The sequence below is a fragment of the Cricetulus griseus genome, chromosome 4, assembly GCF_003668045.3.
Source record: "Cricetulus griseus strain 17A/GY chromosome 4, alternate assembly CriGri-PICRH-1.0, whole genome shotgun sequence".
Taxonomy (NCBI): domain Eukaryota; kingdom Metazoa; phylum Chordata; class Mammalia; order Rodentia; family Cricetidae; genus Cricetulus; species Cricetulus griseus.
This window is the reverse complement of record NC_048597.1, coordinates 70,985,583-71,054,560: the sequence shown is the minus strand read 5'-3', so window position 1 is coordinate 71,054,560 and position 68,978 is coordinate 70,985,583. Positions and strand designations below refer to the sequence as shown.

The 68,978-nt window shown below is 50.3% G+C and overlaps 4 protein-coding genes and 1 non-coding gene across 10 annotated transcripts; 2 read left to right on the top strand and 3 right to left on the bottom strand.

Moving 5' to 3' along the window:
* Positions 1-16,089: 16,089 nt before the first annotated feature.
* Positions 16,090-18,258, top strand: Ccdc188 (coiled-coil domain containing 188). The gene is made up of 9 exons (XM_027413146.2): positions 16,090-16,620; positions 16,750-16,857; positions 16,944-17,051; positions 17,128-17,184; positions 17,263-17,322; positions 17,420-17,484; positions 17,613-17,676; positions 17,939-17,988; positions 18,072-18,258. The coding sequence occupies exons 1-9, from the start codon at positions 16,090-16,092 to the stop codon at positions 18,256-18,258; spliced, it is 1,230 nt and encodes a 409-aa protein (XP_027268947.1).
* A 2,102-nt stretch (positions 18,259-20,360) lies between these two features.
* Positions 20,361-33,316, bottom strand: Zdhhc8 (zinc finger DHHC-type palmitoyltransferase 8). 5 transcript variants are annotated; one of them, XM_035444732.1, is made up of 12 exons: positions 33,127-33,316; positions 27,722-28,081; positions 27,000-27,121; positions 26,677-26,834; positions 26,418-26,590; positions 26,134-26,236; positions 25,710-25,801; positions 25,406-25,541; positions 24,951-25,071; positions 24,749-24,870; positions 22,368-23,365; positions 20,361-21,499 (listed from the first exon to the last, which is right to left on the bottom strand). In XM_035444732.1, exons 1-12 carry the CDS (start codon positions 33,252-33,254, stop codon positions 21,328-21,330), a joined length of 2,685 nt encoding a protein of 894 aa, XP_035300623.1. In that variant the 5' UTR covers positions 33,255-33,316; the 3' UTR covers positions 20,361-21,327. The 5 variants fall into 5 exon arrangements, with proteins under 5 accessions (XP_035300623.1, XP_035300624.1, XP_027268943.1 ...); XM_035444733.1 differs by lacking the exon at positions 26,134-26,236 and having other exon boundaries at positions 26,495-26,590; XM_027413142.2 differs by lacking the exon at positions 27,722-28,081 and having other exon boundaries at positions 33,127-33,311.
* A 4,173-nt stretch (positions 33,317-37,489) lies between these two features.
* On the bottom strand, positions 37,490-46,036 carry Ranbp1 (RAN binding protein 1). Its single transcript, XM_027413145.2, has 6 exons — positions 45,878-46,036; positions 44,559-44,695; positions 41,811-41,968; positions 39,108-39,236; positions 38,376-38,441; positions 37,490-37,873 (listed from the first exon to the last, which is right to left on the bottom strand). The coding sequence occupies exons 1-6, from the start codon at positions 45,890-45,892 to the stop codon at positions 37,767-37,769; spliced, it is 612 nt and encodes a 203-aa protein (XP_027268946.1). The 5' UTR covers positions 45,893-46,036; the 3' UTR covers positions 37,490-37,766.
* On the bottom strand, positions 38,203-38,327 carry LOC113835408. Its single transcript, XR_003484958.1, has one exon. It is a non-coding gene; the product is annotated as a small nucleolar RNA SNORA77 (small nucleolar RNA).
* A 259-nt stretch (positions 46,037-46,295) lies between the features above and the next one.
* Trmt2a (tRNA methyltransferase 2 homolog A) lies at positions 46,296-50,956 on the top strand. 2 transcript variants are annotated; one of them, XM_027413144.2, is made up of 12 exons: positions 46,296-46,613; positions 46,835-47,373; positions 47,821-47,929; positions 48,268-48,449; positions 48,608-48,722; positions 48,803-48,918; positions 49,000-49,111; positions 49,620-49,742; positions 49,885-49,960; positions 50,149-50,265; positions 50,373-50,469; positions 50,565-50,956. In XM_027413144.2, the coding sequence occupies exons 1-12, from the start codon at positions 46,590-46,592 to the stop codon at positions 50,791-50,793; spliced, it is 1,839 nt and encodes a 612-aa protein (XP_027268945.1). In that variant the 5' UTR covers positions 46,296-46,589; the 3' UTR covers positions 50,794-50,956. The 2 variants fall into 2 exon arrangements, with proteins under 2 accessions (XP_027268945.1, XP_027268944.1); XM_027413143.2 differs by having other exon boundaries at positions 46,296-46,652.
* Positions 50,957-68,978: the final 18,022 nt, after the last annotated feature.

Below are 68,978 nucleotides of genomic sequence, written 5' to 3'. Positions count from 1 at the left end.
TGGTACAGGCCTTTCCCACAAAGATGATCATATTTTCCCCATCAGTAGAGGCGCCGATCAATGCTATGTGAGTAATTTGAGATTGATTTTAATTAAGTCTTAGGAGTTTTTCGGCCCTGCCCTGTGGAAGGTTCCTCTTGGCCGGCTACAAAAAGATAGTGAGACCTGAGTTCTTCCCACCAGGGGTTCTTGGGACCAAATTGGAACTCTGATATGATTCCCGGGAATGTCTATGTCCTCAGCCCCAATGAGACAGGAACCTACAAGCAACAGTGATTGGGTTGGGGCCTGGGGGTAGCTGCTCCTGAGAGAAACAGCCCCCCCCCGGGGGGGGGGAGTGCCTGGAGACAGAGCTGCTCCTGCCATGGGTTCCTTGGAAGCATCTGGAACATTGTCACATTTATTCCCTGCTGTCCCTCTTGGAGCCACCAGGGACCTGCTCTCCAAATCCCACCTGCCTGAACCTTGCACTGTAGCATTTTCTGAGTCTCTGCTCCCCCAGTGCCATGTCCCTCAGTGCCATGTCCCTGCACAGCTCACCAGCCACATGATGAGGAGGGACCCATGGACGCCTGCCCAGCCCTCAGCTGTCCTTGTGGTCTATTTTACAGGTTCTTGCTCTGACCACCCACTCCTGAGTTCTTACGATGCTCCCAGGAGCCTTGATGGTCCCTGATCCCATATGGGGGCAGCCCTGCCTCATGCACAAGTGTCCCTCTCCCCACAGCTGGAGGGCTTAGTTAATGACATGGAGGAGAGAAGGTTGTTAGCCGAAATGTGTTATTAATGAGGAGGTCTAGCTAGGCAGGCCACTAAATCACTTAGCTTTGCCCAGATCCCTGGGGAATAGTGTGGGGGGAGGGGTCAGGCCCTGAGAGGGACTGCCAGGCTGCAGGGTGGACCTGGGCACAGAGGCTACATAAGCCTCAAAGAGCAGCGATGGGGGTGGGGGGAGGTGTGTGACTGAGTTCTAAGGACCCTAAAGCCTCAGTACCCATGACAGTGTCTCCCCTCATTTCAAAACCGCTTTGCAGACAGACAAAGTGAAGCAGGCCATAAGGATGGATGGTCCTGAATATAGAACAAGAACTAAGAAGAGGTCTCTCCCAAGCTTCTGGGTGCAGAGTACCCCCATGCCCCCAGCCAGTGGGAGAGGCTCTTCTGGCCTGTTGGTAGCCATAAATACTAAGGTGGAGAGTGGAGCCACTGTATCACACACCAAGTCAGGGTCAAGGGTACCAGATACTCTGAGGACATCTGTGCATGTGGGAAGCAGGTGGGATGGCCCAAGGAGCCAGCACCCCTCTTACCACCTCCTATGAGCCCAGGACCCCAGAACAAAGCCACTGCTAATGAGGAAATACTGGCTGAGGTGAACCTTGCTGAGGATGCCGGGGCCTGGGTTGAGGCAGGAGGATCAGGAACCAAGCGCTAGGCAGACCTAGGATGGCCTTCTAAACCTTGGGTAGCTCTGACCCTCTCGGGGCCATTTACCCATCCAAGTGTGACCTTGCGTGTGGTGGAGGAAATGAAGGAACTAGCGTTTCAACCAATCTGGGCCAGGCTTATGCCCATACCCTCTTGCCAGTGGGAACTGTGTGTGCTGAATGACAGGAAGTCAGCCCTTCCCACAGTGCCACCACCCAGGCCCTTCTATTTCTCCAGCTGTCTTTTCTGCTTTGGAAAATTTTAAACCCTCAAAAACTAACCCTGCAGGGTATCCCAGCATCACCTCCTTCCACCCTGTGTACCCACCATGAAATGCCAGGGTCACTACTCCACAGTTTCCATTGCTATGGTAATGATGGTCTGTGAGCAAGGGAGGTGGTGCCTGTGGACAGGCCGTCTCTGCCATCAGGGGCTGCTTCCTGATGAACCTTTGCAGTACGAGTGATAGTGGGAATGGAGACCAAAAGTGTCCTCCCCAGTGTGAGGAGGCTCGGAGAGCAACCTTCCTAGGGGACTGTCTTCCTCTTTAAAATTGAAATCCTCAGACACTGAGTTTCTGTGCCAACCTCTTGATTTCTGCCCCATTTGTGACTCTGCCCAAATTGCAATTGCTACTGTGTTGGAACAGTGCCATGGATTCTGGGACACCTCACTCATACATTAGTGAACATTGATGGAGCCATCCTGGGCTAGGTCCCAGGAGGACTGAAGAGCTGAGCCCATGGTAGTCTGGAAGTCTTTCATTCATTCTCCTTCCCCATCTGAGGCATCACGGGGAAGCACCCAGTGTCATTAAGTAGGAAGTCTGATCCCTTAATCCCCATGTCCAGAGCTAGCCAGTCTATTCTGGACTCATAATGACACCAGCTGCAGACAGTGGCTCTGGGCCCTCTTATAAGTATGGTGACTAAGGATGGTGCTACTCAGGGTTCAGGGGAGGGGAGGGGATGTGAAGGGATGGACATCCCAGCAATAGCTGACTAGGCAGGGTAGGAGAAACGGCCCTGCATGAGAAGCACCAGACCCCCGGATTCTGTCCCTGTGTGGGCTCCTGAAAAACTCTGAGCCATTATCCAGGGCTGGCAGAATTGGTAGATTCTGCCCTCTCCCTGGAGTTTTCCTCTTCCTTCCCTAGCACATGAAGGCTTTCTATGGACCAGCTCATGGGCTACAAGCTCTCGGAACTAGGGCAACACTGAACAATTATTCATATTAGTGAGAAATGGTGGGCAGAATGGCCCTAGGACAGATCTCAAGGCAAGGAAGGAACTAGAAGGGCTATGGCAGGGAGAGGACCAGGAAGTAGCCCATGAATGTCTGAAGATGCGCTGGTCTACTAGCCTTGAGATTCAAGATGCTGTAGGGATGGGGAACCACTGAGCCTACCACTAACCATAGCCACATGAGACAGGTTTCCCCATGTAGCTTAAAACTAACTTTCTGGGCACAGGTGTGCTATCCTCACCCTCCAGGTGTGAATCACAGCTGCCCCTGGCTTATGGCCTAGAAGCAAAGGTGCCCAAGAGGCAGAGACTCACCACTTTGCAGCACCAAGGTGCCCGTGGTGCTCAGGCCATCAGCAACTTTGATAGGCTTTCATTTAACTTTCTCTTTATTATAATTACTTAGAAAACTATTAAATGTAGTTATTAATCATTGAGTAATTATTATCTGCTCTTGTATTAATTATCTGGCCACCGGGAATGTCACCAAGATTTAAGATTTTTAATTGTTAGTAATATTTCCCAAACACAAGAGAAATGCAGTGCAGCTCAGGCGAGGTGGGGCCTCCTGGATGCAGGGAGCCATAATTGTATCCACAAGGCAGAGGCCTCGCCAGCACATTTTTGGCCCCAGCAGGGTTCTGGACTAACCGAACCCTAGCTCCAGTCCCAACCTCTGAGCCTTGAGCCCCCACTCCCAGCATTTTGCTGTGTCCAGGCACCCCTGTCCAATGCAGGCCAAAGTGAAAGATGACAAAATGCCTGTCACAGGAGAGGGGCCACCCATAAGCCCTGCTGTCCCAGCTCAGCCTGGGCTTCCTTGAGTCCTGTGTTCCCAGCAGTACAGACATTATTTCCAAGGATGCTCATGCTCCTCTCTGTGTGCCCTGGCCAGCCCTGCAAGAATAGGGCACACTGTGCCAGCAGCTGATGGGCTGGGAATCCCTGTGGGCCAATCAGCACTAAGAAGAGACATTATACAGCAGCAGGGGCCTACTACTACACAGGGCCCTCCCACCCGCTCACTTCCCATGGTCCTCCCTGAGGTGACTCAAAAAGGACCCCAGCATGTCAGTCCACAGCACCCTTGGTGGCCACCCATGAGTGTCCTTGCCCTCAGGCCCCAATGGCCTCCTGTCTTGGAGCACTGTTCCACTCCATCTAACAAAAGAGCAAAGCCTGGGGTCAGGAAACCAGCACTGGGGCTCAGAGTGCCTTGTGAGCTCAATGCAATGAAGTAATAACTGTGATCCTCCCCCAGGAGCCCATCCTTCTAGAGAGGAAGAGATAGACCCAGCCCGGGGTTGCAGGGCAGACCGATCTGATTACTTCTGCCCATTCCCTACCCCACTGCTTCTTCTGCTCCAACCTGGCGACAGAAGCTGGGTCAGTATTTCCAAGCATGGTGGCACATGCTTATAATTCCAGCAGTCAGGAGTCTGGGGCAAGAGGATTGCTGCGATTTTGAGGCCAACTCAGCTACACAGTGAAGGCCTAGGCTAGGCTACAGAGTGAGACCTGTCTCAAAAGAAAAGAAGAGAACGAGGAGGGAGAGGAGGAAAGAAGGAGCTTGTTAGACAGTTGCTGTTGCTGAGACAGTAGGAACATGGGAATGTCTCTCAAGATAGGTTCTGTCCGGCAGGGCGGTGGTGGCACACACCTTTAATCCCACCAATGGGGAGTCAGAGGCAGGCCAATCTCTGTAAATTCGAGGCTAGCCTGGTCTACAGAGTGAGTACACAGAGAAATCCTGACTCGAAAAACAAAAACAAAGGATTAGTTCTGTCTTGTCCCTGTGCCTGCTCCACATTATCTACTCCCACAAATGGCTGTATTAGATATCCTTCAACTGCAGTATCATGGTGGCTTCCACACAGGAGCAATGGCAAGCCTCAAACTCGGCATAGACTTGTCAACATGGACGAAATGATGGGGATAATGGTCATACAGCTATGAGTCAATGGTGGTGGTGACGGTAGGGGTGTTGATAGTAAGATGGTAGTGGAGACCATGATGGCCTTGATAAAAGTAGGGGTGATGGTAGTGGTGGGAAAAATGGCAGTGACAGAAGTGGTGGTATAATGGTTGGTGATGTGACGGTGGTGGTGACAGTGAATGGTATTGTAGTAGTGGCGATAATGGTGGTGATTGTGGTGGTGGTGACGATTGTGGTGATAGTGGAGATAGTGATGGTGGAATTGATAGCTGGTGGTGTGATGGTGAATGCGAAGAGGAGGTTATCACGATGGCAATGGTGGCCAAAGTGCTGATGATGACAGTGATGATGGTGGTGTGGTGATGGTTGGTGGTGTGATGGTGATGGTTATGTGGTGATAGTGGGGTGGTGATGATGATAGTGATGATGATAATGGAGGTGAGCTATGTGTGATGGTGCATGAATTTAAGCCTAAAATTCAGGAGACACAGGCAGGATGATCTCTGTGAGTTCAAGGCCAGCCTGATCTACCTAGTGAGTTCCAGGCCAGCCAAGACAACACAGAGAGACAGTGATGGTGGAGGTGATTGATGGTGGTCACGATGGTGACAGAGAGGTGGTGATGGAGGCGAAGAACACGGTGGGGGTGACAAGGGTGATGAAGGAGATGATGGCAGTGGTGGAAGTGATGGAAGTTGCATGGTGGTACAGATCATCGTGGCCATGGCCTCAGCAGTGATGGTAAAGATTGATTCCACAAAGACCCAGCATCCCAGACACGTGCATCCTCTGCCTCCCAGAACGGCTTGGCCTTCCTGTTAAACTGGCTGCTCCTGAAGTTAGGAAGAACAGAGCTGTGACGGTCTTGACAGGGCCATTAGTGTATCCTGAGCTTAGAAAGAACATTGAATCTTGGTTAAAAATAAATAAGTACAATTATTGGAAAGGGAAAAAAATAGGCTACTATTTACAGCAAGTGAATGGACGGTAATTACTCTGGGGAAATCCCCTTTCAGGATGCTGGGAGCCATCCCTCATCTCTCTCCTGTTGGTTTCACCAGAAATTGGTAAGCAAAACTTTGCAGGGAGCTGGGCAGTGGTGGTGCACACCTTTAATCCCAGAACTCAGGAGGCAGAGGCAGGCAGATCTCCAAGTTTGAGACTATTCTGGTCTTCAAATTGAGTTCCAGGACAGCCAGGCTACAGGAAACCATGTCTCAAAACAAAAAAACAAAAAAAAAAAAAAACAAAAAAAAAAAGAAAAAGAAAAAGAAAAAGAAAAAAACCTTTGTAAGGCCTGGCAGGAGGCAGCAACATGGAGTGGCTTTGCCTAGAGATACACTGCCCTTACATCCTTCAATGACAAGGTGCATGCCCACAATGATGCCCTAGCAACTCACTCTTGCTCATCTGCCTATGACACCAGATGAACCCTGTGAAATTGATGGTGACAGCAGCTGTCCTGAGTCAGTGGGGGAGTGAGGGTCGGTGATAGTGGCTGTGTCCCTGTGTCTCTATGTAGGAGGACAGAACTGTCTTCCTTTCCCAGACCCTGATCCAAACCCCAGCTCCTTTCCCTTACTTAGAGATGGCTTCATGTCCCCAAGCCCTGTGATAGGATGACAGCTTAGTCAAAAGCAGGGTGGGGGTAGGGTCTGTTCCTGTTGGACCCAATCTGGCACTGGTTTTTAGGGTGCTGGAGTCAGGGCAGCCTGGAGGCCAGTTAGGAGGACCCAGAAGGAGCTGTCACAGTCCACCATCAGCCTAAGACCCCAGGTTCTGCTGCAGTGAATCCAAGGCTCTACCCTGGGTGAGGGGCCTTGGATTCCCAATGAGACCAGGCAGCTCCAATAGCTTGGGCCCCAAGTGTGTCTTCCCTGGTGTTCTGTCAAGCTAGCCTCATCTCATCTCTCCCTGAACACTCATTCATTGCTCTCTCTCCTCTCCTGACTGCACTTCTCCTCCTCCAGAGCCAGCAGCAAGGTCATCAAGAGATTTGAGCTCCTATAGATGACCCAGCCTTGACCCCCAGGCAGCATAGGCCTAGCCTCTCAGAGTGCTTGCCTACCGTGTGTGATGAGTGGCCTGGAGCCGCTGTTGTAATTAGTGGGAACGTGCCTCATTTGCTAGGGAGGAAAATCCCATCTTGGAAACACACATCGGATGCAAGTTCAATTTTACCCAAGGGGCCATAAAACCCCTTTTCCAATCACCTGGTACTGTTGGCTGCCAGCAATGTTAATCCTGGCGATGTTATTTAGAGCTGAGGCATCACTTGAGGAGAAAAAAAAAACAGGTCCAAGACCCTCCCTGAGGAGCCCCTGGTTCTCCTGCAGAGGCCCTCAAAGACAGATGACTGAAGTTCTCCAGAGGTGGGCTCACTGGCAGGTGGGGAGACTGAGAACCCGGATGGCTGCAGGGACTGTCATACACAGGGTAGGGTGGTCCCACTTGCCTGTAGACATTGTCCTTCTGGTTGCTAATCACCTGCCTGCCCCATCCTCCCTCCAAGATCCATACCATCTTCTGGCCTATCATTAAAAATCGTTTCCTTGATTACCGGGGTAACAATGAAAACACGTAATTGAATCTCCAAGAAATTACCATTTTTATAACTCGTGCCTAGTTCCTGAGATAAATTAAACATCTCTCTCGTACTGCAAGCAGCTTCTGGCTCGTGAAGGAGGGACTGATACTGCCTTTATCACTGATATGGGTTTCAGTGAGAAGACGCTGCTGCCTCCAGGGAGGCCAGTAGCTTCTGCCTAGCCTGAGTGGCAGCACAGCCACCAGCCATAGGGTAGGTGTGTAGTGGGGTGGCTGGCTTCTCAGCTGGCAGGTTGTGAGGGGGTAGCAGGAGGACCTGCCACCTTTTAGCCCATGCTCCCCCCAAAACACAAGGCTAAAGCCTCTGGCCCAGAAGCTGTCTAGAGGGTATGACCCAAGTAAGTTTGGCTGGGGATCCAGGCAGAGGTAGGCCAGCAGGTAGGAGGGCAGTCCATTGAGGAGGAGGACAGTGAGCAGGGTGTGTGAGAGCAGTGAGGAATGGGACCAGAAAGGGGGGAGCCCAGGATTTGGGAGAGGGGCATACAGCATAACGAGATCAGAATTCACCTTCTTTGGTCAAAGGCCTAGGGCCCACCTGCTCCACAGACATCTCAAAGTCAGGCAAGTGAGGGACTGCTGAGGGTGCTCACACTCAGGAGTGGCCAGGTGGACTGGGCTGTGTGTGAGAGAGAGAGGAAGTGGGTGCTTGGTGGATGGAAGAAAAGTCTGCAAGCTTGGCAGGGAGCTTACAGCAGTGGTGGGCACTGTGCTGGTAGGTAAATTCCCATGGCTCTTGCTGGCTAAGGGAGGGGAGACTGTGTAACATGAAAAATAAATGACCCAGAGACAGACATTGAGGTTCAAGCTTCAAGCTGAAGATCAGAAAAGCAAAGCAGCTAAGCCACTAGCTCTCACCTCTACCTCAGGATGAAAGGGCTGATCCACGAGCTCTTCACCAAGCCTCTTAAACTCACAGAGATCTGCCTGCCTCTGCCTCTGTTCCTTTCTTAAATACCTCCCGTGAATCCTGGGATTAAAGGTGTGAGCTCTAATTCTCTTTTTTACTGATTCATTCTAATGTATCCCCAGGTGGCCTTGGACTCACAGAGATATGTCTGTCTCTTAATCCTGAGTCTTAGGATTAAAGATGTGTACCACCACCTCCCAGCTTCTGGCTGATAGGATTAAAGGTGTGTACCTGGTTTCTATGGCTGTGGTTGACTTTGCTTTCTGAATCCTCAGGCAAGCTTTAATGAATCATAAACAATATATCATCACAAGACTGTAGGCTCCAGGACTTAGGGATAAGTTTTATGTACTTGCCAACAGTGCTCAAGAGGACCAGTTTTGAATGGGTAGGCATAGAGAGAAGCCCCCCAAAGAGGCCAGAGGAGGGGAGGGCCAGAGCATGAACCAACAATCTGCTCTCTGGATGGGAGGAAAGGTGGTTTAAAGAGCAGTGTCCCATTTAGGCCATCTAGACAAACTCTGGGTCAAAGGCTGGAGTCACTAGGAGCTAGAACTCTGGCTAGCTCCTATACTCCTCCTATACAGTGAGCAGGTGGCATTTGGTGGAACACATAGGACGTACAACAGTTACTGAGGGGCTGAATGGGCCACACCAGCAAATGTTGCCCCCCTGTCCATCATCCCCCTTCTTACTGGGTCCTCCCTTATCCTGACAAACCTCTGTCACCCAAAAGCTTCCCTGAAGGCTCTGAAGGAGTCCCATGGTCAGACAGCAGCATGCAATAGGAAGCATGCTGGGCCAGAGCCACTGAAGCACCAAGCCATTGGGTAGAAGCATACTAGAGTCTGTGGATGAAAGGGACATCCTACTTGGAGACAAAACTAGGCTTACCACCCAGCTCCACTCCTGGACTTGTACTCTGAAATCCTAGAAAGGCTCGATGGATTGAGGTAGAGCCCTGCCCAGAGCCGGAAGACATCTTCAACCAAGCCAAGTCACCTGGACTGAGAGGCCCATGGCTGAAGGTCCTGATAAAGGTCAAAGAAATGGCAGGGTAGGCTCTGTGCTCTACACTGAATCCTGTCCTCAGCACACAGGTAAACATGTGTCCACCTGAGTCCTCAGATGCAGCCTTAGGCACTGTGCCCACTCCAGGCCCAGGCTCTAGGTTCTCCACCACAGAAAAGGGCAGAATTCCGACTTTGGGTGCCCATCACCTGGTAGGTGGTCGCCACCCTCCTAGAGACCGCAGCTTGGAGTGCTTGGGCCATTCTCAGCCAAGGTGTTCCCACTTGAGGGCTGGGACCACCCTGAGCTGCCCTGCTCACTCAGCTCCAGGACTCCTTATCCCAGCTCTAACTGCCCTGTAACACAGGGAAGCCAGTCCCGTGGGCAGCCACGGGAGAGATGGGAGAACCCCTGCACAGAGCTGGGAGAGTGTAGGATAATTGGCTTCAAAGGAAGCACCGGGGAAAGGAACACCCTCAAACCAGTGAGAGTTGTGACCACATGGCCACATCATGAAAACCACAAACTCAAGCAGGGGTGGAAGCTTTGCCCCTGCTCTGCCTTCCCTGGCAGGAGTTTCAGCCTGAGTGAATTCACTCTTCCACTTCTGCCCTGGGCGCTGGGCCCCAAGCACCTGTGCCTGGTTTGCAGGGTTGAGATGCCATCTGGTGGCAAACATAAGAACACCAGTTTACTCTTGCTCTGCCTGCCACCAGCATTGGAGGGCCAGGGGCCAACCTTTGGCAGGCTGAGGTGACCTTTCACTTGCTCCACAGTTCACTTTAACCTAAGAGCCCTGGTGTCCAGATGCAGAAACAGGGATTTCTAGTCTGGCACTGTTGCCTGCACTGACAGACCAGGACCCACCAGGAAGAGGGCCAGGTTAGGATAGAACAAGAGAGACAAGAACCCAGATCTGGTCCCAGTAAGGTGAACTTGGTACTGACTGCCATGCAGTCCATTCATGCTGACATTCTGGCACCACTTTCCTGCTGGAAGTGACAAGAGAAGGGATCTGACCCCACCTGGGTGGGAGCCCTAGGTAAGGAGAGATCCTCAGCCTGGCAGGGATGGCACGTTCTGCTTACACCCAGGAACCTCCTGGAGCACAGGAGCATGGCAGCCAGCACACAACCTCCCAGCAGAGCCCTCAGCATCCTGCAGTTATGGAATCTATTGGAGCAGTGTCATCCACAGGAGGATTTTCTTTAGCATACTTAAATGTGATCAGTAGTGTTCAGAGAGTGACCATGGAAGAGAGAGTCAAATGGCCTGTCACTATACACATCCTGGGAGCACAAAAACCACACTGGGAACTTGGCAGCCCACAGTGTACCCTCCCTCGGACAGCCTTAGCCTCTGAAATGGGGATCCCTAGAAGGACCTCAAAGACCCAGCTCACCTCGTGCCCTCTTTTGGGGAGGATAAGACAGAGACAGGATCTCACTGTGTATCTTAGGTTGGCCTCAAACTCATGGCAATCCTCCTGCCTTAGCTTTACACAATCCTGATACAAAGCATAAACTAACATGCCTACTTCTAAGGCCCACACCATTATCCCAGGACCCAATTCCCAGCTTGTTCTGCACCTGACCTCCACAGACTGCTCTCAGAAGCACAAGTCTACCTTGCCAGGAACAGGAGCCTAACAGCCCCTACCTTCTGGTCTTGGGATGACTTGGTCATACAGGCCACTTCATCCCTCATCTGCCCCTCTGGCTATGAGTCTAAGGACACCTGGGAGATCCAAGGCCATGGCTCAGAGCCACAGCCAAGTGTCACCTTACATCTCTAGTAGACCAAAGGGGACTTCATGCCTAGTCCTGGGAAGTAAAAGGAGTGGCCTGAGTCCCAAGTGACAGAGGACAATTCCAAGGGCTCTCCAGGAATGTCTGCAAAACCCAGAGTCCATTTATCCGGGGTCTGCTAGGACCCTCAAGTCCTATGCAAAGTGCTCTGAAGCTGCAAGAGGAGAGGGCAGACTGGCTGGGTCTGGGCCAGAAGCCAGGGTTAAAAGCGCAGAGATGGGGACCCCTCAGGGATGCAGCTGGTTCTGTGACTTGGGGTTTACCAGGCCCTGAAATGAACATGGGACATTGAATGTCAAGGCCACAGTGAGTAAAGTCAAATCAGACCACGCCCCCCCACACACACACACTTCATCCCAGGCCAGTTGTAGGCAAGAAGCTGTGGACAGCAGGCCTTTCCCTGTCTCTTCTCTCCTCAGCTTGCCCTAGGCACCAGCCAAGGAGGGGTAAGTGTATCTGAGTAGCTAGCCCCTTACCACCACTCCAGGCTCCTCAAGGCCATCTGGGTGTCATGGCAACATGGGCAGGAAGCGGCTGCCATAGCAACTGGTGCCCAGGGAAGTGTGCTGCCTAGCAACAGGGGCCAGGGCCACTCTAGCTCCTAACAACATACTCTTGTTTCCCACACTTCTGTGTGGCTGTGAGTCTCTGCACCTATGCAGGACCCTACCCAATGCAGACCCAACCCTTCTCCTGCATGAAGCAGGGCTCCACACAGACCCTCACTCCAACTCAACACACCAATTTTTGCAAGTTGTTTACAACACGTTAGCACAGCTGATGCTCTGAGCAGGAGCCAACTATGCTGCAGAGCCAGGATTCTTCTCTCCTTCTAGACTCCTCCACCTCCCGGGACACTCTGGAACTCAAGACCATACAAGGACCGTGGAGAGAGGGGAGGCATCTTCAGAGCTGGCTTTGAAAGAAACTAGCCTTCCAGATAGGGCACAGCCCAAGCAAAGGTAAGGTGATCAGAGAATGCGGGGTTCCAGGTTGAGGTGACATCCTAGGGCCTCAGATAGGAGAGCAGAAGAGTGTCTAAAGTGCCTGGGTACTACCTCACGGCTGCTCAGCAGCTGTGGCCCAACCTGGGCACCTGGAGTTGAGACCTGAGGGCCCTAGGCTATAGCCTCTGTGTGAGACCACTGTAGTCACACAGGACGGGAGCCTCTGAGGATCCTGCGCATCTTCCTGGACACTTACCAGGCTAGAGACACAGAACACAGAACACCACCACCAATGTCAGCTACTCAGGGCCTTTGCTGGTATTGCCCTTCACCCCTACCATAGTCACTTCACACCAAATGCCATCCGAGACCAGTATATTCTGGAAACCATGAGACCCCAGAGGGTAGCGAACAGGCAGAGTGCTTGGAAGACCTAGCATCCTCCAGTGGCCTGAGTAGGCAGCTTCTACGTAGTTTAGGATACACTGGAGCAACTCCAGGCTCTCCTATTACAGGATTGCCAGTGTCTGCCGGTTGCTATGTGTGTACAGATGTGTCCCATCCTGGGAAAATGCAGAGCTCCTGCTAGCGTGGCCAGCTGGGCCCAGCCTGAGCTGTCACTGTATTATATTCCTCTTCCTCTGCCACAGGTCTCAATGGCTTCTTCTGGGTATCCATTCCAATTCTGCAAGACAGCAGGAGAGGAACCATCTGTAAGGAACGTCAGGAAACTAAAAATGGGATGCAGAGCTAACTCAGGGAGACAACTTACTGGGAACTGGGCACTGACTGGAGGCAAACCTGTACTCTAGTACTGATTATGGGAACTGCCAACAGAACTTTCTAGGCAAACTCTCTAGGTCTAAGTCTCCATTCCAGACATCGGAGCTGGAGCAGGGAGATGTGTGGCAAGAGGCCTTCCTTCTTAAACCTCGACCATCCCTGTGTTTAATAGAAAAAGTACCCATTAGCTTTCTCAACTCCCTTGTAAACAGAGACAGAAAAGAAAAATGACAGGTTTTTATTAGAATAGTGTCTAATGAGAAGTCTCAAGACCAAACATGAAGGAAAACAGAACCAAAGAACCATAAGGGAGAAAGAGAAAATGTAGGCAGAAAAAAAAAATCTTGTTCTCCTCCAAAACCACTATTTCCTGAAGAGAGAACAGGACACTCTGAAAAAGAGACTTCTAGGGATTAGCAGTAACACCTCAGGAATTAAAAATGTGACCACTGATAGCAGGCAATGGTGGCATACGCCTTTAATCCCAGTACATACATATCTATCCACTGAAATTTGAAGTTTTTTTTTTTTTTAAATACAACATCATGTGCTACACAACACTTTGGTCAACTACAGGCCACTTGTGGTTGCATAAGAATGTATAATATTGAGGATTGAGAATGTAACTCAACTGTAGTTACTTGCCTATCATGTCCAAAGCTCTGGTTTTCATCCCCATCACTGCTAAAGACTTTTGGCAGTATTGAAAAACTCACATCAACTAATTATGATGTAGGCATTGTGACAAAATATACCCCTTGTGCTTGTAGTGGGAGTGGCAAGGACACACCCACAGCTCTACCCGCTGAATAAAGTGAATTACATACAAGGTACAGTGCCCGGGACTTCGGGAGCCCATTCCCCATGGTGGGATACTCTCTCAGCCTAGATACACAGGGGAGGGCCGAGGCCCTGCCCCAAGTGATGTCACAGACTTTGATGACCCCCATGGGAGGCCTCACCCTCTCTGAGGAGTGGACCGGGTGGGTGGGTGAGTGAGATGGGTGGTTGGTGGGGGGCATGGGAGGACAGGAGAGGGAACTGGGATTGGTATGTGAAATAAGATCATTTTAATTTAAATAAAAAATAGTATAATAAAAAAACAAAAACAAGGTACAGTGCCCAACAGTGCAAATGGCAATAAATGACTATGATGCTCCCTTATGCATTTACCATGAAACTTTTTATTATTTTACTGGGCTCTTTGTGTTTGTTTTTTAAAGGGATTTACACAGCTGGGCTCTGCTGTGACATGTGATGTCTCCGACATCTAGGAGTGTGCCCTGTTCTGCTCTTTCCTCAGTCTCACACTGCCCCACTTGACACTCAAAGAGCAGTGGGTCCTTCACACCCAGGTTCCACATGGCCCAGGTGTGTGGGAAACGGCACCGTCTAGGCTTACACAGTATATTTTAGAATGCCAAGTCATCTACTGGCTAATTCCTTAGAACTTACCCATCATTAAATGACACAACACTGTGTATGAAGTGGGAGAGGAGGGCCAAACCTCAGTAAAGAGCTTGCCGCTGAACCCTGAGGACTTGAATCGGATCCCTGGAAGCCCTGTAAGAGTCTAGGGGTGGTGGTCCACACTGTAATCCCAGTTCAGTGGGCTGAGACAGCAGATCTGGTCAGAGCTGACTGGCTAGCTAGCCTGGACTAATCAGAGTGCTCCAAGTCCCAGTGGGAGATTCTGAAACAAAACACGTCTGAACCCTCTGGCTCCATGGACACAAGGCATGCATGTGATGAACATGGAAGCAGGCAAAACATACATACACACAAAATACAAATAAATAAATCACACATGTGTATATGCACAAAAAATAAATATTAAGACTTGAAGGTTTTGACATACAAATACCAAAGACACACAGAAGAGATCCAACATCTGCTGGGAGCTCCAAGGAAGTGGGGAAAGCAGAAGAGATTAAATCAAGGAGATATTATACCCCAAAACAGAAAATCCAAGGGACAGAGATGCCTCAGGAGTTAAAAGCTCTTGCAGAAGACCAGACTTCAGTCCACAGCACCCACAGCAGCTGGCTCACAACCACGTGGAACTCCATGGGATCCAGGGCTGTCATGGGACCTAGCACTATTTTCTGGCCCCCAAGTGCGTCTGCACACGTGTACATATGCATACACACAGAGATACCCACAATACATGTAAGTAAAAATACATTAGCTATTAAAAATGAAAAACCACCGGGCGTTGGTGGCGCACGCCTTTAATCCCAGCACTTGGGAGGCAGAGGCAGGTGGATCTCTGTGAGTTCGAGGCCAGCCTGGTCTCCAGAGCGAGTGGCAGGATAGGCTCCAAAGCTACACAGAGAAACCTGTCTCGAAAAACCAATAAATAAATAAATAAATAAATAAATAAATAAATAAATAAATAAATATGGAAAACCAAGGCTGGGAGGTGGTGGTGCATATCTTTAATCCCAGCACTCAGGAGGCAGAGGCAGGCAGATCTGTGTGAGTTAGAGGCCAGCCTGGTCTACAGAGTGAGTTCCAGGACAGGCTCCAAAGCTACACAGAGAAACCATGTTTCAGAAAAGAAAAAAAGAAGAAGAAAGAAAAAAATAAAACAGCTAGGCTGGGGAGAAGCTCAGGTCAGGGATGGAAAGTTTACCTTATACATACAAGACCCTAGACTGCATCCCCAGCACTGCTAATAAACAAAACATTTGGTCACCAAGCCCCCAGAACTGTGAGCAGCAAGATGTCAGCATGGACTGTCAGGGCCTCTGGGGTTGGAGAGGGCCCTCAAGGTTCAGGGCTGAGTCCAAGCTCATGGAGTGGAAGCAGAGAACATCCTCAGACTGGCTTTCCAGTGTAACCTCAGCAGGGAAAGATGCCTCTAGACCCATGTGGCATCATGTCAGCTGCCTCCACTCTTAAATAGACATGAACATGGCTATGATTTAACCTGGGCTCAGAAGTAGGCCATTGGCAACCTGACTGAACCTGAGGGCATAACCAAAGGGGCGGGGTCCTGATGGTCTTGCCCACCCACCTTTAGTCAGCTGGGTCCTGACAGAGACTCATAACAGATGATCTTGAACTTGGAGTGAGGACAACTGCCATTTTTGTCACACTTGATTTCTCCCAGAGCCAGCCTTCTGAGAATGAATGGGCACCATGAACATTCCTCCACACACAGAGGAAAGACACAGTCGCTGGGACTTTGGGGACAGGGAGAACAGGGCTGAGGCAGGAGTGGCCCACTAGCCTCCCTTCTGCCCCAGCCTCAGCCCCATCCCATTGTGACCTCCCTGGATGTACCCAGGCCTTTGTGACTGTCACCCTGGGTAGACTTGTGAGCCAAGGTGACATCTAAAGTGCCCTCAAAGAGAGTGGCAGGTCAGCCAGGCCAGAGCCTGGACCTTGGGTCAGGAAGGGGTCACAGGGAGGGATGGAGGGGTCAAAACCCCTGGGGCCCTGTGGACACTCTCATCCCCAGTGTCCCCCAGCCCCAGCTCTGAGCAGTCATGGAGGTTGCCTGGATCAGCCCTGCCAGGGATTTGTAGGGTGGCCCTTTCTGGCCCCCCTTCAATCCACTCAGTCATTAGAGACTTCCAGACTTTTCCCTACTCCAGGAACAGGGAATGAGGGATCCAGAGTGGGAGGAGAGGCACCTGGGATGTTTTTGTCAAGTGAAGAAGGAGACATGCCAAGACAGAGAGCTCGAGAGCCAGCAGGGTCCAGACAAGAAGTGGAAGCTGAGGTAGAGTGGGGTTGCCCCCTGCACCCAGGGCGTGAACAGGGGCCACCTAGGCAGACAGGATCCCCCACCTTAGGACCCAGGTCCTGCCCATGTCCAACCCTGCCTCCCGGAGGAGGGGTTACAGCCTCACCCAGGACAGCTCCCACACAGGTCCAGAGTGGGACACTGGGGCTTGCCGAGCAATCCTTTCTACAGCTGGAACAGGAGAATCACAGCCTGGTGAGTGCATCCCATGGGCCAATGGGCACTCGCTGCTCCTCACAGCCCCAGCCCAAGCTCCCCTGTTTTGGTTTCCGGTCTGAGAAGTAACCAGGGCAGGTGACCCCTTCTTTGTGTCCCTTGACCTAGAAAAGGCAGAACCAGGACCTTCGGGAGCAGCTGGGGGCCCTCCTGGGACCAGGGCAGCAGTTCTTGCCTCTGTGTGCCGAGCACTCAAGCTGCACAGGCCTGGCCTGGGTAAGCGGGAGTGTGCAGCCCGGGACCCGTGCAGCAGCACCTCGAGCTGTCCACAGCCTTGGGCATGATCGGGGGTTTTCCCACAGTCCCCCGGGTCGGCCAGCACCCGGCCCCTGGAAGACAGGGCACCTGTGCAGCTGTTGCAGCAGTGGGAGCTCTGCAGGGGGGAAGAGTCCTTTGTGCAACAGTCCCAGGTGGGCCCTGGGGGAGGGGCTTGGCCTGGGGAGCAGGGAGCAGGTTCCGGTGCCCACACCACTCCTCCCCACCTAGAGTGAGCTGCAACAGATCCGACTGTCCTTTGAGAGGAAGAAGATGGCCATTACTGAGGTGCCTGTTTGGCAGGTGGTGGGAGGGAGCCCCTGCCGTATCCTTGAGTGTGATACAGCCCCCATTCCCTGCCCCCAGGTGTGGGACGGCGTGGCTGAGGTACACATGGCTCTGAACAACCAGGCCACCGGGCTCCTGGTAGGTCATCAGAGGTCATCGGGAAGACGGCCGTGAGAGGAGTGGGTACAGCACAGTGAAGGGACAGAGGGCCAGCTTCACCTCCTCTGCCTCCTAGAACCTAAAGAAGGACATCCGTGGTGTGCTGGATCAGATGGAGGACATTCAGCTGGAGATTCTGGGGTGATGCGGGGACCCCGGGATGAGCCAAGTCGGGATGGGGTGGACTGCTATCTATCTCCAGTCCCACAGAAGAGGTGGTGCCAGGCTGGGGCAAGGGCTGCATGGTCCTCAAAGCGTGATTCCCCCAGGGAGAGGGCCCACTGCCGCACTCAGGCTAGGAAGCAGCAGCAGCAGCAGATGTCATGTATGGAGGTGAGTCCCTACCCCATCCCTTCCGATCCCAGAGTCCCCACCCAGGGTACTGCTAGGGAGAGTCTGAGAAATGGGACTTCAGGGACCAGGTCTCAGGCCTAGAGCTGGTGGTTGCAAAGGGAAGGGAGGGGGAGAGGGCAGAGCTGGGTGGCCCACAATGGCGTCCGTATATATTGTGGGCACCTCAGGGCTAAGGATATGCCCTTCCCCAAGGCCCCCAAGGTACTGAGGACAGTTTCTGACCCAGCCCCCTCCCCGACAGAAAGGCAGGCCACAGCTGGGATGTTCCGAGGGCCTAAAGGGCCAGCTCTGGTAGGTCACTTTCTGGGCAGAGCCCAGCCCCCCAGGATCATCCCCATGGACGTTCCCTACCCCTTAATTGCCACCGCCTACAGGCTGCTGGCCTTGAGGCTGCTGCTGGGTGCTCTGCTGGCCTGCACGGCGGCCTACGTGTACGTGGTGGACCCTGCACCCTTCGAGGGGCTGGTGCCACCCCTGCTGAGCCGAGCCGCCGTCTGGAAGCTCAGGGCCCTACTGGGTCCCTTCTTGCGCCTCGAGGTGGACGACTTCCTGCCTTTCTAGGCCGGAGGCCCAAAGGCCCCAGCAAGGAGGAGGCCAGGTGTCTGGCGCTGCCCAGGGAACCCAGTGGCCTTACTGGTTCCTGCCTACAGCACTGCTGCACATAGTCTCTACCAGGAGCTGCAGAAAAGGGTGGAGGCGGGGCTTGTCCTGAGGGCTGGGCCTGCAGCTGGACATACAGTCATGACACACTTTGCATGTAAGCTTGTTTCCATGGAAACTGGGGCATTGGGGGAAGAGGTTTGGGAACTTTCTGAAGCACTCTTGTTCTGATAGTTGGGTTTTGGTGTTGGAGCCTCTGCCTCAGATCTCAGTATTGGCTCCTATCTGCCCCCAAGGGTATTCCTACACAAAGGCCTCCTGGAGCTTGAGAGTACAGCAGGTTGGTCTCCCCTAAAAGACTATAGCTAGGCAATTACAGGAGTCCTTGGGGCTCACCTCCTGAATCAGGCCCTCCTGAGGACCCCAGATGTCAGAGCTCTGAATCTGCTGACCCACCCCATCTTGTCAACCCCTCATCCCAGGTCCCTGTCACTTCAGCCTCCTGGCACTGTCCAAGACTAAAGAAAGGGGATTCACATTGCTGGATAGTGCCATGGAGGTAAACACAAAAAAAAAATTTATTAGGGTAGTTGAGGGAGGGAAATCCTGTAGGACAAAAGAGAGCTTTATGGGTTCTGTGTCTCCAAATGGGACACAAAGGGCTGCTGCCCAGAGTGGACCCCAGACAGGGCCCCTGTGCGAAACTGGGGGGGGGGGCAGGGGCTCTGCTCTGCCCTTCTAGGGGCACCCAGGCCTGCAGACTGGGTGTCCCCAGAGCATCACTCCTGAATACACAAAGCCCAGGTGGGGTCAGGCAGGCAAGAGGCAGAGGTGGATGGACCAGGTCAGTGCTCCATCAGGCTGGCTGGCAGCTCCAGGACTTTAAGGCATCTGTTCATGTGCTTGGGGTGGAGTGGAGAGGTGCAGTAACCTGCAATGACCTGAGACCCCCACCCCAGCCCAACCCACAGAGGCCTGGGCTCCCCAGAGGAAGTGGCTTAAAGTGCTTGGAAGGAATAGGGAGGCTGGGGTGAACATCATGCTGGTTCCCAGTAGCTCTGGGGCCACCCCCAGTGGGGCACTGGGCCCCTGCAGCAGGTGGGGGGTGGGACTTCCTGAGGTCACCTGGACACAGGGTCATGGGCCCTGGCAGACTGATCAGTCAAGATGTGGCTGGTTGATAGGGAATGGCAGGGATCCTGGGCCACATCCAGGCCCACTCTAAGCTCTATAGCAGCCTGGTCTTCTGCATCCCCGGCAGGTTGTCCACGGCCCTAGAGCCACCTACTGGTGTCCTGCTAGGGACCTGAGAGGCTGGGGAAAAGGCTGGTTGCAGCAGAATGTAGCCGACAAATGGTCCCACGGGGGGGCGCCCCAGCGGCCACGCTCCAGGGGGCCCGCAGCGGCGGGTGTTCCTCGGGATGGCCAAGGTGGCACAGGTGCAGGCCAGGAGTCCCCCTAGGCGGACCACGCCACCCCCATCCACGACTACAGGTGCCAATTCGCCCCCTGTGGGCCGATGTCCGTGAGAGAGAAGCAAAAAGGTGGAGGTCAGCTGGGGGTACAGTTATGGGGCCCTAGGTTCTGGACACCTCCCCTCTGAGTTTCTGAAAATCCCTCCCCAAAATACTGGACCTAGCCCAGCCCTCTCCAGCCCTGCTCTGAGCCCTAGCTCAGAAAAATGTGGCTTTCTGGCACTCCTCAATCCCTCCCTTGGTATACAGCATAGAAGAGTGAATTCTAGAAAGTACAGTAATTTATGTAGAGCTCTCAGCCCCAGGTGTTGGCCCCAGGTGTACCCTCCATTGCACCTGCCTCAGAGTCCCATGAGGCAGCTATGGTTCTAACCTGTCACCACACACCCTGCTGTCTGGCATGACACAGATTGGGGGTTAGAGACCTTTGCACTTACCAGCTGAAGGCCCATTACCAACTAGGCCTGACTTGGCATGTCATCAGAAATGTCCAAGAGGAATGTGCCACCCTGTGCCGGCTGGCCAACCCCCTTCCTGACACCCTCCCCTGCATCCACAGCCGTAGTCTTGCCAAGGAAAGGATCAAAATGATTTTTCCTTTTTTTAATAAAATTATAGATATATAGATGTAAATATAAAAACATAAAACAGACAATGCAAGCGGACGCTGCCATGTGCTTACTCGGGTCCCTGACGCCAGGGGGAGAACCGACCTTCCCTGATGTGCTTTCCAGCAGCACTGGCTGAGCCAGTGCTGGGAACTCTGTATGCTTTGGGGTGAGGACTCTCCAGTTTGGCAGGGAAGGCCTGAGAGGGAGGGAGGGGGCTCCAGGCCCCACCAGTCCCTGGGGCAGCATCTGGCCCCTCCCTGCTCTGGCCTACCATCCCCCCCCATCACCTCCCACAAGAGCATAAAGCAGAAGTTAAGGCTTTGATGAAAGAACAGTGGCAGCCGAGCACTAACACATCAGACGTGGCACGGCAGCACAGCATACAGACACAGGGACATAAACCCACCAGCCAGGCAAGACAGGAACACAGGGAGCTGGGACCCCTGATACAGCTAGATTATCTGTCCATCCATCCATCACAACCCAGAGCAGGCCAGGGTTACACTCCCTGCAAAGCACAGGCCTTGCCAAGCAACAAGCTACCAGCTAGGTCAGTGAAAGGCCATGTATTAGGAGCAGCTGGGAGCATGGGACTACAGCAACCCATCCAGAAAGGATAGAGTGGGCCCATGGGACCGTTGGGGACTGGCCTTGGGGACTGAGGGCAATAGGGTGCAGGGCTGAGACTGGCTGATGGATGAGGCAGTCCAAGTCCCCATCACAGTCCACAGCCTTGGATCCATCTGCCTGTGAGTAGGTAAGTGGATGGACAGGCAGAGGCCGGAGTACAAGCTGTGGAGACGGGGCTTTCTTTCCTGTTGATGTGTCCACACCAGGCTTGGGTAGCCTCCTCTCTCTGGGGCAGAGAAGTTGATGGGGGTGGGGGAGCTACTGTGGGGGTCCTGGTCCCCGTGGAGTCACAGCAGATGAGTGGTGCTCAGTTCTTACACCGAGATTTCGTACGTAGTCCCACCCACGCCGGACACCTTCTTAACCAGCGTGTGCCGGGCAGGGCTGGCGTTGGGCCCCATGGGGCTGGCAGCAGGCCCCAGACGGGCCATGCCCGGGGACTGCCCGTTAAGCTTACTTGGGGGGGTCTTCAGCTGAGGGTGATCCCTGCATCAAAACATGCACACACAGTGAACACAGGACAGTGGGCAATAGGACTCATGCAGATGTGGACCCTAGGCAGTCCTCGTCCTTAAGAGGACTCTGCTATCACAGGACAAACAGACATTGCCAGAACTGCTGTCATCTTCATGGGTACCTTGATTTCTCCCAGTTGGATCAGACAAAGAGCAGCTAGCCTGAGTCTCTGGCCCTACCCTGCCCACTGGCCCTGAAGTTGGGAAGCCCAGCTCTTTCCCCAATGTCTCTCAGGAAGAGGGGCAGCACTTCTATCCTCTGGCCTGGCCAGAGCTGGCTATTGTTCTTAGAGAACTGTAGCTGGTCTCCCCATCTCACCACTCCTGAGAAAACCAAACAGGCTCCTGCACAGGTAGGGATGCCTCATGGGTTCTTTGTAGCCACATAGCCTAAATAGGGTCTCCTCTCAGACCTCACCAATGCTCAGGTGCCTAGGGCCCACCTTCCTTCCCCATTTTATGCATGGAGGCCCCCTGCTTTCTGGGGCTGCATGCTCAAGCATGTGAGCAACATACCTCACTCTCAGCAACCTAAGACCAGGGGAGTACAGTGTCCCTGGGAAGGAAGGAGTCTACAGAGCCATGTATGGCTGGCTCCAGGGAGGGCCCTGGGCCAAGTCTGTGATGGTTCAGCGTGCAGATGTGTCTGTTCCCACATGCATCACGTACCCAGAGCCAAATCTCCCACAACAGGGTAACTAGGGGCCTTCAAGGCAAGGTAAGGCCCACCCACTTGTACTGTCCCTGCAGACAACCATGGGTCCTCCAGGATGAGCTGGAAGAACCAGCTCATAAGGGGCCCTGCATGGAGAAACCCTTCTACACTGCCGGGCACCCACCTCTGCATAGTCAGTGAGGGTGGCCGGTCCGGGAGGTCCGTGTGGATGAAGGCGACGGCCTTGGAGCCCGTGTAAGAGGGCGATCGGGGAGTGCCTGGTGGGGAAGGCAGGCCCTGATGGGCAGGTGACCTGTGCGAACCACTGCCAGGCCGGGTTCCTGGGGCATTGTTGTTGGCCTGGTCAGCCTGCAGGGAGGAAGAAGATGTCCGTGGTGCCCGACTCATAGAGCTCGACAGTGAGGACAATGACGTCTGCAGGGCAGGATTTCGGGCACCACCGAAGCCAGGCCCAGCCACGAGGTCATCCCTGGAGCCATAGCGCAGCACAGAGCCACGGGGACCTTCTGTTAACACATTGGCCTGTTGCAGGCTGTAGGAGCTGGGTGTGTCATAGACACCAGAATCACCAAAGAGTGAGTCAGTCTGGGAGCGCAGCAGCCGTTCACGCTCTTCCCTGTCTTTGCGCTCCTGGATAGAGGCCATGATGGTCCGAGACAGGTTGTCATAGCGCACAGGAGAGGGTTCCCTAGGCCGGGGACCCAGCACAGGACTGAAGCTGCGGGGTGGGGGCCGCGATGGATCTGATGGCCCAGGGTGCAGGTAGGGTGAATGGTAGCTGGCCATGCCAACAGAGGGGTGTGTGGGGCATGCATGGCCACTGGGGGAGCCAGGGTTAAGTAGGCTGTCATAGGACAGGCTGCCGTTTCGGTTGGGCAGTGCATGAGGAGCAAAGAGACCACGGTGGGGTGTGGGGGGCCCACCTTCAGAACGCAGTGGCTGTAGGGTCATGTGGTCCCCACCCCGCCGGCTGGCAGCCTTGAGACTCAGGGAGCGTAAGGCACCTGAGAAGGCATCGGTGGCATTGAGGGTTGGGGAAGGGGGATAGGTAGGGTGCAGACCACCAGGCCCGTGGTCTGGGAGATCCAGGCTGGGCTCAGACACAAAGTCTAGACTGTGAGTGCTGTCATCTGCCAGAGTAAGGGAGTCAGGGCCTGGGACCTGTAGGAGGACAGGGCACTCTCACCATTTCCCACCCCTCACCCCTTACCTGACCCTACAGCACCAAAAACTCTGAGGGTGCAGTTCAATACACCAGCCATGGAAGCAAGGGGAACTAATAATTTCCCACCCCTCACCCCTTACCTGACCCTACAGCACCAAAAACTCTGAGGGTGCAGTTCAATACACCAGCCATGGAAGCAAGGGGAACTAATACAATAAAAAAAAAAAAAAAAAAAAAAAAAAAAAAAAGGCCCCCATCCCTGCCCCACACTCACCCCTCCCGTGCCTACTATGGACTGGAGTTGGAATAGATGACTAGGCACTATGTTCCTAAAGTTTGCCTCCCAAGGAGAGGTGGTGTGGGGCTTGCCTCTACCCACAATCACCAAGACAGGCTACATGGACCCTTCCTAAGGCAACCAAGGTAGAGCTCTTATTGGAAGGCCAGACAGAGCTGGTTTCTGCAGATGCAAGGTCTATGGCCTTGGGTCTCTCCAACCTAGAGTGGCCTCAGCCATGGGCAGAGGGCTTCTTCAGTTTCTGTGACTAGGGTGAGCCACAAGCCCATCAGATTCCAAAGCCTGTAAGTAATATCCTCTGTACTCAGGCAGCCTTATGGATTCCTTGGTGGGTACAGATCAGTCACAGGAAGGCAGTTTGACACAGGAAGAGGGTCTGAAGCCCATCGTTCCAACCTACACAACCCTCCTGTTGGGCAGCAGGGCTACCACACTGCCCCAAGAATGGACCCTTGCCCAGAGGGGCCCAGGCTCACTCTCTCACACAATGGACCAGATAGGCAAGGAGGCCTCCAGGGTAGAGCTGCTCTAGATGTGAGGAACTAGTCTCTCAAGCAACCTCTAGGAGGGATGGCAGCCTTGGGAACATTCCACAGGCTGCTCCATGCTGCAGACTGCTCTACAGTGGTAGACAAAGAAGTACTTAACTCAGGAATATAAATGTGCTTTCTCAAACAAACCTTCAGTTCTTCTGAGGGCTTCCCGTGGGTCTTACAGAGTGACTAATGGTGGAATTCCAGACATCCTAACTGCTAGAGGGCGAAGCTGCCCACCTGGTCTATGGGCAATGCCAACAGAGAAACAGATGCCAGGCCAGGATGACGTCACATGCCCCTTCCAAGGACCCCAGTTCAGCATGCCCACAGGACACAGTCCTGCCAGCATGTACATGACAACTTTGTGACAAGCATGGCCTTGTCAGGAGCACAACAGGAATGGGGACAGGATACCATAGTCAAACAAGGCTGTTTCCAGGGGCAGACCTTCCCCAGGGGCAGGTCCCTCCCAGATATGGGGCCTTCCCAGAGGTAGGGCTGTCTCCAGAGTTGGGACCCTTCCCAGAGGCAAAGCCTGGCCTTACCTGTTCACTAGGTCCACAAAAGGGTGTCTTGGGGCCAGTGGAGAAAGCTGGCCGGAACTTATACATGGCAGGTGTTGGGGGACTGGTCCTCTGTACTGATAGGGCACTCTCTAGGGCACTCTCTAGGAAGAGGGATCACAGTCATGGGGGAGTCACACAAAGGCCAGTTCATGTCCCTTTCCTTAGCAGCCCTCCACCTCACCAGCACTGCCAGGTCTCGGGGTCTTCAGATCTCTTCCAAAGGTACCAGCCTCTATCTTGGGGGGCAGTGGAGGTCCAAGGTCCAGAGGCTTCTCATCTAGCTGGTCCAGACTGCCCTTGGACTAGCAAAGAGGGAGCAGTGGTGGGTGGTGTGGTTTTTGTTTTGTTTTTTCAAGGTTTCTCTGTGTAACAGTCCTGGGTGTCCTGGAACTCACTCCATAGACCAGGCTGGTCTTGAACTCTCAGAGATCCCACCTGTCTCTGCCTCCCAAGTGCTGGGATTAAAGGCTTGTGCCACCGCCTGGCTGGAAGTTTAGCTTTTTTAAATAGTAACTTCCTGTGGCTCTAGACACATGCACAAAAATTGCCCACTCCCTCTACCTCTTCTTCCTGTCCCCAACTGTACACCCCACAGTCCCACTCTCATCCCCTTACTGTTCCAGTCCAAACCCCCACCTTGCTGCGGCCAGCTTTCAGTCCATTGTCACTAAGTTTGACCTTGAGGGGCACAGCTCGCTCCAGGAGCTCAGGCCTCAGGAAGGGTGGCTTTAGGCTTATTGAGAGTGGCATCCTGGGGGACTCCACCACATACCTGTACCAGGGCAAAGAGGTCAGTGGCCAGACAAGCAGGCCAGAACAAAAAAAGGGCAGGGCCAACCCCACCTGGCCAGAGCATAAAGGAACCAGGCTGAGGGTCTGAGGCTGCCCACCCCACACCCAGAACAGGCTTCCTTGTCCCCCTGCCCAGGCCGGGCCTCACCGGGGCGCCAGGGGACTGCATAACACGTGCTCCACGTTCCCATAGCAGCCTCGGGTGAAGGGGTTCACACCCCCGCGGAACTTCCCAGTCACCTGTGGGCATGGGACCCCTCAGCCAGCCTGGCCACCCAGGACAGGCAGAGAGACAGGCAAAGGTAGGTGGGGGTCCTTAAAAGTGGTCTTCATTAGAGGCAGTGTGGGCACAGTGGGCCCAGCAGTGCCCTATACCCAGGTTATGTTTGCCTGCCCTTGCAGGAAGTTAAAGCATTTCCAGGCCTTGAGAGTTATTGGTGGCTGCAATGTCCACAGGTGGCAAGGGTGCAAGGGATGGGCAGTCAGGGTCCCACACCCTGAGCCCCTCCTCCCATAGCTGCCTAAGTAACCTCACATGAGGGTTCCTGAGGCCCAGCCCACAGGGTTTGCACCTGCTCATTGGTGGTGCGCCCCCGCGTGACCAGTACCACGTGGAAGCCAGTGAGGCCGATGACAGGAATGAAGAAAAGGCCAGCCACACACATGACAGCCATGCTGGCCCGTTAAGGCCAACAGCTGAGGCGAGAACACAGGGACCCCCACCCCCACTGCAGTGACACACATCTGTGGTCCCCTCTGGCCTAAGCACAGTGACTCTTCCGCTGGAAGAGACAGGTACCCACTGACCCCCTGGGACACACTGCCTTGGGCTGGACCATGTGAGGATCAAGGATACGTGATGGTGGTGTGGGCAGCTCCCAGCCCCTCTGAGTGGTTGAGCACGTAGACCAGGCCGAAGGCCACCACACCCACCATGTGTGCACTGAGTGACAGCAGGAACAGGAAGAAGTAGCGGTAGTTGCGACGTCCAATGCAGTTGTTGACCCAGGGGCAGTGGTGGTCAAAGTCCTGGCAGGGGCAGAGTGTCAGAACATATGGTGGGTAGGAACCGGGGGGCACAGGGGCCTGGTGGGGGAAAGGGCAGGGGCGGTCACCTCCACACAGCTGTCACAGACGCTGCAGTGTGAGCATCGGGGTGGACGGTAGAAGTGGCATGTTGCACACCACTTCATGCGGACCTGGACGCCCCGCACATCCACATTCTTGTATAGTGGGGCCCGGAAGTCGTCCTCCTTGTCCTCGTCCTCGTCCGCTGAACACCGGGAGCCCAGTAGGGTGGCAAGAGTACGGGAAGGTGAGTTTCCTAGCAGGAGAGGGCCTCTCCAATCTCTGCCCAGCCCACCTACTTGGGATCTCAAATCAGCCGCTTACACTCTAGTGAAAAGAAGCAAACCATCTGCCCTGTATAGGGCCCTACCTCGGGGGAAGACTCCGGGGTCCATGAAGGTGGCCATACTGAAGTTTGCCAAGACAAAGAGGAAGAGGATGCCATTGTAGACAGGAATAGCTGGAGACACCGCTCTCGTCAACCATGGGCACCTGCGATGGACAATGGGCAGAGAGCTGGGTCTGAGGAAGTCAAGGTCAGGGTTAGAAGACACAGCCACATGTATGCATCTGGGCCCACCAAGGTCGCTAGGAGGGCCACTGGCATTCACACAAGCAGATCTTAGCCCATAGCTACTCCTTGGCTGTCTCCACCATGCCAAGCTCTGACCCTGGTAACCCCCAGGGCCACCTCAGGGACACAATTCACAGCTGATGACATACCCTGGAGAGGCCCCCCATCAGCCTAGGGCCACAGAGCTAAGCCAACCCAGCTGCAACCTGTCCAGGCTGCCAGACTCCTAAGAGTCCTAGACAGGAACTGAGAACTGAGGCCAGTGAGCTACCCAACAGCTTAAGTCAGGCCATGCCAGAGCTGTGTCTATATGGGGCTCCTCAGCAGGGGGACTTTCTGAGGTATGGAGAGCCACAACCCTGCTTCAGCCAGTGCCTGTGGGACATCCTCCTTTTTCTGTCAGGGCACAGTCCTAGTTCTAACAGTCCCTTCTTTTGGGTTTGCCACCTTATTCACCAGGTGGCAGCACAGGAGACCTAGAAACACTGGAAAAGAACATGACCCTTCTCATCTCTTACCATCCCACAGTGCTTGGAGCCAAGGCTGCCATCTCTTCCAGGAAGCCTTCCAGAAGACTCTGTAACTTCTCTGCAGGGGCTTTGCACATCTCCCTCAAACACACCTGCCTTGGCCCTGATGGGGCCTTAACAGAATCTGCTCCACAGTGACATGTCAGGTCTTGAGCCCCCAGGCCTGACCCTGCAGTGGGCACTGAAGTCCACCCACCAGGTTCAGGAAGTCCCTCTGGTCTCAGGCTCCCAGTGTTGTCTTCGGTGTCACTGGTTGCTGAGACAGGTGGGTACACACAGGGCTTTACTTTCTTGCCTGTGTTTGATCCTCTGTGGAGCCAGGCCAGTGGGGATTCCCTCATGGCTGGCCTAACCACAAAACAGTGATGGTGGCCGTCTGCAGGGCTCACAGTTACCCGCCACCTGAGTGCACAGTCCACGCTGTGCGCCCACGCCTGCCTTGGCCAGGAGCCAGGCCCGCCGCCCCAGCAACCACCTCCATGGCAGCAGAACTATTTTTAGTGGGAAGCAAGAGGCTATTTAAAGCTCCTGCTTCCCACGGCAGCACCCTCTATGGGGCCGCCAGCCATGACACCCTGTCCTCTTTCCTGGGCCAGCATGGACACCCAGCGTGAAGACACAGGCCACAGCCACGAGGGCCCAGCAGGAGTGCTCACCCTCCATATGCCATGCTCTATACTTCCCATTCCTGACTGAAACCCCGACGGCACCGAAAGCATGTCTGTGACCTCCAATCCATACTGTTCAGAAAACCAACGGTGGCACCCTGAGATGTGGCCAGCCAAGCAGTGAAGGGCTCAGTAGGTAGGGGAGACACCCCTGAGAAAAGCAGCCAAGCCTGCTAGGACAGGGTCCACTCCAGCTTGACCTGCTAGAACACACCAGCTCCCTGCGATGTATGATGGGAGGGGCTGGTTCCACACAGGTACAAAGGGAAAATTCAGACCCCATGTTAGAAAGTCAAAAAGAATTAAACCCTAGTGCTACCTGCAGAAGTGGTAAGGAGTCCCAGGGCAGCTGTAAAGGGGAGACAGACACAGGTGTGTAAGAAGCAGGTAGGGGTGTATGTGGGGAGTTCAGTCCTTACAAGACCTTGTCCTGCACGAAGCCCTTGGTGCTCCTAGCCATTAAGTCTCTCTCTTTATAAACAAGAAGCTGAAGACCACAGGCATTGGGGCCAGGGTGACTCCTGGCTTTCATTTGGGCTAGCCTCAGGGAAGTAGAAAGGGCCTAGTTCCCAGGGCAGAAGAGTCCCCCACCAGCCTGGCAGCCTGTATTCTGTTGCCCTTTGAGCCTCAAGCTCCTTAGCAGGCCATATGAACCAGACAGTTACCCTGAGTGAGATGCCTAAGAAGCAAAGAGTCAGCTCTTGAGCTGTGTTTGGCAATTTGCATTGGTAGGGTAGCATTTGTGATGAGGTGCTGGGTAGCCTCTGGCCAGTATGAGCACCACCAGTGGGGTAGTATTGGTGATGAGGGGCTGGGTAGCCTCTGGCCAGTGTGAGCACCACCTGCACAAACATATAGCAGGGCCATGGGGCCTCAAAAGTCAGAAGGTCTGGTGTACTTTGAGTTGGAAAGTCACTAAATCACTGTCCTTGCATGAGTTCTAAGCCCCTAAAGCTTGACCCAGGTCCAGGACCAAGCATCTGTCCTCTCTAGATGCTGCTGGAGGCCTCCTAGCCTAGGTAGCCTCTCTTAAGGAAAAAAGGCCTAGTGGTCCCCCACCAGGGTCTGGATAGGGTCCAGACTCAGAAAGCCTGTGCACAGAGCAGGGTCAGGGGTTGTAGTGAGGAGCACAGCACATATTGGCACATGTAGAAACATGGACAAGAGTATATGTGAATGCTCCAAGTCACATATCCAGAGATATGTATATGTATGCACACAGAAGCACTAATTTGCAGCTCACAAATACATGAAAGCACAGACAATCATTCCATGTGTATGAATAACAAACAGCTGCAGACCCAGGTACATGCAGGAAGACTTGCATGGATACACTTACTGTAGGCACACACACACCATATAGACATACCTGCACATCATCTCATACCCAGAGATTGCCGCATGGGCACACATGAATACACCCATGTGGTACACCCCTCCTCCTCCACCTCCTCCCTCAGGCTGGTCTAACTGAGGTTAGCTGCCCACTACTCTGGGACTCAGGCAGGCTCTCTGCCTCTCTGGGCTTCCCACTGCCCCCAAGGACAAGGCAAGTATGAGCACACACAAGGGCCACTGAAGACTGAAAGGGTGTGTGAGGACACACAAAGACACGGGAGAATACTTGAGGACATGCCAGCTTTCCCAAAGGACGTGGCAGGCAGGAGCACTAGGTATTTATTTACTTAGTCCTCTACTCAAGAAAGTTACAGTGCTTGCCTGTGGAATCCATTCTATCCAGTCTGGGCCTACCAGACACACCAGGCCAGCCCCACCCTGGCTGGCTCCAAGAGGTCCCAGCTGGAGACAGCCCACATACCCCTGCAGGCACCACTTTGAGTCCTGAACTTTCAGGAGGGTGAGAAAAAGTCAGGCAGACTAGAGGCCCTGTCTGCAGGTGGGACATCTGGCTTTCAGTGAGTAGGGAGGTGCTATCTGCTACAACCCTAGGGACCCTTTCCTGTCTGGTTCAAACCCTGCTAGGGATTGGGGTGTATGTGCACGCGAACGAAAGAGCGCATGTGTGTTCCTAGCTCCAGGGCTCCAAGAACTCTAGGTCTGAGATGCCCTCTGAGCAACAGTAACTCAGGCAAAAACACAAGCCATCACTATGTGCCCCACCCAGGTGGAGGTCCAGAGCCCTGCCTAGGCAAGCAGAAAGACACTGCCCAGTAAGGGGGTGACTTCAGGGACAGAATATCTGCCAAAGCTAAATGTGGAATGGAAAATTTTTACTCGAGACATTTTCTTTTAATCAAGATCTTCATTAACACTGTGTCTGAGAGCATCATTGGCCTGAGGGGCACCCAGGAACCACAACAGCAGCCACTCACCCTGGATATCCTAGGGCTTTGGAGTAGGAAGCTGCTGCACCCACCTATGCAATCCCTAGACACTTTGATAGAAGAGAAACTGGCTCAGAAGAGCAGGAGCTTCCATCACAAGCAGGACAACCTGGCCCCCTCCCATGGTGCTCCAGTCATTCATTACCTGAGACCCCCAAGGCTGCCAGGGGCCCAGACCTGGACCATCTGCTCTCCCAGACTAGGCTTCTAACCGTGCAGAGGGCTCAGGTCCTCCCTTCCCAGATGCCCAAATGGCTTAACAACTCTGGGTTGGCCACCTGACAGCAATCCCCACCCTGGAACATGCATTATCCATGTCCTTTTAAAAATGGATCTGGGGGCAGTCTGGCCTGGAGGAAGCCTTTGGACCCACCCCAGCACCAAACCCACCTTGGCACTGTACCATGGAGAGAGAGAGAAAAACCCCAGTAGGAGCCCAGGAGGCTTCCCGGAAAAGGGGCTTAGAACCCACCTCACTCTCACACCCTACCTCCAGAGATCTGTCCCATGTCTCACACCTTGCTTACCACTAGAAGATTCTAGAAAGAAACCTGCATGACTGCTGGGCCTACCCTCTCGGTGAGCTAGTTTAGGAGGGAGTCCCTGGTCCTTCAGTCCTCAGGCTCTACTTCTCCTTAACATGTAAGTAAACTGTGCCCTGAGAGGAGCAGCTCACACTCAGTTGTGCAAAGGGGAGACATGAGGGTCACTAACCTCCAGGTAAAGTCCCAGGACTCTATAGAGACATCAAGAGTAGGTTGGGAACTCTCCCTTTTCTTGGTGTCTGGGCTGTCAGCGAGCAGGAGGGAGGCACTGGGAGGATATCAATCCTATCCTGAAGTAAACACCTAACCCAGTATGGCTACCAGACCTGCCACACAAACCCTGGCATACTCAAAATCAGCACAGCTCACCAGCAGAGCCCTTTCTGAGAAAAGAACCACCTGGAGTCCCCCAGCAAAGCCAACGTGGGACAGGTAAGGTCTGAGCCAGCCATGCCCACACCTCAGGGATTCACCCAAGGGACAGATAAGGGTGCACATAGACTGAGAGATGCCCAATTCATACCACATTCTCCCAACTGCAAGGCCAGTGGAAGCCAGAGTGGGCTACCCACAGGGTGAAATGCTGTCCTCTAAGGGAGTCCCACACCTTAAGAGCACCAACAGGTATGGGCCCATTGCCCAGGAGAAAGGTAGCAACCTCAGAGACCAAAGCTTGGGGCTAGGTCAAGTTCCCAGGAACTACCACAGGAGGACCCTCTGAAGCTACAGGAGTCCAGGAGAGCAGGGCAGAGGACTGTAATTCCTCTTAAAACGTTTACTCCCATATTTCATCTCTTAATTTTAAAGTTAAAAGACACTGACCTGTACTTGAAAACAACCCACTGAAACAAAAACCAACTCCAACCTCTGGAGGATCTGATTTTCCAAGATTGTCCCCTCTAGTCTTTCTTCTCCAATCTCACCTACCACCACCCATTCCTGTCCCACAGTCCGTGACATCTGAGTGACAAGAACACACAGGGTCTCTTGAGCCAGAAATAAGCCGTCCACACAGGCCTTTTTTAAACTTGTTCTTTGCAGCCAGTGGCACCCACCCAACCCCAGCCTCCAGGTATGGACTCTCCTCCTGCAACAGGCTTCCGCAAAGGCTCCCACAGCATTTGCGTCGGTGGAAAGGGTGGCTCAGGTCCACCCCAGTTTCACTCACATCTGGGGCTGTCCCACCTGGTTACCTAGGTTGGGTCAAGGTTTTGGAACTGTAGAAAGAAACAAGTGGTCACGGATCCTCAAGTCTGACCATTAGAGAGGGCCCCATGACCTGTGGTCCAGCCATGTCAAGAAACTGAGGCTGGTGCCAGGCTAGTAAGAGTGCTCCCTCCCCACAACTGGTGGCCTGGTCTCTGAGGTCTTTTTGTCCCTCGTGGCTAGAAGTGTAGGTATGGAGCCTGGCCTGTAACCTCTAACAGTATTGTGCTCAGGGAGGGTAGGAGGGCCCTATCCAGGCCGGGAGTGACCAGCAGAGGCTGTGGGGCAGGCCACACCTACGCGGGAATCGCAGGAATAACTTGGCTTTACGTGCTGGCCGCGACAAGGGGGTTCACAGCTTCCACTGTGCCTGCGAAGAGGGCTAGTGACTCCGGGTGACACGCGTCCCCCTCTCCAAAGCTCCTTGGGAAGGAAGGGCTGCAGCCACACCCAGGGCCTGCTAGAACACTCAGAGGGGCCAGGCATTCACCTGTCCCCGCTCCCGGAACGAAGCCCCTTGCCCTCGCCGTCTCCTGATGACCCGCCCAGCCCGCCGCTGCCCTGGTAAGGGCACGTGCACCCACCCGGCCCCCCGCAGCCAGCAGGCTCTGGACCCGGCGCCTACTCACGTGAATACGAAGAAGAGGGTGCTGGAGCCAACCAACAGCGCAGCTGCCGTGGCCACCGGGATGTACTTGGCGGGTTTGAGGCGCGTCCCGGGGCTGCGGGGCATCCTGGGCGCCGCGCCGCCGCGCATCCCTCCCCGGGGCCGGGCGGGCGGGGCCGGCCGGGTCGGGCCGGGGTCGGACGCGCGGGCTGGACGCGGCGCAGGATCCGCGGCAGCGGCAGCAGAGGAAATCCCCCCACGGGCGGCGGCGGCGGCGCGCTGATGTCAGCGCGCCCGGTGGACTAATGCGAGGCCCGCCGAGGGCGGGGCCGCGGGGGGCGGCTGAAGGCCCCTCCTTTTGCGGGCCAGTCGGCCGCCCCACGCACGCGCTGCGACCTTCTGTACTTGCAGGACCGTGGGAAGCCGGGTTTTCTTGCTTGAAGGTCCTAGCCCGATATCCCCTCTTGGGCCTATGTGCTCCCCAAGCACAGTCCCGGGGCAGGCTGAAGGCCCCTGGCAGTCACTAGGGTATGGGGGAAGATTGCTGTGACAAGGTAGGGGCATCGCGGGTATCAAAACCTTACCCAACTAGCAGCCCTCCAGACACTAGAGTTGGGCCACCGAGTTCCTCTGCGTCCTGGCTCAGGCCGCAGGCTTGACTGAGGGCATGTGTAAGTAGGAGACCGAGAAGTGCCTTTAGAAGGCTGGTGCCCTAAAGGAAGCGTCAGTACCCTGCCCTGGCCTTCAATGGAGGGTGCGCATGCTCCCCACATGCGGGAGAGCCCACCTGCCGGCTCCAGGGCGCTGCGGCTTAAGGTGGACCGTGGCCTTCCAAAGATGCTGCAGTATGGGCAAGCAGGCTAGGCATCTACATTAGCTTCCCCTGGCGGATCAGCCTCAGTGTGTTTTGAGTAGGGACGTGGTTAAACTCCACTGCCTGCTCTGGTCACTCCAACACACTACTCTGAAGCCTATTCAGGGCCTGGGCAGGATGCTGGCTGGCGATTCTTCAGGATGAAGGCGCTCCTCTGTCTGCCACCCCTACCCAGATGGAGATGCTGGGAGAGCTCTTCTGTACAGCCGGAACCCCGAGTCCCGAAATTACCCCCTCCCTGCAACAATCCCATAGGCCTGGGACTCATTGGCCCGGAGGCCCACAGCTCAATGGATCCCTTAGGGTAGAGACAGCTTTTCAACAGCATAAACAGTGATGTGCTTTCTGTCAAATTACTGTTCTGTTGGCCATTTGATGCCAGAAGACATAGGTTCACCAAGAATTCTTCCAGCATTGATAAGATAGCCAGTGAAGGGGCCTCAGGGCTCAGTGCGAGCTGAACCGACACTCTCCTTTCTGCTCTCAGGTATCCTCTGGCCCTCTGCACTAGGCACTCAGTTCAGCCAAATTTACACCATCTATAGTCTGCACTTTGTTCTTGTCCTTCTGCAATCCCTAATACAGAAAGCTCAGAACTTCTATGGCCCTCTCAGAGGGCTCCCCCAATAACCCCCTGCCCATGCAGAGTTCTTCTGGTTCTGGGTCTGACTCTACTCAGATATTGTGTGTAGGGTACCAAGACAGCCACACTGCTCCACTGCCATAGTCACGTAGGAAAACAGCAAACACTGGCCATGGGAGAGACTGCTTGCCTAGTGAGATCCTTTTGGTTAATGTAGAATCCCAGGCAGGTGTCCTGCAGGATAGACACCAGCTGCTGAGCCCGGAGGCGTGTGGTGATGGCACCTTTCTTCCTGAATAGGCTGGCAAGGCAGCAGGGAACATGGGCACTGTGAGGCCCAGGCAGATCTTTACCAGAGCAACCATGGCACCCACAGCCGAGGACGGAAAAAGGGGATGAAACAAAGTGAAAAGTAGCAGTCAGCCCATCTCAGGACAGATGGAGGTACAAAACAGCACACAGTGGCACTCTGACTTTCCATGCTTTCGGCTATCCAATTCAAAATTGTTAAATAGAAAATTCCAGAAATAACTCAGATTTGTGTGCTGTTAGCTGGGTCTGGTGACTCTTGTAATGCCAGCCCTTGGAAGACTGAGGCAGGAAGATTGCTTCAGAGTTGCAGTCTTGGCTACACAGTGAAACCCATTTCAAAAACCAAACCAACTGGGTATGGTGGAGCACACCTTTAATCCCAGCACTAGGAAGGAAGAAGTAGGTGGATCTCAAGTTTGAGGCCAGCCTGGTCTACATAGTTAGTTCCAGGCTAGTCAAGCTACATAACAAGTGTCAGGATGTAGCTCAGTTGGTAAAATACCTACCTAACAAAGTCCAGCACCATATAAATGGCATATCTACCTAGTTTCAGCATTTAGGTGGACACAGTATTCAGGGTTATCCTCAGCTACACAGCCAGTTTCAGGCCAGCCTGGGCTCTATGAGGCAGTCAAACCAGCCAACCAATCAACTTAATAAGTGCACCATTCTGCTCTTCTCTACCTTGGATCTGAATTCCCTTGGCTTACCCACTTCCTTATCGTAGTCTTCTTGTGTTTCAACAGTAGTGATGCCAGAGACCCTGTGAAGCAAAGTGTTGGTAAGACCTACAGTAAACTATTTAGACCATATTCACTATATTCTTGCAGTTATGTCTGGCTTCATCTCCCATTATACCTACCTGATTTATAAACTTAAATTTTCACAGGTGTATATACAGTGACAAACATAATACATAGAGGACTTGGTACTGGGAGGGGGTCTTGGAATGTCCCCTATGTATAAGAGGGTGCTACTGTACACTTGTTGCTACTGCCTCAGCCTACCAGTGCCTCAGGACACAATGCCAGGCTGGGTGGCTTCAACAACCCCTTGATATCCTCCAACCCGTTGTCAGTTGGGCACTCAGACTTGGACCAATGCATGTTTCTTTCAGCTACACCTTCCACAGTGTGAACAAGCATTTCCTTGAATGTACACGAGAGCACAGGACAGCAGTGTCCCCTAGCCACTTTGGAGGGGCCTTTCTGTATCTGTAGTATGGAACCCTTCTGGATTTTAGTTGAGATGCTGCCACAGCCATCCTCCTCCAAACAGTGGTAATGGGAAGAAACTTATTTGGTGAGCACCTGTTACTACAACTCAAAGCAAAGGGTTACTGTGCTTTGTTGAAATGAATGCCCTGGCCCAGGGATTCCCTTGAGGAAGATCAAGCAGCCCTTCTACGAAGTACATTGAAGGCCATCTGTGATTAATGTCACAATTTTAGTTCATCAGGCCCCACTTTGTGTGCAGATCTCTTCCTGGGATGGAGAAAGCCAAGAGACAGCCAGTACTCTTAAGTTGACTTTTAAAAACCAGCTGGAGGAATGAAAAGGTACTTTTTAAGGGGGTGAGGTGGTGTGGAACTAGACAAAGTACAATATGTCTATACAGAAATGTCACAATGAAAACTGTATTTGTAAGCACATCCACTCTGACAAGGTCAGACATAACAGGGCCAGTAATAATAAACAAATTGACAGATGGAGCCCAGACAGCCACATGCTAAAGCACCTCTGGCAGTGGTAGTCAGCTACAAAGTGACCAGCAGTTCCTCTTATTAAGGGATCAGGTCACCATGGCTTCTACCCTGTGAGAGGCAGGGTTGGTACAGTTCCTGAGACCCATGACAGCCCACAATACCAGGGCTTTCTTGTATCTGTATGCATACATACATACACATATGTACATTTCACTTGCATGTACTACCTGAGCAGGCAAAGAAGGGGTCGAATTCCTTAGAGCATAAGTTAATTGTGAGCAGCCTGATACGGTTTCTTAGAACTGACCCTCCAGCCCCACATACGGCAAGTTTTATTCTAGTCCCATAATCCTAACAGTGATGTGTTAGGGCGTCTAATGGTTTCCAACAGGAGGGTTGAGGAACTGACTATCCACAGCTATACTGTGACATAGCACTAGAATAAATATGCATCCCCAGGATGGTCTTTCCCTCCATTGAGCTAAGGGCTGCCTTATTAACCACAGCCAATCAAAACCTGTTTTCTTAATAGCCAGACCTGATTGGCTGCCTACCACCCCTTCACCAAGGTTAAAGTACTAATGATCTTCCTTCATCATCATCATCTCTCTCTCTCATGCACAGCCAACCTATACAAGGGCACAAAGTAATAGTTCCAACCACAAGGAAACAGTATACCTTGGCCCTGAACGCCAGCCTCAGCCCCACTGGGCTCTTCAGCTGCCATCCCACCTAGTGGCCTCTAGGACCAGCATGGACAAACCATGCCATAGTGTCCACTATTACATAAGAGCCACAGCAAAACACACCACTTGATTCTCCTAAGAAACCAGGCTGCACTCAGGTACACAGGTGGCCAAGGAGGGTTCCAGGCACAGCTCCCCTCCCCCTTACACAGCCTTGCCAGCTAATCCAGGTTTTCAAAGGCATTTTTTATTCACTATTTTTGATGACTATAAATAAGTGTTTCCACTATGGAAAAGAAAGTTAGCACAGTACATTTTCATGACTGGGGAATGGATTTCTGAAGTCATGTTCAATGGTGTCAAAACTTAGGGAGAAAAAAAAAAAATCCTGAAGGTTGGAATTCAGTTCTTTATAAAGTCCCTTGTAAAAACAAAACAGAATAAAAACCTTAAAGGGTGGGGAAATTTTTAAAAAGAAAAAGAAAGGAAAGGACAGAGTGATTCATTGCTTCTCCTCAGATTTCTCTTCAGCCTCATCTCTGGCCTCCTTCACAGAAAGGGCTTCCAGCTTCTCAGCCACCTTTTCGGCGTTATCATTTTTGCCTGGTCCTGCAAAAACAGGCAAAGGCAGTAAGACAATAGAGAAGTCTGGCTGTGAGACTGCATTGCTCTTGGCACTCACCCAGTGCAGGCTGGACCTGCTCCCTAAGCATCACCCACCACACTCCTCAGATGGGCCCAAAAGGCCCCAGCAAGCTACTGGTGGTACGCCTCATCTGTGTTAATAAGTGACCAGGACACAGAATTCTTTGAGAGAAAGTGAGGAATATCTTAAAAGCCCTTTAGCTCCTGGGTTCCAGATTGCTGTAACTCAGCTATGTACTTGAAACCAAGTACAAACACCATGAGGCCAACATGAGGTCAAAGCCTCCAAGGAATCACATGTCCCCAGAGAGCTGCATGACCGCCATAGGCAGAGGCAGCCACAGCATCCTGGAATGTTTCTTTGGCAGACAGAAAAAGCACCAGACTGGAGATGCAGCCAGGTGCAGAGTGAATCTGCAAGGAAGCTCTGCCACCCATCCTCATCACCCCAGGGGCACCATGTTACCTTTCTTTTCTCTCTCTTCAATCTCTTTCCTGCATTCTTCAAACTTTGTTTTGAACTTTTGTGCATCTGTAGAGAGAAGAGACTGAGCAAGCGTTCTCAGAGGAGAGTGGCAACACCCTGAAGTTCTGACGAGCCAACTCATGATTCCCAATGGCAATTTCTTTTTTTTTTATACACTCGAGCTGGAATTAAAGGCATGTGCCACCATGCCCAACCCTAATGGCAGCTCTTGACCACCTAACACCTAAAGCTGTCTCAACAATTCAGATAGCCAAGGGCCAAGGTCCTTCTTGCTATAGGCTCTAATCACATTGGAAGGGCTACCAGACACATATTACACTCCTAAACCAAGGAGTTTCACACGAGCACCAGCCACTAGAGCATTGGCCATGGTACCCGCCAACTCTCCATGATCCCCAGGGCATAGCTTTGTAGCAATTGAGACTACAAAGTTTCCCCCATGGAAGAGAGATCAGCCAGGGCTTGTAGATCCCTGCAGTCTTTGCTGGAACAGGTGCCCAAGCATCTGTAGGGGACAAGGCAGCAGCAGGAGGAAACTCTAGGGTGTGTCTCTGTCCACACACCTGATGGAGTCAACTGGATGCAACAACTGTTTATACAGACCCTTACGATTTCACAGCAGGCGGGCTCTGCTCTGCATGCTTTGGGTCAATTTTCCCAACGCAGCAGCTTCCCAGTAGATGACCCACAAACTGGGCAAGTTCTGCTTACTCTCAGCATTCAGGAAGCGGATGGCGAGCAGCTCAGGCTTGGGGCACTCATCAGCAAAGTCAGCATGGGTATTCCAGACCCAGGCACGGTCACTGCCAGCATTCGGCTTCAGCTCCATCATCGGTGTGACTAAAGAAGAGAAGCCTTTAAGGAAAGTAGGACCCTCGGCCCAACCACTCAGCCCTCACCCAGAGCAACCAAGTGAGGGACCCACTTGAGCAAACATGGAGCCTGGAACCTGAGATCCAAGCTGTTGTATCCAATACCCTCTTAGCCAAGCAACCACCATATTAAAGGGTGCCCACTCTGCCCACTTGCATATTATCCCAGCTGGGCTTGACTGTTTATATCCCCTCAAGGGTGGAGAGGGTCAGAGATTCACCCGAATAACAAGCTACTCCCTATCACTGGCTGTGTGTAGCTCTGCCCTAATTGCATATGTCCTCTGCCAGGAGGGGCTAGAGTATTAAGCTGGGAAAGACTAGGGGAGAGAAAGGGGCTCTACCTATGGAGAAACCATCATCCCTGCTAGGTCAAGATTTTCCAGGTATAGCATGATAGGGTGAGAAGTACCCACGCCCCTGTAAGTAACACGTCACCTTTGACCAATAAATTCATTGGTTCCCCAGAGTAAACTGTGATGGCATCACACCTTGATTTGTCATTGGGACCTCAGGAGAAGTACAGGCATTGCTTATGTCTGCCCCTAGGAAGAAATTTTAACACAAGCCTACACAACTCTAAGCACTAATTAATGCCAACTATACAATCCCCACATGGGAACAAGCTCAGGACCCTGAAGCACTGGCTCTGCCATTCAGGCTCAAACTTTCTTAAAGGGGTCCAACATATGGCTACAAACACATGCCCACACCAAAACTGAAAAATGGGAACACAAGAGGCGAAGGAGCTTGAAATCAGGGATAACACAGTGCAACTACTTGGTTGGCCCTCTATAGTCCAGGAAGATCTATCTGAGAGGTAAGGACACAAGTAATGAACACTGGAATCCGATGACAGATGCTAGTATGCCATGGAAGACAAGCCATGGCTTGTAACAAACTTATTTATCCTGAATCCCTTGGGTCCCAAAGAACCAAGGGGAGCTGAGGGGAAAGGTTACAGCACTGACAGCTGCCCCCCAACCTAAAAGAAAGCTTACTATCTAGAGTATTACTCACTAGTATCTAAGCCCAGCCCCTGGTTCCTGTTCCCTTGGCAACATTTCCAGGATTCTAGGGAGGCCTGTGAATTAATCTGACCAGTCCCACATGAAAGCCAAAGCTAGAGCTCAGGTATCTGAGCTGCAGCATCTCATGGTGGCCTCACTTCCCTACACCTCACTTGATGCCTGTGGTGCTCTCAATGAGAATGGCCCAGAAGCTCAAATATCTGCACGCTTGGTTCCCAGATGAAAAACTGTTGGGAAGGATTAGGAGGTATGGCCTTATTGGAGGAAGTGTGTCACTGGGGGTGGGCTCTGAGGTTTCAAAAGCTGACGCTGGGCCCAGTGTCTCTCAAGCTCTCTCTTGTAGATCAGGATATAAAACTCTCAGCTACTGCTCCAGTGCCATGCCTGTCTGCTTCCTGCCATAATGGACTAACCCTCTGAAACGCAAGCAAGCCCTAATTAAATATCTTCTTTTCTAAGAGTTGCTTTGGTCATGGTGTCTCTTCATAGCAATAGAATAGTGGTAACTGAGACAATATCCAACCTTGACTCAATAACCAAGGACCTGTAAGGTGAGTGAGACAAGGAGCCCCACCCAGGTGGAGGTCTGGCTGGTAGAGATCACACAGGAACCTAGCCAGGCTTTGGGAACAGCTCGTGACTCACTCCCAAGGGAACCCTCTAAACTGAGATTGGAGGGAGACTGAGGCAACTGTGAAGTATCGAGGGCCAAGGTGTTTCTCATGTCCCTGCCTTAGCAAACCACCTGTTAACACAACAAAGGATCCTGGCCAGCTAGAAAATGCACATTCGGGGTCTGTAAACTGTCTCAGTAAGGCCCTTGCCAACAGCCTGGCTAGTTTCATCCCCAAAACCCAAAGAAGAAAGGAGAGAACAGTTCCCACACAAATGAAAGAAAAAAATGCATTAGTAGATAAAAGGACTACCTGTACTGCATGGCCAGGGATCCCAGTTTGACTTTAGAACCCGTTTAAAGGTGTTAGGGAAGAACAGACTCCACAATGCTACTTTGTCCTCCACATGCAGACTCATGAGGAGAACAAGATTTTTAAATTTAGAAAATACAGATTTTTGCACTACATCTACCAGGATCAAGACCACCCGAAGATGGATCCTTAGAATATAAACAGGGCAGGGATGGCTTGTTGAGACTTCTGTGTAGACCCACAGGGCCATACCTGGCCAAGAGCCCTCCTTCCTCACCATTTTCCTAGCCCCGTTCCCTTCTTGAATCATCCCAGGGAACAGCTGGGGGTAGAGCATTATCAGAAACTGAAAACAGCTTTGGCACCAGACCCCCGTGACTTGCCCAGATAATATATATAAACAAGTACCCACTGCATCACCACCTGAGTCTATCCTGGAGCTCTACATCCACCCTAGACCTATCCTGCCCAGTCAGCATTCTGTAACCTCCAACATGGTAGTTCAGAGGCTTGTCTGAGTCCCTTGCTCCCCTGGTAACCAGCTCCTAAGAGGACCAGGGTGTATAGACCTGAAAGACCACCTACTATAGTGGTTGGCGCATATCTTCAGAGTCTTATCCCTCCTCATGAGAAGGCGGATGGTCCCTTTCTCCTTATGCTTCAGGAGCTTGACATCACCAGTGCCTCGCTCCTTCCATTCTGGGAGGTCATTCTCTGAAGCAAACCGGAATAGCTTTGCTCGCCTGTAAGAAAAGCCAGTAAAGGAAACATTTAGACAGAGAGGGAACTCACACCTAGACCAATTACCCCAAAAGAATACATGTTTTCTGGATGCTGAACATAAGGGTACTGTTGGGACGCTTTTTCTAAGGCCTTTGGGCGCCAAGAATTACTAGTGAGAAAACACCACCCAGGGAAGCAAATAGCCTAGCACATTCCATGTTGCGTTTACTTCACAACCAGAAAGATATTCATAGCAGAAGCATTTTCCCCAGGAGAGGCATCTAAGGGCACACATGGCTCAAGAGTGGGTAATGAAGCTCCTGAGAGCTGGGTGACGCAGTCACACTACATGGGTGCCTTTTAGCTACACAAAGCCCAGCACCAGCTTCCTGTCAGGAGTAACCTTTATAGTCCCAGGGTTCAGGCACCTAGACCAGTAGAGTCCAGTGCTCCTGTTCCTCAAGCCAAGTCAATACCTTCCTTTGTAGCCCTCATCTGCTTCTCCTTCTCTGTCAAAGCCTCTGCTCTCCTCCAAACTCAAGTTTTGTCAAAGGAGCCTACATCTTCACCCAACTCCTTAATAGAAAAACCCAAAAGCCCTGATTGATGTAAGACCCAAGATTCTGGCCCCCAAAACACACCAAGGACCCTGCGCAGGAAATCAGGAGTCTTGCAGCACTGAACTGTCAAAAATCAAATACCACCTAACTCCAGGGATGCCGTCCTTGCCCAGTGCTGCAGAACAGCAATCTGGCTCATCATCTTCTGGGTACAAAGGTGTACTTATAGCTTTCCTTGAGCAGGGCTCCCTCCCCTATTTCAGAGCACATGAACCTTAATCTGACATTTTAGACATACCTGAAAGAGGGAGATGCCAGAGGCAGCAACACACAATCTTTGCTAGCATGTACCTGAACCCAGTGTCCAGCAATTCCGAGCACAGGCAACAACAAGCCAGTCTCTGCTGTGATGTGAAACTAGATACACGATAGCTCATGCTCAGCTATCTTGGGTGATGGCACAGGTCTGTAATCCCAGATATTAAGGAAGCTAAAGCAAGCAAATGGCAAGTTCAAGACCAGGTGTATAGAACTGGAAAGGTGGGGCCCGCTGGAGATATAGCTCACTATAGTATATGCCTAGCATGAGTTCAATCACTGGGCCAGTAGAACAAGACAACAGCAAAATCAAAGTTACTAAAATACTGCTACAGTTCCTCATTGAAGGTTCCAAGTGGCAAATACAAGGTAATCTTTAAAAAGCAATTTTGATAATTAAGCCACTTCTACTGGCATTTTGTGTAAGACACAGAACCAGGCACATGCAGACTACAGGTTTGAATGCGTGTGACCTTATGGTTTAGGCATTAACTTAATTTCCAAATTCATATTAATAATATTTAGAAGTGTCCTTTAGAAGGTCAAGAGGATTAGATGGAATCAAGAGGACTGAACAATGGCACTAGTGGGTATGTAAAAGACAGACTGAAATTAGCAAGTTCCTTGATTTTACTACATTATACACTGCCACATTAAGACATGACTGAGGCCCATACCAAATGCTAGCTCTATGCTCTCAGATCTCAGACTTCCTAACCTGCAAAACCATGAGCTGGAGGCTGGAGAGATGGCTCAGCTGTTAAGAGCACTGGCTGTTCTTCCAGAGGACCACATGGCAACTCAAAACTGTCTGTAACTCTAGTCCCCAGGGATCCGCTGCTTTCTTCTTGCCTCCTTGGGCACCAGGCTGCACATTGTGTAGAGACATCCATGTAGGCAAAACACCCATACACATATAAAAATTAAAAAAAAAAAAAAAAAACAAAAACAAAAAAACCAAACGAGAGCTAAACAAACCTGTTCTTTAAGGATACCCAGTTAAGGCAACAGAAAACAAAGCAGAAAGGAAGAAAAGGAAAGAAAGTTAAGATTCCCTGCTCAACAAAGGAAGGAAGCCCCCATCCCCCAAGAAAGGGTCTCATCATGTAGCCCTGGCTGTCCCTAGAACCCAGAGATGTATCTACTTCTGTCTCCCAAGTGCTGGGATTACAGGTGTGAACACCACAGCCTGCTGAAATGCTGATTCTTAGAGGCAAGGTGCAAGATCAACTGGGGAGACACCCAGGTGACAGAACAATGATGGGGACACCCTTTTCATGACTGGCCATTAGGAAGCACAGGCAGCAGGAAAAGGTTTGGCAGATGCATGGCTGAATTGTCAATGTAAGACTAGTCACCACACAACTCCAGACCTTTTCTTAAAACAGCCTTTATCAAACTGGGGCCAAGCCGTGAAATTCACAGGGATCATAAAGTGCCAGTCAACCCAGGGTTCTTCTGCAAAGTTCCAGACAGAGATCACAAAGAGGTTAATGCCATAGAGTACCACGAGGGCTTACACTCAAGCACAAGAGAAACAATATCCAGCAGAGCTCCTAGCTTGGCTGGCTGGCTCCTCCAGAAAGCAAAGAGGAGAACATGGTCCCACTGTGATTGTTGGGTTCTACAAGTTTTTAAAGAGATGCCCTGTGACCGGCTTCTTATTGGGCCATTTCTCTCTGTCTCATCAACCCATCTAAAGATACTTCCAGGGACACCTCAGCAGACTTACATCTTAAAGAGTTCCTCTTCATCTTCCTCCAGTGTTTTAATTTCTTGCTCAGGAAGAGAAACTATTGGCTCGAACTGGGGGTCATGGTTGGATTCATCTGCGTTTTCTGTGGAGGTATCGTGGTCCTCATGACTATCCTGTGCAGAGAGGGAAGGAGAGATAATGCAGCTGGCTGGTGAACTTGGCCCACAGTGGGCATCCATCATCAATCACAAATGGCACCTGGAAAATGAAGACAGGCCTCCCCTAAACTGGAAAATAAGTCTTCTGTCTTTGACATCACCAGTTTGCATTTACAGCATCACAAAAATCACAAGATACAAGATAGCATGCAACAAGACAATGGATTATAACACCCACCCTGCACATCCAAGCATCAATCAGTTCCACACACATACCACAGTCCATGGCAAAGTAGCTTGGGAGAAACTCCCTTTCTCCTCTGTAAATGATTTCAAACGGAAGAGCAACCTTAACAGTTTCTACTGAGGACTATCCAAGCACTTGTTAGTTTACTAGGAAGATAAACTGCTATGGGACTACTAGCATTTACATTCCTCCAGCAATTTTACACGCTTGGAAATTTAAGCTGAAAGAAGCTAAAAAAAAAAAAAAAGAAAAAAGAAAAGAAAGAAACTGACAAATAAGCCCTAAGATCCCGACCCAGCTTGAAGGATTGCAAGGGCATGCAGGTTTAAATCTGACAAGATCACGTGCTTTGATAATACAGAAAAAAACCCAGACTCACACTACCTAACTCCACAGGATAAAGACATAGAAGCCCTTCGTTCGGTTTCACAGCACTGCGGCTCCGCTGCGGCCGACACGCGAGCCACCAACAAAGCCGCCCCCGCCCTGAGTCCGCGCGTCTAATAATCTGTACCCCGCGCTGGAACGCGAGCTTCCGCCACCGAAGGAGGTGGCGGTTCCAGGCGTAATGACCGAATGAATGAAGGATCTGTGGGCAACTGGAAGAAGGGTTTCCCGATGCTGGTGGAAACATCACAAGGGGGCCAAGACGAAGGAAACCGGTTGCTGCCAGGCCCCCAGGCAAAGCCGAGAGCCCGGTGTGGTGATGGCTTCTCTTACGCACATCACAAGGTCACGCGCCGCCCCGCAGCCCCCGAGACCCGAGTCTTGGCCAGCAGCTCCCACTCCCGGAACCCAAAGACTTCGAGACCCCCAGGTCCCGGCGCCTCGACAGGCCCCGAACCCGCAGGCCAGCGAGGGTTGGCGGCCGAGGCGCGGGCCGCCCACGTGGCCGCCCATAGCGGCCCTTGCCTCCCGGCCTGCCGGGCCCCACCCGGGCCTCGCCGTACCTTGGCGGCCGCCATGGGGGCGCGGCGACGGCGGCTCGACTGGCTCAGGCGTCGCGGCTCGGCGGCCTCTGGGCGGGCTAGTCGCAGCTCCTTTTCCTCCGCGTCTGGCGCCGGCGTCTCCCGCCCGTCCTCTCTTCCCTCCGCCCCCCGACCCGAACCCTGACCCCTGACCCCAGCGGCGGGAAACGCGCCGTGATTCAAAACCACTGCAGCTTTATTGGCTCTGACGGCGGACATTCATTGTCCGGCCCACCCCGCGCTTCCCGCCAAAACGCCCGCGGCGCATGCCCGGCCGCGCCTCAACCTGGGGAGCGCGCTTTCCCGGCGACCCACGCGCGCACTTCCGTCGGCAAGCCCTAAATGTCTCTGACGTCAGTGTGAGCGGCTGGTGGAAGGATCAGTCAGGAGTCGGCGCGTGGCGGTGACGTCATCGGAAGCCGAGCCCTTCGAGAAGCCAGGCGCGGCTGGTGTGCACTGGCCTACTAGAGGAAGGCGAGGCGTGTGTCTCTCCCTTGCTTGTGGGCAGCGGATGGTGCATCACCAGTGCTCAGTGCTAGTTCTGAGCACCCGAGTTTTGAGTACCCTCTCCTGCGTAAGGAGAAGCTGGGGTATACCCTTACGGCGTCACACTTAATTCCTGAGCACTTCGTGTGTGAGACTTAGGTGGTGGCCCTCGTGAGCACCCTGGTCCGGGCGGCAGACGAGCCTGGCGATGAGTGAGAAGCCGGACACGGAAGTAAAGCAGAGGGAGAGAGATGCAGAAGATGTGAACCTGGTGGGGTTGGGTAGCAGTCATTAATGTTGGAACAGAGCTAGGGTGGGAGAAAGGAGCGGGTTTGGGCAGGGCTGGGGGTAGTGTGCTCTAATGTAGATCTGGCAGTGTGGTTTAGGGAGCTAGCCCAAGGCGATAGTCATGCTAGCTACAGCCCTCAGCCTGGCCCGTCTGTCCCCACACAGGCTCGGGAGCACATGGAGGGCTGCGGCCCAGATGCCAGTGCAGTACACAGCCCTGCAGTCCCAGAACGTCAGGAACAGTCTGGACCAGCTGCAGGGCCTGCAACTCAGCCTGGGCTCTACAGCTACATAAGAGATGATCTGTTCACCTCAGAGATCTTTAAACTGGAGCTGCAAAATGTGCCTCGCCATGCCAGCTTCAGTGATGTCCGGCGCTTTTTGGGCCGTTTTGGTCTACAATCCCACAAAATCAAACTCTTTGGACAACCACCATGTGCCTTTGTAACATTTCGCAGCGCTGCTGAACGAGACAAGGCCTTGCGAGTGCTGCACGGCGCTCTCTGGAAAGGCCGCCCACTCAGCGTGCGCCTGGCTCGACCCAAGGCTGACCCCATGGCTAGAAAGAGGCGGCAGGAAGGTGATGGTGAGCCATCAGTTACACAGATTGCCGACGTGGTGACCCCTCTTTGGACAGTACCCTACTCCGAGCAGCTGGAGCAGAAGCGGCAGGAATGTGAACGGGTGCTGCAGAAACTGGCCAAGTGAGTGTGGCACTGACGTCCCTACCAGAGCTGGGTTTTGCTCTTGGCCTACTCCACCACCCTTATAGTCTGTTCAGGACACCCACAGGGTCTAAGTCTGCGGTTCTCAGCCAATGGGTCATGTCCTCTTGGGGCCAGTCAAAAGGCCCTTTTACAGAGGTCATCTAAGACCACTGGAAAAGATATTTACAATTAGTAATAGTAGCAAAACTAGTTATAAAGTAGCCCCCAAAATCATTTTATGGTTAGGGTCACCACAACATAAGGAACTGTATCAGAGGATGGCAGCATTTGGAAGGTTGAGAACCACCTAGTCTAAGTGATCAACCAAGGAGCTAGTTAGTAGTGCCCCTATGGTACCAGTGGGATAAGTCTCAAAGGAACTGCCTCATGTGGGTGGGGAACGGTGTAACTCCAACCCCAACCATGATGTGCTTCATTCTACAGGGAAATTGGGAGCACTAACCGTGCCCTGCTACCCTGGCTGCTCACTCAGAGACAACGACACAATAAGGCTTGTTGCCCACTGGAGGGGGTCAGGCCATCACCCCAGCAGGTCAGGCTGTCTACAAAACTTCATTCTATTGCAAGGGGAGAGGGAGGTTGGCCTTGTTTAGTTTTGTCATGCAGTGCTGGGGTAAAACCCAAGGCATCACACATTAGGTATATACTTTAATGCTAGGCCAGTCCATCATCATCCTATTTTCTATAAACTTTCCTTATCCTCTTTGCCATTTTCTTGCTATTTTCTTCCTGGTATTAGACAAGCCAGCAGTAAAACCTTGTTTTGCCTGCCAACCCTATCAGGGTCTCTTGTTCACTACGGTGTTTCTTCTGGTGCTGGGCAATCGAAGTTGAGATCTGGCTGCCTCTTTGCCACCTTCTCTCCTGCAGACTGAATATCGTAATAAGTGTGAGTTTCTGGTCGGAGTTGGGATAGATGGAGAAGACAACACTGTTGGCTGCCGGTTTGGCAAGTACAAGGGTGGAACTTGTGCTGTGGCAGCCCCCTTTGACACTGTGCACATTCCAGAGGCCACTAAGCAGGTGGTGAAGGCCTTCCAGGAATTCATTCGGTGGGGACCTGGCCTGGGGATGGGTTCCTGGGAAGTCCTAATCCATCTGGGAGCAGAGGGTGTGGTGGGCCTTGCCTTGGCAGTTATGGGGTGAGAGGCAGGCTGCTGGGACAGACAGGCTCACACTAGGTACTAAAAGACACTTGTGGCTTCCTCAGGTCCACCCCATACTTGGCATATGACCCCGAGACATATACAGGCCACTGGAAACAGCTGACTGTTCGTACCAGCCGCAGAGGCCAGGCCATGGCCATTGTCTACTTCCACCCCCAGGTCTCAGGCAGTGGTCTTGTTGGGGGAGGTCTTGTTGGCTTTTGCTTAGTCTGATGGACTTTTTGTATTTTCTACTGCAGAAACTGAGCTCAGAGGAGATGGCAGGGCTGAAGGCCTCCCTGGTATACCATTTCATGGAAGGACCAGGCAAGGCCAGTGGAGTGACTTGCCTCTACTTTGTAGAGGAGGGACAGAGGTGAGGAGCCCAGGAGGGGACAGGAAGAGTCTTCATTCAGATAGGCCAGTGACACTGACAGATCTGCTGCTTCTCATGTAGGAAGACTCCCAGCCAGGAAGGCCTGCCCCTGGAGCATATGGCTGGTGACCAGTGCATCCAGGAGGACCTGCTGGGACTGACCTTCCGCATCTCCCCTCATGCATTCTTCCAGGTACCATGTCCCTTATGAACACAAAGACACAGGGAGGCTGGGTGTGAATAGCAAGTGTGGTGTGAAGGGGAAAATGATAGTAACTAGCCTTGAAGAGATTTATAGAGAACATCCAGGTAATGGAGGTCCTAGGCAAAAGAAAGGGGTAATTTGCCATTGATTGATTACTTTGTGGTTAATCCAATGATATTTGTGGCCTTATTTGTCTCCTGCTGAACCCAGAACAGGATACTATTGATAGTAGTCTCCTTGTTTTTGAGATACTGTTGTAGAAAACCCTACTATGAAGGTAGAGGGGGGAGAGATCCTAAGGTATGCAGTCACTCAGTTGGCCTGGGGGGAGTTGTGAAGTCAGAAAAAAAAGCTCCGCATTGATGGGGGGTGCGTTGTAAGGATTTAGTCTTTAGAAGTCAGGAGAGTGGATGAGGTCACTGGTATACAGAGAGGGATCCAAGCAGTAGGGGGTGCTGGCCTACATTGGAGTACACCATGGCTAACTAACCTCTAGGTAAACACACCTGCAGCTGAGGTGCTCTACACAGTCATCCAAGAATGGGCTCAGCTGGATGGGAGCAGTACTGTGCTGGATGTGTGCTGTGGCACTGGCACCATAGGCCTGGCCCTGGCCCGGGTAAGCCTCCCAGCCCTGGGTAAGGACATCTCCCTACTGAGTGCTGAAGCTAGCCACTATCACAACCCAGATACAGCCTAGTTGTGTCTCTTCCTGTCATGAGCAACCAGGGAAATGAGGCTTATCTATTTCTCCATTTCAGAAGGTGAAGAGAGTAGTTGGGATTGAGCTGTGCCAGGAAGCTGTGGAGGATGCCCGTGTGAATGCCCTCACCAATGGTGAGAACCTTTGCAAGCACAACACAGCAAGCAGGTGGTCTACAATCTGTCTTGAGGGTCTTGGGGAGTGGGGCTCTTTACGGACCTCTGAAGGCAGAAAAGCTTGGGCCACATACTCTCTAAGCCTGCTAGGTCTTCCCAGTACCAGGCCCAGAGTTCATTATGACAACTATGACACTATCTTCTAGAGTTGAGCAATGTTGAGTTCCACTGCGGCAGAGCTGAGGATCTTGTGCCAGGCTTGGTGAGCAGGCTGTCCTCCCAGCAACTTGTAGCTATCCTAGACCCGCCACGGGCTGGCCTACGTGAGTGGCTTCCATTTGGGGAGGTAGCACCAGAAGAAAAAAAAAAAAAAAATGCTATGTTGGGTAGTCTACTACTAGGAGAGACTAGCCCCTCTGTGCCTTGTCAGATTCCAAAGTGATACTGGCCATTCGTAGAGCTGAGAACATCAAGCGACTTCTGTATGTTTCCTGCAATCCCCGGGCAGCCATGGGCAACTTTGTGGAGTAAGTGGGGGAAGAGAGGGTAGGAATATATATACCATGATAATACTTGGTATATTATAATACCAACTAATATTGGTACCTCCTTCCCACCACAGCCTCTGTAGGGCCCCATCTAACCGAGTAAAAGGCATCCCATTCCATCCAGTCAAGGCTGTGGCCGTGGACCTGTTCCCACAGACTCCACACTGCGAAATGCTCATCCTGTTTGAAAGGATGGAACAACATCCTAATGGCATTGGAACCCTGGGGCATCAAGACTCTCCAACTACAAGAGATCTTCTTGATAGCACGCCACTGGAAACAGAGACTGCTCTCTCATCCTAGGTTCTGGGAACTGCAGAAATATAGCTCCTACAGCTTCCTACTAAGATGATGGGCAGGCAAACAGTGGTGGGCATGAGGCCTACCTAGCTGGTACTGATTCAAAGAGTACGGACACCTGTATCCTGTAATGGGACTCTATAATAAACAGTTGTTGATTTGCTGATATTGTGGTGAGAGCCACAGCCTTGACTCATTCCTACTTGATATCCATTAAGGTACAAAAGAGTAGGTCCTCAGGCCTAGGCCTGGTGAATCCTTTCAGAAAGAGGCAGGAAGGATTGGAGACTCAAGTCTCTGCAGCTGACCTTGAATTCAAGATCTTTCATGTTAAACTTCCTTGGTGCTGCAGGCCTATGACTCCCATAGATCAGCCTATGTGTGTTACTGTGTCCAGCTTCACTGTGTGCTTAATGGAATGCCAGGGATTGCTTAAAATTAGTACCACAATGGAGGTTGTAGGACCAAATACCCATCAATCAAGTATTCCAGGGGAGTGAGCACTGAGGGTGGACCCTGCAGGTAGTAACTGCTGAATACACATCTATGCTGAGTTAACATGAGATTAGTTGTGTACCCCTAAAAATACAATTGACTCCAGGACTATCTGGCCAGTTGAAGATCCACAAACATCCAGTAATCGGAAGAAAGAAACCAGCCATTCCCTTTTGGACAGTTTTATGTGTTCAGACCATCAGGGTGTGTCCTACAGCCATGGCCAGCATCCACACAGGCTTCCAGCATTGTAGCATGGCTGTGCATTTAAGACTCACCCACCTGTAAGAGACAGGGAGGGCACTGGAGGCCAGGAGTGTGTGGCAGCACCTGTTGTTGACATTGGCTGGGCCAGTGGGGTTATAGAGAGATCATCATGACCATGTGTTCAAGGCTTGCTTTCTCAAAGGCAAATCTGTCTGTTTGAAGGGCAATGGTCAGTCAAAAGCCCAATCACAACTGTGAAGGGAAGGCAAACAAGGAATCAAGTGTCCAATTCTAGCAACTTGATTTGGAGGGTCCTTTTTGCCCAGATTAACACAGAAGTTAATTGCTATCACACAGGTGATTGGGGAGGAATAATTGTGTTAGGATGCCCATAGCTGCCATCCTTTTCTGACAACACATGCCATCCATGTATCTTCAGGTACAGATGAGAGACACACCTGAGAACATGAGTACAGTCTCTCTGAACAGGTATTGGGGTAAGCCAACACTGACCAAGACTCAGGCTCTCAATATACCTCTACTTAATGCCCTAATCCAGGGGCTACATAGTGAATATAGATGGACAAAAAACTAAAACCTGCCACCAGGCCTGGCTGCACAGAGCAACCACACTTGAGATCCAGAAAAGCCATAACTACTTGTCACACGCAATGCCAGCTCTTGGTCAGTGATGGGCTGCACTGAAGGCCCTGTTTCCTATTTATACAAGTCCATCTGTTGAAATGCATGATTCTAAATCTATCTTCCATTTTCACTGTAAAAGTTTTTCCAAATTCTAAAACATCATAAAAGCTTTAAAAATTGAAGAACAGATGGACTTGATTGTGCAAAAAATCTTTGTAAAAAACTGTTGTTAGAATTCATCAAAGGTGAGAGCTTAGGTATCCAGAAGACAGCTGTGAGGGTATTAAGACATAAAAAAATGTAGACTGCAACCCAAGAGCCAACCAGATTAACACTCAGTACCTTAACAGTTCAGTACCTTCACTGCAATCTCTGAAAAGTAGTTCTGGTGCTAAAATTTTGTTTTATTTTAAGCCAAAATAGCCTGAAATAATCCTTTCTGTTATAACCTTTTCAGAGGAAAATGAGAAACAGACAAAGCAGGTAATAACTACAGGACAGGATACCTGCACCTTCTGACCAGGTCTCACTGGCTCCACCAGAAGGAACCATGGGCAAAGGGGCTACCTGGCATCATAGGCCAGCCAAAGCTATAAAACCTGGTCATCTCATCTATCAACCAAGCATCACTTCTTGTCAGTGCATATAGTATACTAAAATTCATGAAAACCTTCATAAAAACAGTCGGCAGCAGATACATACAAGCAAGATCTACAGCTGTCTATCAGCTTCCACTTGTGCAGTTACTTATAGCTGATCCTTAAATATATCAAGTCACACTGACAGCATCTTCCAGAAGAACTGCTTCTTTGCACGTGTGCTGTGTGGTCACAGCTGTCCCCACGTGTCAGAGCAGAGCCCAGACACTGCCGCAGGAAAGGAACTTAGGTTGGAGGCCTGGTGCTGCAGTGATGTGTGGCTGGTGGTCTCCTGGGTAGCACTGTTGGCCCATGCCGCCTACCTCATACATCCACTGTGCACAAGGGCTCACCACCAGGCTGGGCAGATGCTACAATTGACATCTTGGGCTTCTTCCGAGTCTCCTCCTGGAAGAACAGAGGTCAACAGTGTTAGAGGTGGGTCCAGCAACGAGGTTCACAAAGGTGAAAGGGTGGAAGCCCCTGAATTCCGATAGCACAAATGCTTGTGATACCTGGCTAGGAGGGAAGGTACAGGGAGCGGGCTGGGTTGGGCCAGGCCAGGAGGGTCTCCTCAGAATGCCAGGGTAGACTCCCATGTGCTGCTGCTTCCCTGGCAATCTAGAGACACCCAGAACGGAAGAATTTGCAACAAGCTGGGATCCACCCCACCAGGGTGAGTGTTATCCTAGCCTTGCTTGCCTGGAAGCCCACTAAATTTCCCCCCAAAATAATAGAACCGTGTGTCTTAGGCCTGTTGCCTTAATCCCCACAACTAACCAATCTCCCAAAAAGACTCAAGCTTACTCCAACAGACAAGACCCACTCCCACCTGAGAGCAGTAGAAAGACAAGTGGCCAATAGACACTTGGTCCTCAGAGTTTGTGTTCATACCTGGGCCAGTGTCAGCAGAGCTGCATTGGCTCTCAACTCACAAGGCCTAAGGGTGTGAATGGCTGTATTTCCTAAGTCCAGGAAACAATGTCAGTAACAGAGCCCACTTGGGATAGGGCAGCTTTAGGAAATTCCACCAAGACTAACAAGTTCTACCCAGTCTTAACCGTTCTATGATCTTTGAGTTATCCAGTAAAAGGCCAGGACACAATCCTGGCTCTCATCTCATACACTGGACTTTAAATTGGAACCTTTAGCCACTAAAAAAAAAAAAAAAAAAAAAAAGGCTGGCCTGTTTGCTCTCTAACTCTGTGTTTTGGGAAAGTGCCATCCATGCTAGAACTTAAAGAAATGCCAACTTGCCAGGTGTTGGTGGCGCACACCTTTAATCCCAGTACTCAGGAGGCAAAGGCAGACAGATCTCTGTGAGTTCGAGGCCAGCCTGGTCTCCAGAGCGAGTGCCAGGATAGACTCCAAAGCTACACAGAGAAACCCTGTCTCGAAAAACCAAAAAAAAAAAAAAAAAACAAAAAAAAAAAAAAAAAAAAAAAAAAAAAAAAAAAACAAGAAGAAGAAGAAGAAGAAGAAGAAGAAGAAGAAGAAGAAGAAATAATGCCAACTTCATTTGGAAGGAGGAATTAAGAGACTCCAGAGTCAAGGATCAGAAAGGGGCTCCTAAGATCTAGCTACAAGGAATGAGCTGGCCCAGCAATCCTGATGACTAAGTCTGTGGTATGGACAGAAACAGTACAGGGGATTGCAGCAGTAGATGGTGAGTTTAGGGGGTAGGAAGGCAGGTGGCTTGGGGGAGAAGTGAGAAAGGGAGATAATCACCCGCTCTGCAGCCAGCCTCTTCATCTCCTCTTGCAGCTTGCTCAGGATGTGAAGGTTGGGCCTGTTCTTCTTGGCATATTGCTGTAGCTCTATCACACTCTTGTCAGAGGTCTCCTAGGGACCCAAAGCCTGCTATCAGAACTGCCAAGCAGCAGTGTGCTTGTGACCACCCAAAACAGGAGCGTAAGGGTCTGGTGGAGCACAGAAGTGCTCACCAGTAGCCCACTTGTAATGAGGCCTTGGCTGCTGAAAGATACAGGATTTAAGCACAGCCCTGGTCTCCCTGGCATTCCCCAGAAACTCTGTCCCTTTGTCCATGATCATACCTCTGTGTTTACTGGCTGAGTATGAAAGTCAAGCATTCACTGTGCTAAGAACCCTCAGACAGTGGCAAGGGCATGGCTGAAGCCAAATGAGACATAACACATAACAGCCTGCCCAGCCGTTCTCTTTGGTCCGTTATTGCCTTCGAGGCCATGGCCAAGGATGCTCACAGTGTCTTGGCATGCCAGAGCTCCTGTGCCAGGCAAGAGCCATTCACTCTTCAGGTGAAGGAAGCCTCTGCCCATGGCTGCAGCAATGTTCCCTCTGTCTCATCCCAGGACTATGTACAGCAAATACTGCACCTACATTTCAACTCACAGAAAATGCTTCTATTCAGGCTGGGGATGCAGCTCAGTGATACAGCCATTGCTTAGTTTACACAAAGCCCTAGATACAATCCCCAGAAGTAGGAAGAGGGAGTAATCAAGAAAAGAAGGAGCCTTATTGTTTATATTCTCCATGTGGCTCCTGGACCCCTGCCTTGCCAGCCCAGAGCAAGGGCAGAACCTAAAGGGGTGCTGCACTGCTCCATACCACTGGCTCAAGGGTCCACAGCAGTCTTCAGGGTCACTACCTATACTCCTCTAAATAATGGGATCCTGATGATCCAGGTAGTTTATAGACATATTAAGAGAAAATGTAAAATATGCTGGAGATGTTGCTCAGTAGTAGAGCATTTGTCTAGCATGTACAAGGTTCTGGGTTCCATCCCTAGCACTTCAAAAAAGAAATAGCCAATACCCACTTCAGAGTACTTCCCCACACCCATTAGGTTTGAAGATTGATTTAAATTTTGAGAACTGGGTAAAAGCCACAGAAACAAAACAGGCAATACTCATATTCCGTAAGCCACTGGGATCTTCAACTAAACAAGGATACACCGGTCTTGGAAACTGGCAAAGGACAGCTCCCAAGCCTTCACACAATTCAACACCAGGTGGTGGTCATTGCCTACATCTACTGTCTGGTGTGTGGCAGTCCTAGGCATGTCTTCTAACAGCTCATACTTAAAGTTTGGCAGATTCAAAAGGAAGATGTAGCTTGGGTGCCCCCACCCCCAGTCTACACAATCACTGGCACAACAAAGGAGAGACAATCATAATCAAAAGCAGTGCTAAGCCTAACCTTGACAGCAAACCCCTATATATGAGCTCCAAAGCAAGAAACAGGGAAGCACAGCATCTGCTGAACAACCTGTCTGGTTACCTGCTTCACCATTTTGCTGCTCTCACGGCCATACATGCGCAGTAAGGATCCCCAGTTCTTGACATGTGGATGCAGCAGCTGAAGGATTTTCTGAGAGGCTAATTGTTTCCCAACTCGTTTATTCTTACCTGTGAAAGGAGAAAGCAAAGGTGGAAAGGAGTCACAAATATCCAGACAGGAGAACCTTTCCCTGGTACTAGGGAGCCATGCAGGGGATTCCATAGGGGGGTAGACAGTGCTTTGCCACTGTGCTGGACACCATGACTCACAGTCCTGAGACCTGGACCCAGGTACCACCCAGCCGAGCAGCTTTCAGGAGATCCAGATGAGGACAAATGGGAAAGCTATTAGCCAAGACAATGAAGCCTCCTCCTCTCCACCGGCCCACTCCACCCCCACTTTCCTGCAACAAACAGACCACCAGCAGCAAGGCTTCCTAAAGTCTGTGGCTCCTATGGGGTAGATGCCTGAGTGGAGCCTCCATATGAAGGATGCCCTGAGCCAAGAGAGCTCTCCCCACTGAAAGATCACTGGAATGCTCACTCGCTCAGCATTCTCAGCAGCCTACCGCTTTATAGGGTACAGCAATAGCCACAGATAACTAGAAATACCCAGGTCTAAATGTTCCACAATTTCCCAGGGCCCTCTATGTATCACCCCCTAATATATATAAAACTAATTTTTCCTTACAGTGGTTACCCAGTGTTTTACTTTATGGTTTTGTTTTTTACTTTGTAGGAGCAAGGTCTCACTATGTTGTTCAAGCTAGTACTGAACTCACATCCTCACATGAGTGATTCTCCTGCCAAGTCTCCTTCCTAAGAAACTGGAACTACTAGCTTTGCTTTATGTTGGCTTTAACTAAGTAGCTATGTCAGATGTAAACACAGAGTAAGACAGTGCCTAGAGACCAGAATACAGGTGTGCAAATGGATAGACAGCCATCAGGAGGCACCTCAGCCTGCTCCTCAGGAAGCCAGTCCCTCATCTTACCAGAGACTGGCTAGTTAGAGGTAATAGAAACAACAGTGGAACAGGAGAAAGAATGCAGGCAGGACGACCACAAATCTAGCTTCAGATGGTGTGGTACCCCCACACAAAGCTGGAGCTTGGAATGACTGCCAGAGCAGTAGTAGCAGACTAGGCTACACACCCTCGTGTCAGAAACTGCTGGCCATACTCCAGCAGTCCTCTGAAAACATGCCAGTCTATGAGGGAAGCAGGGGAGGAGACAGGTCCTTACACCACCCGCGCACTGTGTGTTTGCCGCATGCCATGACATATTCACTCTTCTGGTTTTTCCCAGGAACCACTTCAAACTTGATGGATGTGTCACCCATTCCATGGTTTCTTTAAGGAGAAAACAAAGATGACAAGGAGACATCAATGGATGTCACTTGTACATGGTGACTTCTGGGAAAGGCTATTACATGACAAAGTTCATTAATGACTCTCCAAAGAAAACCTTAACCCTCCCTAGATGTTCAGCTGACTAAGGGAGATTCTCCACACACTTGTTTCAGTTGCCCAGTGCTCACCCATCAGGCAGAGCCAAGGGGCTCCTGTATATCCAGGCAAACAGATAATGACTCTACCTTGGGACAAAAGCCAAATGAAATTTTGAGATGCTCTAGTGGAACACCCGTGACCCAATTCTTGAGGAAGGTGCTTCCTACCCTACCTTTTAAGGCACTCATGGAGGATCTGATATGGAGACAACAGCCCGGCCTTGCTGGTCAGCTCGTAGACTCGTGAATCCTCAATACTGATGTGGTTAAAATACTAAAACACAAAGCACATGCCTGTGAATCCTAAGCAGGCCCATACCTCTTAAGAGCAGTGCCACACTGTGTGCTTCCCTCACACGCTCAACATCCTTTCCTGTCACCTTACTAGAGCAAGCTATACCCCCAGACATCTCTATTAGCTGGTGGAAGTGTTTGGAAAGGATTAGGAGGTGTGGCCTTGTTGGAGAAGGTGTGTCACTGGGGGTGGGCTTTCAAAAGTCCATACATACTATTCCTAGTAGCCCCTAACAAGAGCCCATACCATTCCTAGTTATATTCACTCTCCCCAAAAAGCCCATACTATTCCTAGCTAGATTCACCCCACCCTGCAAAAGCCTATACCATTCCTAGTTAGATTTACCCCCAAACTCTGCCTCCTGGCAGTAGATGAGATGTCAGCTCTAAGTTACTGCTTGAGCGCCATGCCTGCCTGCTTGCTGCCATGCTTCTTACCATGATGGTCATTAGCAAACCCTCTGAAACTGTAAACCTCAATAAAATATTCTATAAGTTGCCTTGGTCGTAGTGATCTGTCAGAGCAATAGAAAAGTCACTAAGGCTGGGCACTGGTGGCACATGCCTTTAATCCCAGCACTCAAGAAGCAGAGGCATGAGGATCTCAGTGAGTTCTGAGGTCAGCCTGGTCTACAGAGTGAGTTTCAGGACAGCCAAGGCTAAACAGAGAAATCCTGTCTCAAAAGACCAAAATAAGAAAGAAGAAAGAGAAAAAGAAAAAGTAATTAAGACCTAAGACACAAAGAGAGAGAAAATTTGCAGACTCAGGTAGGCTAAGGGTAGGAAGAACAGCCATGAAATGCATGGGACAAAGGATCAGAAATTAGTAGCTAACAGAACCTCCCCTGCCTTGATCTCTAATTGACCCAATACTCAGTGAACAGAAGATGCCAGACAGCTCAGCTCTCTCTATAGCACAGAACATTTCTGTGACATACTGCAGAAACAGAGCAGTCATGCACTGATAAATCTACCTATTTAAGGTGGACACAAAGGTAGTCCCATAGGATAATCACCTAGCAACATTAAAATCATCCTAGTTTGTGTAGGTACCCTCTACAGAATTTACATAAGTAAATCATACAAGCAACATACATCTGTACCAACAAACTGGGTGACTTTAGTTTATGGGGGCATTTCTTATTAAGCATCCGAAAAAGATGACCCCAAAAAATTCTACAGTAAAACTACGAGAACTAATACATGAATTCAGCAAAGCAGCAAGATATAGTCAATACACATGCATGCTAGCAATGAACTAAAACCAAATAATTCCTCAACACAGTGGGACAATCTAAGAATCAAAATGTGAGCAGGATCTGCATGATAAAAACTTCCAACTACTAACAAAGGCAAAAGGCTGAGAGACCTTTCAGTACAGGGTAATCTCTATCCAATGATCAGCTAATCTAAATGAACTGACTTAGTAAACATGTTACAAAGAATACAGATAGATAATACTCAAGAATACAGATAATACTTTGCAATATTATCTGGGAAAGATATTATTATAAGTTGAACTATAAACTGTGTCTGCTCCAAAATTCACAAGTTGAAGTCTTAACCCTTAGTACCCCAGAATGTGAATACATGGGGTGAGTGGGCCCTACTTGAGGACTCAGCCCTATCCCCAGGACTCATTCCTTATAAACCAAAGAAATTGAGAGAAAAACATACCTTCAAGCAAAAGCACAAACATGAAGATAGCCATTCTAGAACCCAGAAAGCCTCTGGTCAGTATCTGACACTACTGACACTACTTTAAACTTCTGGCCTCCAGAATTAAGGCAACTAAATTTCTTTGGTTTAATCTGCCCAGCCTTTGATTCTTTCTTATAGTAGTACACAGTAAACAAACAGTAAAAGCAATAACTAGCCTTGGTTGTGGTGCTGTTTGTGTATAGTGGGGTATGAGTATATTCCATTTCCATAGTTTTAAATGTCTACTTCTCAACAAAAAGTGAGACATACAAACTGTTAAATATAGATGTTCCTATATGGGGGTAGGGAGGAAGCAGAAAACAACTATTCCTGTAGGAGGTGGACTTACCAAAGACTTCAAATTATCCATAATAAAAAGCAGACTTGGGCTGTTGAAGATAGCTCAGTTGGCAAAATACTAGCCATGCAAGCATGAAGACCTAAATTTGGGGGAAAAAAAAAAAAAAAAGCCAGGCACTCTGGCTTATGCCTGCAATCTGAGCACTAGTGAAATGAAGACAAGCCAGTCTCTAGGGCTTACTGGCCAGCCATCTGAGCCTAACTGGTAAGTTACAGTCCAGGAAAGAGGTCCTATCTCATATAACAACATGATCAGTATCTGAAGAATGACATTCAAGGATGACCTGTGACCTATATACACAGAGACATACAAAAACACACAGCACAAAATTTTCAAAAAAATCATGCCTAGAGGCTGGAAAGATGGCTTAGCAGTTAAAGAACACTTACAGCTAGCTCTTGCAGGAAACCCGAATTCAGCTCCTTGAATCTATGCTGGGCAGTTCATAACTGTCTGTAACTAAAGCTCCAAGGGGACCCAATGCCCTCTTCTGGTCTCTGTGCACCCCTCCCCAAAAGACATAGTATACACTCACACAGGCACATATGCATAAATAAATATAATAAAAATAGGGGCTGGATAGGGCTTGAGAGATGGCTCAGAAGTTAAGAGTACTGGCTGCTCTTTCAGGGGTCCTGAGTTCAATTCCCAGCAACCACATAATGGCTCACAACCATCTGTAATGAGGATTTGGTGCCCCCTTCTGGCATACAGACAAACATGCAGACAGAACACTGCATATGCAATAAACAAACAAACAAACATAGGGACTGGAGAGAGATAGTTTAGCAATTAAGAGGGCAGTGGCAAAGTATATCCCTAGCATGTGCAAAGCCCCTGGGTTCAATCCCTGACATCACAAATAAATTTAATCAATCAATGAATGAATCAGTCAGTTGAGTTAAAGGTAACAGTGGAGTACTACACAGGAAGAAAGAGAATAAAAGATCATTCTGTAACAATCTCTTTCCCAGGTACGATGTAAGCTTCCTCTGAAGCAAATGTGGCAATGATCAATGGTCAGTAATAAAAAGGGGTGATTTGGCTGGGCAGTGGTGGTGCACGCCTTTAGTCCCAGCTCTCTGGAGGCAGAGGCAGGTGGATCTCTGTGAGTTCAAAACCAGCCTGGTCTACAAGAGCTCCAGGACAGCCTCCAAAGCCACAGAGAAAACCTGTCTTGAAAAACCAAAACCGAAAAAAAAAAAAGGGGGGGGGGCAATTTGAGATAGCTCAGTGAGTAATGGTATGTATTGCCAAGTCTAAAAACCTGAGTTCATTCCTTGGGATCCATACGGTGGTCCTCTGAACTCTACGTGTGTGTAGTGGCTTGCACACATCAACACAATGAATGAATGAATGAATGAATGAATGAATGAATGAATGAGGGGCTGGAGAGAAGGTTCAGCAGTTATGAGTGCTCTTCCAAAGGACCTGAATTTATCACCCTGCACCCATGTCGGGCAGCTGAGAGGGGCCTATGACTCCAGCTCCAGGGGATCCAGTGCCTTCTTCCAGCACCTGTACTCACATGGCAAACAAACAGATACACATACAATAAAATCCATCTTAAAAAAAAAAAAAAGGAAAAGAAATAAAAATGCAGGGTAGTGGTGCACGCCTTTAATCCCAGCACTCGGGAGGCAGAGGCAGGTGGATCTCTGTGAGCTCGAAACCAGCCTGGTCTACAGTTCGAGTGCCAGGATAGGCTCCAAAGCTACATAGAGAAACCCTGTCTTGAAAAACAAAAACAAGACAAAACAAAAAGTAAATTAAATAAAAGATTGCAAACAAGTGTGTTGGTTTTTATTTAAAATGAGCCTAGTTTTAAGGACTACAATGCTGGGAGGAAAAAATTTTTCAAGCTGTTTATATATCATTTTTAAGAGCTGGCCTTCTATTGTTAAGAGTATACATAAGCCAGCACAGGTATTTCGGTGACAAAGATCCACTGCTGTTTATAACTAACTGGTTAAAGATGAACCAGTAACAGGATTTTAAGCTGGCCCAAAGGAAGGGCCAGCAAGATGGCTCAGCTATAAAGGTGCTTATCACACAAATCAAGTCATCTGAATTGGATTTCTGGAACCAAAGTAAAATTAGGAGGGAATGTACTCCATGAAATGTCCTCTGGCCTCCACATATGCAACCACGCACAACATGAGCATAAGCCCCCATATGAATGCACACACAAAACCATACATACACAAACCAGTAAAAGAACTAGGAAGTAAAGCAATATCAACAGATACAATTAGTCATTCATTATCCTATCTTTGATACATACATAGTGAGTTCCTGAACTACCAAAACAGCTACATAGTGAGACCTTTTCTCCAAAAAAAGGTAGAGAAGCAGTTGAGGAGACACCAGATATCAACTTCTGCCCTATAGACACACAGAGGACAACCCTACACAGAACAAAGGCCCATGGCACCAAATTCCTCTGTCTTGGTATGCCTTGTCTTTTACTTGTTCTCATTCTCTCTGTGCTTTATCCATCTCTCTCTTATTGGCAGCTGATGAGATCTCTAGCTTATCTGCGCCATTCTTCCCCTGTAATGCCAATAAATTGTCCTTGAGTTCCTGTCTGAGATTGTACTTAATATTCTTTTCAACATCATTTTATTTGTATGGATATTTTGACTGTATGTATGTCTGTGTACCACGTATGTATAACAACTATGGAGGCTAGAAAAGAGCATCAGATCAAGAAACGGGGGTCGGGGGAGGGGAGGAACTGAGAACTGAATCCAGGTCCTCTGCAAGAGGAACAAGTATTCAAGCATTTCTCCAGCTTCTATTCTTATCTTTAATTTTACCATTTATTTTTATCATTTTAAAATTATGTTTGTATGTACATGTGCAATGTAAGCCAATGTGCTCAGAAATGCCAAAAGTACAGAATCCTCTGAAATTGGAGTTACCAGTGGTTATGACCCATCCAATGTGGATGCTGGAAACCAAACTTGGGTCGTTTCGAAGAATAGTTTGTGTTCTTAATTGCTGATGGCATAGGCTTTTAATCCCAGCACCTGGGAGGCAGAAGAAGGCAGATCTCTGGGAGTTCTACTAGAGAGTTCCAGGCCTGCCAGGCTACACAGCATAACACTGTCTCAAAAAAGACAGACATACATACACACAGGGGCTGAGGTGGGGGAGGCTGGAGATATGGCTCAGGGACAGAGTTCTTGTCTGGCATGTCTAAGTTCCTAGATACCATTCCTAAAACAAGAAGGGCAGAGTGGGGAGTATGAATTGTTCACCAGAAGTATTTCCTAGTAGATTCAAATAGGCAGAAAAACTATCAGCAAACATAAATATAGATCTATCAAGATCACCTAGTCTGGGTACAAAAATAAAAATAAGAGTTTCAGAAACCTTCAGGACAAATTAAAATTATCAAAAAGTGTATCAAGCTGTATATGCCCCAGTCTTTAGTGTTTTGTTTTATTTTTTGAAACAGGTTTTATTGCCTGTCCCGGGGGGGGGGGGGGGGGGGGGGGCCTTAACTTTATGATACTTCTACCTAATCCAAAACAGTTTATCAGAAACCAGAAAGGCTAAAAGGCATATGGGCTGACATACTCCCTACTAAGAAGTTAATCAAAACTCCTTCATCTAGGGCTTAGGCAGACATCAAAGTAGGAATAAGCCTGACAGTCTACATTCAACCCCCAGAACCAACTCTTACGAGTTATCCTCTGACTTCCATGCACACACACAAATAAATTTAAGGAAAATATTAGAAAAAAAATCCTGTAGCACTTCCTAGCTTGCTTACTGCTATCAAGGGGAATCATCTCAGGAGAGGTCTTATATACCATTAAGCTGGGGAGAGAAGACCCTGCATTTTTCTATCTCCAAATTCCAAAAGCCTGCTCATCTCTACTAGCTAAGCAAATGACTACTACCCCAAGAATGTGTTGGGGAGGGCACTGGAGAGGCTGGAGGAAGAAGAAATGATATAGTAGTATTTTAAATACAGGGGAAAAAAAAACAAATGACTGTGAACCTGGGAAACTGGAAGTGACTCAGGCTGAGACAGATACACTTAAGAGGTATGTGTCAACTGTGGCAAGTAGATAAGGAAGCTACAAACCAAATGGCTAATTAAAATAGAGCTAGCTGTATGTGAATACAAGTGCACGACAGAACTGAGGCCACTACAGATAAAATGAACCCATTAGCCAGTCAGTATAAACTGCTTTGGCCTGACAACTTTGTATACTCTGAGAGTGGAGAAAATCAACTGCTGCTGGGCAGAGTTTCCCAGCCTAGGACAGCTCAGTTGGCAAAGTGCTTTCTGAATAAGCATGAAGACCTGGGTTCAATACCCAGAACCAATGTTTAAAAAAATTCCAAGCATGGTGATGAACTAGGCAAGAAAAGACAGACACAGCCCTAGAACCTGCCAAGCAGCCTAATCTACTGGGTATTCCAAGCCAGCAAAACACTCTGAAAAAATTTGAGTGGCACCTGAGGTACAACATCTGAGGTTATTATCTGTGTGTACACAAACACACACAGCACATGCACACACATCCGAGGTTGTTCTTTGTGTACATGTGCACACACACACACACACACTGAGAGAGAGAGAGAGAGAGAGAGAGAGAGAGAGAGAGAGAGAGAGAGAGAGAGAGAGAGAGAGAGAGCGCAAGCGCACATGCACACAAATGCACAAAAGAACTGCCCACCACAAACCCACCAGGCAGAGGGTCTTTGGAGCAGAGGTAGAGAAAGTCTTTTAGCTAGGCTAACAGAAACAGTCTGAGGGAGGCTCTTGCAGCATAGCCAGGACTTCATACCCAAAAATGCAAGCTGAGAAAAGTCCTTCTTCTCTGACTTGCTTTAGACTTTACTCACCTATAAAAACAAGCCTGGAGAAAAATGATCCATCCTCTCTGTTAGTATTCAGACATCTGTTCTGGCCTGCCCATGGGATTCTGACAGGCCATGTTCTCAGCTGCAGCCACTAAGAGCACCACCTGTGCATTCACTATGTTCTCTTTTAAAAGGGCCCTCCCCACCTCCCATCTCTCTCTCTCTTTCTCCCCTTCTTTCTCCTCCTGTCTGTCTCTCTCTGCTTCTCTGCTGCTCCTGTCCCCAGAAGTTAGTCTCCCCGCCCACCTTTTCCCATTTACTTTCCCCCACAATAAAAAGCCCCTCCACCCAAGCTGTCACATAGCATGTCACTTTTTAAAATCACAGCACACTCTCTTATCCTGTTTTGTCTGTTCCCTTCCTTCTTCTTTCCTTCTGGTTGTATTGTCTTTCTTACTTTTCTATGTGCTCCTTTACAAAAGATCACTTCTTTTTCTTGGGGGGAAGGTGGGGGCTGAGACAGTCTCATGCAGCTCAAGCTGACTTTGAATACCTACATACCTGAGAATGTTCTTGTCCTCCTGCCTCTACTTCCCAAATATGAGGACTTTAGGCATGCAGTACTACACTACAACCAAGGCATGACTTTTTCTTATACTTTTACCCCATACATCTTTTCTCTTTTTCTTACCTCCCTCATAGTTAAATGTAGCTAAGGGCTACAAGATGGTAAAAGCATTTGCCACACAAGCTTGAGGGCCAGAGTTTCAGTCCTGGAGTGCATATGGTAGGAGGAAAGAACCCACTTCCTACCGATGTTCTTCTACCTCCACACTTGCACCAGAGCCTGCATGCACCCCCCACACAAAAATAATAAACAAAAAAATAAATATAATACAAAAATGGAATAACTTTTTAATTACTATTGTCTGTTTTCTGTTAGTGCAAATGTGGAACGTGACTCCCAAGAAAACTAATAAGAACCCCGAAAATCTTTTTTTGTTGTTTTTGTTTTTTGAGACAGGGTTTCTCTGTAGCTTTGGAGGCTGTCCTGGAACTTACTCTGTAGACAAGGCTGGCCTTGAACTCACAGAGATCCGTCTGCCTCTACCTCCCAAGTGCTGGGATTAAAGGCATACACCACCATCGCCTGGCACCCCCCAAAATCTTAAAATGCATTTAAATAAAAAAAAAAAAAAAAGTGGTTTTTTTTTTTTGTTTTTTTTTTTAAACAGGGTCTCACTGTGTAGTCATTGGCTAGCTTGGAACTAATTATGTAGACAAGACTGGCCTCAAACTCATACAGATCTGCATGCCTTTGCCTTCCATTTAAATAAGATTTAAAAACTGGAAGAGATAACCTATCCTGACAGATATGCAAGATACAATATAGAAACACAAGAACCCTAAAAAGCCAAGGCAACACAATTTCTGTAAATGTTCAGGACTCCATCATAACTGAGTCCAAAGACGGTATAAGGTTTCAAAGGTCAAAGAACTGCAAAGAATGATTTTAAAATGATTGGAGATCACAAGAAAATTCAAATAGATGAGAAAAGAAACCAAGATAAAACTTCTTTGCTGTGAAGAGACATAGAGCCTTATTTATCCTAAAAGGGTTACACAGGACAGGGTTTCAGAGATTTCCTAACATAAACAACAATCTTAATCTTATACTCTGCTAGGTTCATTTCCATCAAAGATCTCTGTGTACACTATACACTAAAGGATAAAATTCTTCAAGACTTTTCCCTCTGCCTTCACAAAGGCAAGCAAGTTCCTCTTACAGGCTAATGACTACACCCTTGACATAGTGCACGACCCTGGTTGAGGCAATGGGGTCAATAGCTGTATGACTGTTGCAGCTCTAGGCAGTACAAAATCACCACACTCACCTCCAGTTCCTCACTGTCTTTGGGTTTCTCCTCAGAGGTCTGTTTAACAAAGTCAGGGATGAGAATTTCCAGTGTGGCTCGGGCTATAAAAGAAAAAGTCTGAGGTGAGGGCTTAAACCCAAAGGAAACCAGGCATGCTGCCCAGCCAGTAGTGAGCTACATACTGGCTCCCACACTTGTAGCCAAAAGCAGCAACAACACTTTAAAAGGTAGAATAAAGAACAAGTGCATCCTGAACAAGGGGCAGTGAGATGGTATAAGTTTCATATACCAATTTTACCAAGGGAGAAACTCACATATATTTAAATCAAATTGTAGCATATAAAAAAAAAGGGGGGGGGGGGCTTGGCAAAACCTAGACCCAAAGAGGCCTGACAGCAGACTGCTACAGAACATCCAGACCACAACACATGGAGAGCAGCTACCATGAACAGGTAGATGGACATACCTGAGGAACTCTGGAAGAAGCATGTATAAGGCAGAATATGAGGGTGGCACCCATATGAACAGCCCACTACCTGTTACAGTAATGGCTCAGTCTGGTCCAGCACAGCAATGTTGGTAAGACATCCCAGTGCAGATGTCTAGAGAGAGTAACTGGAATAGGCAGAGGAACAAAGCCCAGCACAGAGACAGGTGACCTTGTAAAGAGTAGCTTAGGAAAAGCCTGAGAATGTTTCCATTCTTCTGCCAGGCCCTATATCTGCTCAAAATCTCAACAATTTGTTGAGCTGAAGTCTTTTTAGGCTGAATCTTTCTAAAATGAATAGAAGGAGCTAGAGGCTAGCTTAGTGGTAGACCTGGCTCAGGCCCTAGCTCTGCATGGTAAGTTAACAAAACAGAATCAGGCATTCCTGGAGACCGAGGAAGAATATGCAAGCTAAGGGCAGCTAAACAGAGTACAAGCAGTAAATGTGAAGAAAGACTTCTTACGGTCTTCAGCACTGGCCGCAAAAAAAAAAAAAAAAAGTACAGAGGAACACTTTGATTCTTACAAGTAGAAAATCCTCTGCCTGCCCTCAAGACCTAGTAAGACTGAGAAAACTGGTATGCCTCCCTGTTCTGTATAGAGACCAGTTCTAGAAGACAATGTGCCCATAGGATAAAGTTCAAGAGGGCCCTGTATGTGCCAGGGCCAGAAGTATACCTAACACTAATCTACAATGTATCCACTACTTGGAAAAGCCCGGACAACCCCAATGATGAGCAAAATGGCTTGGTCCAAAACTGCTGTCTATTCCTCCATGGAGGCAGAAGGCAAAGATATGGTACTGTGGGTCTTTTAAAGGAAAATACCCATTTTCTTGGGATGAATGTGGTGTGCAACAACTATCTAATCCCCAACTTGAAATCTGAAGGACTCAGGAAATAGTCTATATAAATATCAAAAACCCAGGAAAATGGGGACAACGTGACAATCTGCCTTTATTTTTCTTAGCATGTCCACATTTTGCTGTTTAAAAACAAACTTGCATACCAGGTGTGGTGGTGAATGCTTTAATCCCAACACTCAGAGAAACCCTGTCTCAAAAACCAAAAATAAATAAATAAATAAACAAAATTGTACATTACTACACATGGCACCATAGGCTCTAAGCATACCGGAATCTGCACATGGCTAGAACATGAAAACAGAAAGAGGCCCTCTACTATAGTCTCACTTTAAAAAATAAAAATCTGAGCTGGGGGTGGGGTGTGGGTGGCTCACACCTTTAATCCCAGTGCTTGGGAGACAGGCAGGCAGATCTCTGTGAGTCCAAGGCCAGCCTAATGTATAGACCAAATTCCAGGACAGTTAGGGACACACAGAGAAACCCTGTCCTGAAAAACAAAAACATACAAACAAAAACCACCTGTTTGTTTTTTGAGACATACCTTGGCTATCCTGGAACTCACTCTATAAACCAGGCTAGACTCAAACTCACAGACATCTGCCTGCCTCTGCCTCCTGAATGCTGGGATTAAAGGTGTGAGCACACAGAATCTTATTTTAATTATGTATACATGTATGTGTGTGTATGTGCAGAAACCAGAGGTATTAGATCCTCCTGGAGCTGGAGTTACAGGTATTTGTAAGCTGCCCCATGTGGGTTCTGGGAACTGTGGTGATTTGAATGAGAATGGCCCCCACAGTCTCCTGATTTTGAATGCTTAGTCACTAGGAAGGATGGCCTTGCTGAAGGATGTACCATGGAGGTGGGGTTTGAGGCTTCAAAAGCCCACACTATTCCTAGTTAGCTCTCTCTGCCTCATACTTGTAAATCAGATATAAATTCTCAGCTACTGCTCCAGGACCCTGCCTGCCTGCCTCCATGTTCCCTGCCACAATGGTCATGAACTCACCTTCTGAAACCACAAGCCC

What these genes read in the sequence shown, in the direction of transcription:
- Ccdc188 (XM_027413146.2), top strand. Translation starts at nt 16,090, where the DNA reads ATGGAGGGGTCAAAACCCCTGGGGCCCTGTGGACACTCTCATCCCCAG. An exon ending in GCTGCACAGGCCTGGCCTGG is followed by an intron (nt 16,858 to 16,943) that starts GTAAGCGGGAGT and finishes GTTTTCCCACAG; the next exon opens with TCCCCCGGGTCGGCCAGCAC. An exon ending in AGAAGATGGCCATTACTGAG is followed by an intron (nt 17,185 to 17,262) that starts GTGCCTGTTTGG and finishes CCCTGCCCCCAG; the next exon opens with GTGTGGGACGGCGTGGCTGA.
- Zdhhc8 (XM_035444732.1), bottom strand. Translation starts at nt 33,254, where the DNA reads ATGCGCGGCGGCGCGGCGCCCAGGATGCCCCGCAGCCCCGGGACGCGC. An exon ending in CCCCGGAGTCTTCCCCCGAG is followed by an intron (nt 26,835 to 26,999) that starts GTAGGGCCCTAT and finishes CCCGGTGTTCAG; the next exon opens with CGGACGAGGACGAGGACAAG. An exon ending in TTTGTGGACCTAGTGAACAG is followed by an intron (nt 23,366 to 24,748) that starts GTAAGGCCAGGC and finishes GTCCTCCTACAG; the next exon opens with GTCCCAGGCCCTGACTCCCT.
- Ranbp1 (XM_027413145.2), bottom strand. An exon ending in GAAGAGGAACTCTTTAAGAT is followed by an intron (nt 41,969 to 44,558) that starts GTAAGTCTGCTG and finishes CTTTTCTTACAG; the next exon opens with GCGAGCAAAGCTATTCCGGT. An exon ending in CCGCTTCCTGAATGCTGAGA is followed by an intron (nt 38,442 to 39,107) that starts GTAAGCAGAACT and finishes TTCTCTCTACAG; the next exon opens with ATGCACAAAAGTTCAAAACA.
- Trmt2a (XM_027413143.2), top strand. Translation starts at nt 46,590, where the DNA reads ATGAGTGAGAAGCCGGACACGGAAGTAAAGCAGAGGGAGAGAGATGCA. An exon ending in ATGCAGAAGATGTGAACCTG is followed by an intron (nt 46,653 to 46,834) that starts GTGGGGTTGGGT and finishes GTCCCCACACAG; the next exon opens with GCTCGGGAGCACATGGAGGG. An exon ending in TTTGTAGAGGAGGGACAGAG is followed by an intron (nt 48,919 to 48,999) that starts GTGAGGAGCCCA and finishes CTTCTCATGTAG; the next exon opens with GAAGACTCCCAGCCAGGAAG.